This window comes from Marmota marmota, unplaced genomic scaffold, assembly GCF_001458135.2.
Source record: "Marmota marmota marmota unplaced genomic scaffold, marMar, whole genome shotgun sequence".
NCBI lineage: Eukaryota > Metazoa > Chordata > Mammalia > Rodentia > Sciuridae > Marmota > Marmota marmota.
Window position 1 is genome coordinate 30150628 of NW_026000185.1, and position 53243 is coordinate 30203870.

Here is a 53243-nt window from a genome sequence, read left to right on the forward strand (position 1 = left end):
CTAATTTTGGGGGCCAACAGAGGTGAGGCAAAGAACCTCACCCCCCCACTGGTGCATAGGCGTATCCACAAGTATGGCTATATGCTGGACTGGTAGTCAGTGACGGGTATGATCCAATTGCAGTGGTACCAACCTAAGACAGGAGGCTGACGCCTAGAGGTCAGATCATCCGATGGTGGGTAAGGACCATGTGTTGAATTGGACAACCTAACAGGCACGGTCCCTAAGCCACATTGCTTGTTGTTTAATTAATCAGAAGGGGGGAGATGCTGAGAGCCATAGCCAAGTAGGAATGACGCATGGCAATTTCCTTGTCAGCCTACCCAACGTTGCTTAGAGGGAGGACTCTCCATTGTGGAAATGGGCTTGCCTTGGACCCAGGTCATTTGCAGTGACATTGCATGAATGTTTGAGAGTTTTGGTTGAAAGGTGACCCTGTTCAGGGATTAGGGTGGATCCGGGTTTAGGGTGGATCCTGCTGGGAATAGGGCGGTTCCAGGTTTAGGTTGGATCCTGCTGGGAATAGGGTGTATCCTGCTGGCCTCCTGGAGTTCCTGTGGAGTTCTCGCGGGGTTCTGAGAGTATTTGGTACACAGAACCCGGGGGAGGGTGAATTTTCCCAGAACGTGTGTGTAGAGTGCCGGTGAGAGTTTGGGAATAAAGAATTGCTGTTTGAATCTACAAGGTGGTGTGGTGGCCCGGTTATTTTGTGCCCAGCTAGACTGTGGCAGGAGAAGCCATCGTGACTTCACCAAGAGTCAGACACCTTACCTGGAAATGTCCCAATCCAGGTGAGAGGAGTCAGCCTGCATTTTTTGCTTTCCAGCCACAAGAAGGCACCTTGGGAGCTGCCACACCGTGTCTAGAGGGTTCCCCCACCCCCACCCAGGCCAGGCTAATGAGATGGGTATGAACAGAGGATCTGTAGGTGGGTCAGGCGGACTAAGTAGAGGAAGTGAAACATGGGGCCTAACTGGAAATTTAGCATACGACCGTGGATACAGGGCAAGAAGTAAATCTGAGCTGTAAGAGAGCAAAGAAGGGTATGGAGAAAGGAATATCACTGATTGGATTGCAGGCTGGTCCTGGGCCTGGCTACTCTGCGAATCCAGGCAGTGATTGACAGCACTGAAAGTACCCTCTGACCTTTGTATTTGCAGTTATGCATCTGTCAATTCAACCTATTGTGGATCGGAAATACTTGGAACAAAAAGTGTCTTTACTGAACACATACAGATCTTTCCCCCTTATCCTTATCCCCCAAACAATGTAGTATAACAATTACTTTGATAGCATTTGTAACTCTTCCTCAGGTGAGACACAGGGAGTTGCTTTTTCTTATAGCAAACTGAGGATTCAGAATGTTCCAGTCTATCTGAAGCCACTTGGACCTTGGGTCCCCATTGACTGGGTGATGGCTGTAGAAGGTGAGTGCTGCGACCAGCGAGGCCAATTAAGCAGGTTCCAAGAAGGGCTATGGGGGATTAGAAAAATAAATACTCACTGACGCAGATTTTGAAGATAAAATAGTTGGGATCAGGTGGAGTGCTAATGGAGAAGCAGATCTAAAGAGTTACTCCAGCAATCTTTATTTATATATGTTTCATTATCAGGTTAAAGACTATGCATGCTTTATTTTTCATACTCAGAAAGTTAGAGGGCTAGAAACATTTATGTAGCTTTTCCACAGTTGTATTTTACAGTAGCAATATGTAATGTTAGGAGCTTTGTGTAGCTCTTGAGAAAGTCCATTGTTTAAAGTTACTGTTAAGCAGCAGCTTTGGAAATAATGGAGCTGGTGAAACTTTGTGGTTGCCTAACAGGAGAGTTCCTCTATTCTCAGGAACCATGTGCCTGAGATCAAGGTTCAGGTTGATAAGACTCTGCCTCAGAGCCTCCTCATGGAGGGCATTGCCACAGCAGCTAGGCATCCTGCATCCTTGCATAGGAACATTCCCAGGCGCTAGGCTTGCCACAGCCATGAGGTCATCTGAGACCCCAATCTCAGACACTGCTCTCCCATCCTCTGTCACCGCTCTCCCCAGCGAGGACAGGGATGATGGTGGAAGTAGATTGGATGGGACTCCTGATGGAGTGGGCACAGTGGGTAAGGAAAAAAGAGCTGAGAAGTTAGTTCTGGTTCCCAGGAGAATTGTGGTCTGAAGATCTAACTTTGGGACTCTTCAGCAGATTGATGGATTTTAAATTCATGAGAGTGGATGAAAATCCTAGGAGAGGGTATATACAGAAGCAGGGAGAAGTTCCATGCATTACCCAGGAAAGGCCAACCTGTTACCAAAACCAACACTCCCTATTTCAGAGGCTTAATAATTTGAATTCTTTACCAAGACCTACAAGGCCCTGCATGATCTGGCTTCTGCTGGCCCTTTCAGAACCATCTCTGATTGTTCTCCTCTTGTTCATGATGCTCCAGCCTGACTGGTCTCTACAGTGTTTCTCAAATGCTCCAAGATTTTTTCTATCCTGGGGCCTTGACATTTGCTGTGCTCTCTGCCCAGGATGCTCACCCCAGATCTTCCCATGACTTCTTCTGTTCATCTCTTAGATGTGAATTCAAATATCATCTCCTTAGAAAGGCCACTTCCTCCCTCCAGTCCCAATCACCTTTTGCCTTGCCACCTAGTTTTATGTTTCCATAGCATTTTATTTATTGGCTTGCATACTGATGGCCAGGACCTCTCCTCTAGAATATAAATTCCATGAAATCAGGGACACATTAAGTCTCATTCACTGTCATATTACTAGAACAGAGATGAGGCACATGATAAGTACTCACTAAATACTTATTGAATCCATGAAAAGAGGAAGAAAGGAGGGGTCCAACTGTGAGATGCTGCTAAGAGCTTGAACAAGATTAGATAGAAATGGGTAAATGACTTTGGCATTGAGAGTGTGGAGTGCCTAAATGACCTTGGAAAGAACAATTTCTCTCTATATTTTTAAGACATGGAGTCTCTCTGGGAGAGAAAAGGGAAATACTCAGGAATCATATTGGCCAAATTAGATTTTTATATAGTGTGCATGTATGAATATGTAACAACAAATTCCACCATCATGTACAACTGTCGTGCACCAATTAAAATAATGGGGGGGAAAGGACATGGAGTCTCTTTAGGTTGTACAGGCTGATTCCAAATTCCTGGGCTCAAGGGATCCTCCTGCCTCACACTCCTGAATAGCTGAGATTACAGACATGCAGAAAGAGCAATTTTAGTGGAAATAGTGATTGCTTTACTGGTGTGATTGGAGAATGGATGGGAAGTGATGACATGGAGGCAGTGGGCGTGGTCAGCACTTTTGATGAATTTTCCTGTGAAGCAAAGAAAGAAATGGAGGGAAAACTGGAGGGAAGGTGCTGCTATGGGAAGTTTTGCTTTATTTAAAAGAGGAGAGACTATAACATGGTTATAGTCTAGCAATGTTGGAGAGAGATAGGAGAACCAGGTCAATAAGGTCCTTGAGTAGGAGAAAGAGGATGAGGTCCAGAGCACATGGGGAAGGATAGTTTTTCTGTAGGAGGAAAGACATTTCCCCTGGTGAAATAAGTGCAGGGAAGAGAAGATGGGTACCTATACCATTGGGATCATGGATTCAGTGATGTGAATGGGGGTGTTTAGTTTGATGAGTCATTTTTTTCTCAATGAAGTTCTAGAGTCTCTTCTTTCTTCTGTATTTGGGTTCAAAACTTTGCTCTACTATAAGGGGCTTGTTGACACATATTAGATTTGCCCTGAACTAGTGCTTTTCCTAGAACATATTCTCGTGGGAACAGTTTATTCCCTCTGTGTGTATGTGTAATCTCATTAATAAAAACCAAACCATTTATGAGAAAATTCTACTGGCACAGTGAGCTTTGCGAGCGGTTTTACACTTGGGGGTGGCTTCAGGTGTACCCAGTGGGAATTCTAGTCCTTTTACCCACTCTGCCCAAAGACCCGTGATTCTGAGCTCTTATTTTATGGCTAGTTTTATGTTCAGGATGACATCAGTTACATCAAGGGCAATTGCTGAATTTTCAAAAGAAATTAATTTTAAATCATTTTCCTTTAGAAATGAAAATGGGCCACACATCTCCTTAAAAAGGTTGGTGGAAACATGAGATGTTTGTTGAGTGGTGTGAGGATGGCCTTAGGCCTGAACCTAAGCAATCCATTTTAAAAACTCCAGTTTGAAACCTGCAGTCTCACCAGGCATGCCTAAGGAGCCCTCCAGTATGTCCCTCAGACACAAACAAGTCACCTCTCCCCACTGTGATAAACTCATAGTGAAGCCTCTGGCAGGCTGTCTTCCAAGATAAGAGGGAAAAGTACCTGATAAGAGAGAAAGGTGAAAAGATCAGGGTGGGGACCACCAGATGCTTTAACCCCACAGTAAATTATGTCACTGAGAAATCTGGTGGCAGCTGATAAGGATTGAAAGGGGGGGTCAAAACCCCCCGAATTTGGTATAAGTAATAGAGCAAATGAATTGACATTAGCCAGCTGACACTGATGCTCTCACGCTGGAGAGCCTGATGAGGACCTGGACTGACATCCCAACTCTTCTCATCATTTGCCTGATCCTCTGCATCTTCCTCACCTCTCTCAAACTCTACAGCCACATCTTGACCCTGGTGAGAGCTGCAACTTCTCCCTAGGATCCTCTCCTCAACATCAGCTCCACCCCAGGAGAAGCCTGCCTGGGTTCCTGGTCTGATCACCACGGTCTGAGTGAGTGTGCACCTGCTGGACTCAGAGCCTAAGGCTTGAGACTTTTGATCTGACACTTGAGCTTAACACGCGGAGGGAATGTCTATCATGAGCCTGTCATGCTTAAGTGTGTTGGCAGTGCTTAGAATTAATCTAGAATTGTTTGCTGTGAATTGATTCTATTACAGTGCCTAGCATTATGGATTGTCATTTTCTTGATTAAGATCCTATAGAGTGAAATTGTATTGAGTGATTTGAGTGAATAAAGCATTGACTAGGGCAGAAGCACATGGACATTCTTTATTCCTCCCCCTGGACTGCATAAGTCGCACCCGTTGCCCATCCTGACAAGTGGGAACACAGTGATCCGTGTTTGGTTTCCAGGACTCCTCTCTCCTCTTGGTGTGCTCAGTCCATGCCCATGGACTGCTCCCAGGTCATCTTCCTTGGCAGGCCCTGTGACCCTCCCCTCTCAGCAGTCTCACACCCAACTGGTTAGGAGCATTCTTTTGATACTTCTGAAATCTGACTCCCTCCAGGAAGTTTTCCCTGAGTTTCTGAATGTCTCTGTGTCCCTCTCCCCCTCCACCTGGATGCCTGGCCAAGACTTTGTTTATTGAGGCTTCCTCCTCCTTGTCCACCCCTTCATCTTTTCTTTGGATCAGATCCTTTCAGTCACAGGTTGGATCAGATTCATTCCAGTCTTCCTTAGCCCATCCTGCTTATGTTGATTTTGGTTTCCTCTTTGATTCACAATGTTTATCCTATTACTTTTTATTTGTTCAAGGTCTTATCATATTTTGAAGGATCAATGGCTGTATTTTTCTCTCTTAAATATTTTGATTTTCTTCCCTGCAACTCTCTACTGTTCAAATGGGGCTCTTTATTTCCTCTGGTTTCTTGTAGACTAAGGAAGTAATTTCTCAGGTTTTTTTTTTTTTTTTTTTTGCCATGCTGGGGATTGAACTCAGTGCCTGTGCATGGGAGGCAAGCACTCTACCAGCTGAGCTATATCCCCAGCCCAATTTCTCAGTTTTTGGTATTCAAATTGAACCCAAAGTATTAAAACAAAAACAAAAACAAAACCAGAGATGTAACCTTTAAATTCAGACTTTCAAGAAAGAGAAGCCTCTTGACTCAGAATTTGGAAGTCTGCTTCTGACTACTTAACAGCTGGGAGGACTGAATTTGGAGTAATCCAGAGTGGGAGGCTGAGGGCATGTTATAAAGAGAGTTCTTTCCATGTAGGAAAGAAGAACACAACCATGGTAGGTAAGGCTCAGTAGAAAGGTCAGCTGTGAGGGTTCTGCTCTACCCTTGGGCATTAAACCTGCGGATGGCAGAGGTGACTCAATTGAAAAAACACACTCAGATGGACTTGGAGGGAGTCCAAGAACATCAAGGCTGATTCCTGCTTCCTTGGGAGTGCACCTGGAGAGAGGAGGCCTCTCAAATAAGCTCTGGCTGCGTGTGGTTCAGGGCTAACGTATATGGGAAAGATTGAGTTGCTGAAGTGGAGGACCATGTCTCACAGGGAGCAAGGAAAACAGGTACAGAAGTGTTGGGTTTTACAGATTTCGGGGGCTTGACAGCCAGTGAAGTCATGGCCTCATCTGTGGACATCAGCAGTGGATGCTAGAACAAGGTCCACAGGACTGGGTGGTCTAAGCCATGCTGGAGACATCCCAAGGTCCATATGCCCAAGGGTGAACCATTATTTCAGTTGGGTACCAAGAATTTCAGATGAATCAAATGCTTGGGGAAGGGGCAGAATGAATGATTCAGTCAACTCACATTTTTATAGCCAGTTCACAGTTTGAAAACATCTTTCTCTGCTGGGCCAGGCAAGGGGAGTATTGTGGGTGAGGTTTTAAAGACTGGACCATGGAGAGTTTAGGAGGTGAACAGTCAGAGTGAACTCAGTGGCAAGTCTCCTGTCTCCAAATCCACCATCTGGATTTGCACTTCCTTTTGCACTGTTTTCCCGGGACCTTGTTGGTGACATTGACGATGATTTCTAAAGTTCAACTCTCTTATGTGACTACTGAGGAGTCCCCAATTTACCTTCAGCCCTGGCTTTCTGCCTTCCATTCCATGGCACTGTGAGGGGCTGGGCCAGCCCACTGTGCTCCACGAGGCAGAGGTAAGGGGCTCTGTCCTCAGGGGGGACTCCCACCACCACCCAGGACTGGTAAGTACCATTTCCACTGGGAAGAATCTCTCCCCCTGCTTTAGTTTCCTGCACCTTGCCGGCCCGAGTCCAGCGCAAACCGATTCTTTGTGGATAGAAGTCATAAGCCAGGCATTTGAGTGTTCTGTTTCTTCCCGGGGCCACATGGCTGGTGACTGACACAGAGGGAGGATCTGTGGAGGGACAGGAGATGGACACTGAGGGCTTGAGGCGGACTTTTCCCTTGTCATGTCCCTTCCATTCCCAAACCCCCAGATGTCGCTATCAGCAGGTCTCTAAGTTGTGCGCCCCCCTCCCCAAAGAAATCTTTAAGAAGATCAGGGAAGATTGAGGCTCTCTGTTGGGTCATGGAATGTCTACTCAGTTACCTTCTTCCTACCCCACTGTATATTGACTTATGATAGCAACAAGTTGTGAATTTGTGAATTCCTTATATGTTTCCCTGGTGTGCCTAAATCTCAGTGGGGTTTGTAGCTCTTTTCTTCTCTAGTCTTGACCCAGCTCCTTGGCTCTTCCTGTGTCTCTGTCTATCAAACTCCTCTCTGCTCTGTTGCGCTCTTCTCTCTCCCTACCTCTCCAATCAAAGCCTCAGTTTGTGGCACTTAGTTCTGTTCACACTTGCCTTTCCTTCCAAGCTGGACTTCTCTCCACAAACAAGACAAGAGGCATCAGGAGTAGAAAAAAGTGTTCATGGGATGTGAACTCTGAAATATGGAATTTGAAACCTGATTCTGTCTGTTATGGCTAGTATTAACTTAGCCTCTCTGAGCCCCAATTTCTTTATCTGTGAAATAGGGGGTTATTTGGAGAAGGTTACCATCAAGACAGTGGTTTTTCTGGCTCCTCCAACTTGAAATTTGGATAAATGTTGTTTTTGGATCTCACCTCTTATCCTCTCAGGGAAGGAATGAATTCTAGGAAGTGAAAAGTGGGGGACCAAAGGATTCCCAGGGGTGGATGAAAGCAGCCTGAGATGACCCCCTGAACTCCCAGCCTGAGATCATCTTGGTCTTTCTCAGCTCAGTACTGGGAGTAGGTTCCAGGAAGCTCTGAGTACCTTGTTGGTCCAGGTGAGTCCTGCTGTGGTTCAGGTACCTCTGCAGTATCTCAGGGCACTCCTGCTCCAGGTATGCCTTGGCCCGCTGCACATAGACCTTTTCTGCTTCCCACTTCTTCTTGGTGTTCAGGGCTGCTGGGTCCAAGGGGACCCAGGCTGGGATTTCTTTGTTGAATTCAATGAAGTCCTGTCCATCATAGGCATACCTCCAGAATGCCCCACTGCTTCTATTATTCTGGATATCACAGCCGAACATTCCCTGAAAGGTGTGAGACCCTGAAGCCTCCCCCAAACCCACAGGGAGCCAATCAGCCTGGTGCCAAATCCAGCTGAATGACTCTCATTCCTGCACACTTTGCAAACAAATAGGAAGAAAACTTTTGGATCTCTCCTTTCCTCTCAATTCTAGGTGGAGTTTATCTGCCCACATAAGAAAACATAATTTGATCCCTTTCTCCCTCTTTTCCAGTGGTTGGCATCTTTTTTTTTCTGAGTTTTTAAAGCTTCAACCCCTTTGTGCACAACGACTCTCAGAAACTGACCTTCTTAGGGAACGTTCAGTCTGAATAGCTCTGAGAGTGCAAATCCCAGATCTCTCTTCACCACACTGGCCTGTTCATGAGATTGAGCCTTATCTCTCTATGCTTTTCATATCTCTGAAATGGCAATGATAGCAGTGCTATTTTAGGAGGTTATTGAAAGTGAGATGTATTGATATCTGGGCCTGGCACATAATAAGTGCCCAATAAAAAGATAGCCACCAAGACCTTCTAATATTGTGCTCATATTTTTCTCTTTTCTTCCTCTTTTCTTATAATTACTTACTTCAACATTTCTATTACAGTCTTCCGGTGTCCTTCCTGCTCCTATTTGGGACACACCAGCCCAGGCCATTTTCCTTACCAAGACTTTCCATGCCAAATCCTTCAGATTTATACTTAACTCTTGCCTCCTTTTGAAAACCTTCAGATTTCAGGTGGCTTCTTGGAGATTTTTTTTTTTAACTCAGAAGCCCAGCCTTGATATCCTGTCTTATAAAATTATCTGACATCTGCAGTTTATCAAGTCTGATTGGTTGCCTTGGTGGGTAGACTGTGAGGTTTTTATCCTGACCCTATCACGTAACTCATGAAACTCAACATTATGAAACTCTAACAGTCTGTGGTTTTGAACCCAGCACTTTCTGAGCTGTCAGTATGGACCATGAGTTTGTTGTGCTGGGTATTTTCTCTCTCTTCATTTAACATACTTCAGTTGAGCAAATAGTATTGGCTGCACCTCGTCCTAGGCCCTGGGGCTGCAGGGGAGAGCAAAACACATGCTGCCTCCTTCATGGAATTGATGTAGGTAAGTTTTCCAGAACCTCATGGAGGCAGGTCTCAATCCTCCAGATAATTAAAAAACTTGCTCACTGTCAAGCAGCGACTGATGGAAGAATGTACCACGTGAACTCAGCTCTGACTGACTCCAAGGTTACTCACCATCCACTCAACATCCCTGAACAGGGGTGAGCCTCACTTCCTGTGTGAGCTGAGGCCTGGAGCAAGGATGGGAGGCCATATGGAAGGAGGACACTATGGGAGGGGGCATTAGGTCCAGATGTGTCTGCGTATTTCTATTTGTGCCTCCTGCTCCACCTTTGGGGGAGGGACTATCTTCAACCTGTTGGCCCCTTTCCACTCACACTTATAGGGCTGCCTCTTGAGCTAAGACCCTCCCCGTGGCCTGCATTTCACTGACCTCTGCTGTCCTTGTGGTAGTCCATGATGTCTTTCAGGGTCACCAGGAAGATTTCCTCCCGGGCCTTCTGAAGTTGGCTCTCCTTCTCCCAGTCCCCCATTCCTTCTACTTGGCTCCATGGTCCCAGGGGCTCTGCTTTCCTGCCCTCACTATCGTAGTGGAAGAAGGCCTGGTCATTGAGGAAGGCAGTGGCCTGAAACCTGGGGAGGACTTTACTAGGCCTGGACACCCCAGTGTAGAGAAAGGTCAGAGAATAAGGACCTGAAAAAGATGAGAAGACTCAGAGGGGTGGGGTCCATGCATGGGGACACCCACTGTGCACCAGAAGAGAAGACCTGTCCCTGAGGCCTCTGTCCCTGAGGTCTCTTCCCAGCTCTCTCAGTCCTGCTGTCAGTCTCCCACTACTGGAAGTTTGAGCAAGCGAATGGACTCGGCTCTCATTCTGGGACTGACTTTTCATATGTCTTCGCTACATTGTTCCTCTGTTTGGCATGTAAGATAATATTTCTCAACCTTCTTGTGGGTATCTTGGGACCATGTGGCTGAGTTCTGGCAAAAGAGAAAAATGAGGCAACCTCATTCTTCTGGTCCTATGAGCTGCCTTGCACCTTCTCTCTTCCCTTTAGGCAATGACTATGGAGACCAACCAGCCTGGATCCCTGTGTCACCTTATGGAGGAGAGGAAAGTGGCCTGATACGCACAAACTTGATGGTAACCTGACAAATACATATAGTTAGAAAATATGGGAAGGAGAATTTACTAGAAATTCCAAGAAATGACCCAGGATGGGTCAGTACAGGGCAAGACTACAACCAGTCTCAGAATTCTGAGGGATATACCTGCATTTTGATACCAAGCAGCAACTCGAAGAGGGGGACATTTCCATAATGAGTTCCATAATTGGTTCATGAGATAGTTCATGTGAATTTTAATCATGTTGGGGTCATATGGCAGATTCCTAATTAGTTTATAATAGACATGGTTAACATTTAAATCAGTTGTGGAGGTGAAACCTCAGTGTAGACCCCAGAAATTATTCTTCCTAATTAGTTTATAATAAACATGATTAACATTTAAATAAGTTGTGGAGGTAAAACCTCAGTGGAGACCCCAGAAAAGTAGAGTGACTGCCATGTCTACCCAGGAAAGCCACCAACATCAGCTTGCAGGTGTAGAAAGCACCACTACGGTGTTGAATATTACAGAGAGGGGTAGGGCAGCCTAGGATTTGGGGACTCACCTGTCATAGCAGTGTGCACAAGATGCTAGAGTTGGAACTTTGGGATTTAATGTCTGCCCTTCTGGGTTTGGTCTTCTTTTGGGTCAATGGCTCCTTTCTACTCTCCTATCCCTCCCATTTGGAGTGGGAATATATACCCTGTCTGCCCCATAATTGTATATCATAAATAGTAACTTGTTTTGATTTTATGGATTCAAAGCTTCAAGGAGTATGCCTTGAGTCTCAGTTGAGACTTTGGATTTTGGATTAATGCTGGATGAGTTAAGACTTTGGGACTTCTAGGGATGAATGATTACATATTTTATAATATGAGAAGGACATGAACTCTTGGCAGTTAGGGATGGAAAGTTAAGAAGAGAGAGAAAAACTAGACATAATCTGTATTCCCTTTTCTTTTGCTATGTGATGCTTTGTGTTGCCTCAGACCCCGCCAGCAAGAAGGTCACTCTCAGATTAGGCCCCTTAGAACCATGTACCTCCAGAACCATGAGCCAAAATAAATCCTTTTTCTTTATAAAGTTAACCCACCTCTGCTGTTTCATTACAGTAATGAAAAAGATGACTAAGTACATCAGTAGACCCTGAGTAAAGCAGATTATTCTCCATAATGTGGGTGGGTCTCATCCGACTGGTTGAAGGCCTCAAGAGAAAAGACTGACTCCTCCCTCCCTGCCAAAGAAGAAAGAATCTAGTCTCTGGACTATGTTTGAATTCAAGACTGCAATGTTAACTCTTTCCTGAGTCCCTAATCTGCTGGCCTGTTCTGCAGATTTTAGGATAAGCCAGACCCTACAACTGTGTACCCCATTCTTTAAAATAAAATTCTTTCCCCCATTAAAAAATCTATCTATCTATCTATCTATCTATCTATCTATCTATCTATCTATCTATCTATCTATGTATCTGTCATTTATCTATTACCCATCCATCCCTCCATCCTATTGTGTCTCTCTGACAAATCTGGATTTTGGTATAGAATGTGCTTAACATTCTAAACATGATTGTTATAAAACAAACATAAAAAAAACCTATTTGACAATTTGTGACTGCAAGGAATTTTAAACTTGCACAGGTTAAAAGCCCATAGCTCATCTCTCTTCATCCTGAACCCTTGATGCCATAAACAGCCTCATTCCCTGTTGTAGAATCAACCCTGGATTTCCCTGAGTGTCCCCACCTGTCTTCCATCCCAGCCCCTTGCTTTCTAGATTCATGGTGGGGTGAGGACTGGGTTTCCTTTAGCTAATTGCTTTCCTGCTTGCCCCTGGGGAGCCCCCCTGCTCGCTCTCTCTCTTCTCTTCTCTTCTCTCTCTCTCTCTCTCTGTCTCACTGAGTCAGGCAGGTGTGCCTATCTACTGGAAGGAAGGAAGGAACAAGATTAGAAGCAGCTCTCTCCGTGTGGTTTCTGCCTCATCCTGCTGTTTAATCCCAGGAAAGTCACTTTGCCTTTTCTATGTCTTAGTTTTTTTTTCACTTGGGTTTTAGATTCAGATTCTTTAAGGTCTTAATGAGCAGGAGTCCAGAGGCCCCCTGAATGCTTCTAGAAGTGTGAGCTGAGTTAGTTGACGGTCTTGCACACCCATGACTATGACATGCCAGGGAATCCCAGCCACAGGGGGTCCTTCTCCCTGCCATTCTGTCTTGTTCTTTGCCTTCCCACCATTCTTCTCCAGCACCTATCCCTTGCTTTCCCCACTCACCAGCTTGGGTCTCCTGGGGGACTGCATGACCCAGAAGAAGCGGCAGAGACAGCAGAACAGGTACCATTGTTTCCATCATGTCTGGCTGGAAGGTTCTGGACAGGAAACAGCTCTTTCCTTGGGTCCTGGCACCCTGCCCAGGGGAGGTGAATTCACAGGCCAATGAGGGAGCCAGGATGGGTTCCTCCCCGAAGAATGTGAAAAAAGGATTCATGAACCGGCTTGGCAGTGTGGTCAGGGGGTCTACAGACAGGCTCTGCAAGCAGAGTGGAGAGAGCTGATCTCAGGATTCTGAATTCCTTGGGTGAAAGAATGCCAGTGGGCTAGAGGTGTGGGTGAAGAGTGGTAGACGTCTGGGATGTGTGTCTATGGTGACACAACTGCCCTGGGGTCATTGGGGGGATTGGGGTGTTGTGGGACCATACTTCACCCCTCTCCTCTGGAAAAATTATTTATATGTCAGAGCTTGGGTAAACCCCAGCTAGTGAAACCAAGGGGACACCTAAACTGACCCTCTAGTGTCACTTGCTTTTAGTTGACTTTAAAACCACTAATTCTGGAAGTCACTAGCTGAGCAATATATTATTCATCTCTCACCAGGTTTGCTACAGTTGACACCTCTGACATGTGGGTCATGATGGTAACATAGATTAGGTTATTTTACAGGGACTTGAAAGCTACTGGCTTTTCACTTGGGTTTGCACAAGTGTTCGATGCGTGACCTTTTGATGGCAGAAGGCTAAAAACTCCGCCTTGGAATCATGTGTTGTCATTTTGGTAACACTAGTCCCGTGAAGAGCGATAAACATTTGACTGCGCATGTGCAGACCCTGATTGCTTCACCTCCAAAAACCTTTCTTTGCACCTAAAACATCCTACTTTCTTACTCCATAGATATCCCCAAATCCTACCTGACAGGAGGCAGATTTGATATGTGGGGTTCGCCCTCCGCACTCAGTTGCTTGTGAATAAACTCTGTTTGCAAAACTCTTTCGCATTGATGGCATGCTGTGTGGGGACTGAGTGGTGGCGGGGGTGATGCAAACTTGGCCTGATTTGGCATCACAAGGGGACAACCATTATTCTCTCGCACACTGCTCCCAACCAGAGCGTCATCTTGAGGACATATCCACCTCTTTCCCTTTCCATGCCTGGGACATCCCGACCCTCCATCATGGAAGCATAAACAGCCAGAAATAGGCGTGCACACGGCTTAGGCTCAGCAAGCACTTGCTCCTGTCCTGCCCGTTGAGTCAGGAGTCAGGGAACCGAAGCGGGCGCAGTGGACATCCCTTCCTAGTGGGTCTCGACAGTGACCCAGCTCCTGTGAGCTCCCTAGCAGTGGTGGCTGAGGTGGCGCCAATGTCCAGCGCTTGACGGTACCGGCGGTCAAAACTGTGGCATCTGGCGCCCCCTGCTGGCAGCTGCCGTGCATTCGTGAAGTGATTTTGACTGTGTTGCTTCTGCTTAATTCTGAGCCTGGGTTCTCCAGCCCTTCTGTGGACTCTGAGCGCTAACCAACCAACAAATATTCTGCTTAAAGTCAGAACTCAGTTCTGTTTCTAGCAACGGTTGATCCTGACAGATGCAGAAATTTGTACCAGGATTATTTTCAGGCCACAGTCTCTCAGGCAGCTGAAGGACTGGGAATCTGAGATTGGTTATAGGGGCCATACTGGGGCTGAAGGAAGTGAAAAACCGAAAGACTTGGGTAAGTTTTGCTGGCCTAGTATGAAGTGGTGGCTAAAACTGTGGACTGAGTTCTCTCTTGTGGTGGACAGGAGCAACGGTCATTGAAGGCAACATTTGAACTCCCTGTGGGGTGATACTACAGGACAGTATGAAGGACATGAGGAATCCAAGGAGTGAAGGATGGGATGTTTGAGCCCTAAAGTGCCAGGAAACAGAGTAAAAGAATAAACTCAAAACCTGAAATTATTAGCCGCATGCGTTAGCACACACCTTTAATCCAGCAACTTGGGAGGCTGAGGCAGGAGGATTACAAGTTTGAGGGCAGCCTCAGTAACTTAGCGAGACTGTAAGCAATTTAGCAAGACCCTATTTCAAAATAAAAATTAAAAAGATCTGGGATTGTGGCTTAGTGGTAGATTGCCCTAGCTTCAAAATATATATGAAATTATCTATTCAAACTACAATCTGAAAATCAGGCCTTTTCTATGACAGTGCAGAGATAATATGTCTTTTGCAGTTGCAAGTATGAAACAGATAAGAAACTCTACAAATTCCTACTTATTAAAATATAATAACAAAAAATAGGTTTTGTAACCTAAGTACCCAAATCTAATAAATCTAATAACAAAATGTGATCTAGACTGTTGAGGGCCACAGCCGAGTCGGGATGACGCATAGCATTTTTGCCAGAAGTAGTGGTTGAGAGGTGATGCCAGCGAGCCATTAAGATGATGACTTTTGAGTTCTCCCGGAGTTCCTGTTGAGTTCCGGTTGAGCTCTCGAGGGGATTCCTGAAGAGTTTGCGTTGGTTGGTGAAGTTCCGGTGGTGGGAATTTGGGTTGGTGTGTGGTGTGTTCCTGGAGGAGCCCCGTGGGTGGCATTGGGGAGAGTTCCCGGGGAGTGTGCTGGTGGAGTTTGGAAATAAAGTTTGTTCCTGCTTGAGTGGCTCGTGATTTGTGCCCACCCAGACTGCGGCACTAGACATGTGATCTGGAGTGGCTCTGGGAAAGACCTCCTGGGTGAGCAGGACATTGGACAGAGGTAGAGTTTTTGTTGGCAGAGAGGGGGCACATGTCATTAGGACAGGGACAGTGTCTGTCAAATTCTTTTCTCTGTCCCTCGTGCTTGGTAGAAAGAAGGTAATCAATATACACACAAATAGATCAATGGGTAAATGGGCAAAGACATAAAGAGTGGCAGCAGACATATTTGAGGGTCACTGAGACCATGCTGGTGGGAAAAAAAAGCTTATGAAGATGATTGAGGGATTGGGTAGATAGGGAAATTGCAATCAGATTCCTAAGATTTCCTCAGTGCAGTGAATGTCCCCCACCACCCAGTGAATGAGGAATATTCCATGATGTCTTTTCCCTCACAGCCTTTGTTCTCCGGCTGCCCCATTTCTATAGGTCAGTAGCTCTCAATCTCCTTGCCAGTTGTTCTCAAGATAATTTTTTTATGTATAAAACAAAATATACTCGATACAGAGGAAGCCAATTAAACGGTAACCAGGTCTTTCCATGAAACTCTGGACTGATGGGCTCTTTGCAGAGGGGTCCCCAAATTACAAAATGACATACTATTCTAAAATGACCAAGGAATTATTGAATAAGGAGATAATTTGTGGCAACGAAACTCTCTTGGCTTGGGGCATCCTCTGATTGCACTTGAAGTTGATTCCACCTGCAAGAGAATCTTTGTTGGTGGCACTTTGTTGGGTGGTAGGGAGTGACCCACATTTGGTTTTCTGGACCCCTCTATCCTCTTGGTGTGCCCAGTCAAGCCCATGGTCTACTTTCATATTACTTGCCTCGTCAGACCCTTGTGACCCTTCCCTTTCAGCAATCTCACACACAACTGGTAAGGAGCATTCTTTTTTTTGGGGGGTGGGTACCAGGGGTTGAACCCAGGGGCACTCGGCCATGAGCCACATCCCCAACCCTATTTTGTATTTAATTTTTTTCTGTAGTTGTAGATGGACAGGATGCCTTTATTTTATTTGTTTATTTTTATGAGGTGCTGAGGATCGAACCCCATGCCTCATACATGCTAGGCAAGTGCTGTACCACTGAGCCACAGTCCCAGCCCTATTTTGTATTTTATTAGAGACAGGGTCTCACTGAGTTGCTTAGCACCTCACCATTGCTGAGACTGGCTTTGAACTCGAGATCCTCCTGTATCAGCCTCCAGAGCCGCTGGAATTACAGGTGTGCGGCACTATGCCTGCAGGAGCAATCTTTTGACCTCTTCTTGGAAAGCTGTCCCACCCCCATTTTATTTTATTATTATTTTGTCCCTTTTTAATTGGTACATCATAGTTGTATATAATGGTGGGATTTGTTACTTATTTGTACGTTCACAATACAAAACCATAATTTGGCCAATATCACTCCTCCGCATTTCCCTAACCTTTCTCCTCCCTCCCCTGTCCCTTTCCTTTCCTCTACTCTACTGATCTCCCTTTGATTTTCATGAGATCTTCACCCCCTCCCCCAACTCCTACCACCTTTCTTTTCTTTCTCCTCTGTAGCTTCCACTAGGAGAGAAAACATACAACCCTTTACCTCCCTAGTTTGGCTGATTTCACTTAACATAATGTTCTCAAGTTCCATCCATTTTCCTGCAAATGATACAATTTTATTCTTCTTTATGGCTGAATAAAACTCCATTGTGTGGCTGGGGGTTGTGGTTCAGAGATAAAGCGCTTGCCTAGCATGTGTGAGGCACTGGGTTCCATTCTTAGCACCACATAAAAATAAAATAAAGTGTCCCCCCTCCTCCTCCCATCTACAACTAAAAATAAATTAATAAAAAAGAACTTCATTGTGTATGTATGCCACATTTTCTTTGTCCATTCATCCATTGATGGACATTTAGGCTGATTCCATAGTTTGGCTATTGTGAATTGTGTTACTGTAAACATGGGTGTGCATGTATCATAAGGAGTGGTATAGCTGGGTCAAATGGTGTTTCCATGCCTAGTCTTTTGAGGAACTTCCACACCAATTTCCACCTCAATGCCTCCACAGCATAAAAGTGCTGCTTCTCCTTGTCCTCTCTAGCATTTATTATTATTTGCGTCCTTGAGGACTTGGCAAGCTGTCTAAACTGTCACACCTCCTTTGTAATCCGATTCCCTCCAGGAAGTTTTCTCTGGGTTTCTGAGTGGTTCTGTGTCCCCCCTACCCCCACTCCCAGACACTTGCTCTTCTGAGATTTCCTCCTCCTTTGCTACTTTGTCCCTCTCTCCTGTTATAGGTGGGGCTGGATTTCACATTCCCATCTCCTTAGCCCTGGCCCGTTTGGTTCCCTCAATGATCTGAAATTTTCATTCTGTTATGTGCCATCCTTTATTTGTTCAAAGTATCAGGAGTTGCTTTGAAATGTCACTGGCTGGGTTATTTCCTTCTGAGGTCTTTGTTTTTCTTTCCTAAGTAAATTGAATAGCCCTGCCAAAGGCAGCATTTACACACACTGCCCATCTGATACTGTGTAAGAAAAGAGTACTAATATGAACAAGAAGTAAGGAAAGATCATGGGGCTTATCTGGGCCAACTTCTCACTGAAACAACGTGGAATAAGGACAGAATTAGAACCTAGGCCCCTTCTCTTGGTCTCAGGAGTCAGCTGACAATGTCTTTCTCAATCCCCAGGCTTGTGCTGAAGTTGGAGCTTTTGTGAATGCTCTCAGTGGGTTCAGTAGGATTCTGAAAGACACCATTCTAAGCCTCTAAGCCTCCCTCTCTCCACAGGGTCATCTATCCTCGTAGGTTCCCTCCTTCAAGGTTCCTTGGTCCATGTCTTCCTCCATGCTGATGAGTAGAACACACAAAAAAATAAAAAAACAAACAAAAAAACAGTGAGCCCTTAGTCCAGTGGCAGGAGATCCCTGAGCAGCTCCTCAGGACGCTCCTGCTCCAGTCAGGCCTCAGCTTACTTCCCTTAGATGCTCTCTCCCTCCTGCTTCTGCTTGGGGTCCAAGGCTTCTGGGTCCAAGAGGACTCAGGCTGGGATTTTTTTGTTGTTGAATTTTCTGTTTTTTCCTACTTTCTATTTCTCTTGCTTTTTTTTATTATAGTTTCTGTTACATTTCCTAAACTATATATTTTTAACCCTTTTACTATAGAGTTTTAAAAACTCTGCTGTCATATGTTTAATTTCTAAGAGCATCTCTAAATTTTAGTTGGTCTTTTTTTTTTTTTTCTCTTTTGGCAGTACTGGGGATTGAATCTAGGACCTCATGCATGCCAGGCAAGAACTCCACCACTGAGTCACATCCCCAGCCCTTAGTCTTTTAAAATTGTGTTCTCCCTGACTGAGCTCTGTTTCTGGCTACTTAATTATTTTTTCCCCTCCACTCTTCGGTCTATACTTTCTTGTCCAAGGCCTATTTCTGATGTCTGTTAATCCTCAGGTGTCTGCTCATGTTTACAAGTGAGGAGAGGAGGCAGAAAAGAGTTGCTTTGGGGATTTAAGTGTATGCAAGAGCTTGACTTAATAATCACTTTTAGCTGCTTGCTCATTTAGGTGAGGATCTTCAGTGTCTTTATCTTTAGGTCTTCTCCATTGGGGTTGATAAAATTCCCCAGAGAAAAACAGGACATATCAGGACATAGAACAACCCATTGCTGGCTTGACTCTGGCTCCAGCCCTTGTTTTCCTTTTTGGTGCTGGGGATTGAACCCAGGGCCTTATGTATGCAAAGCAAGCACTCTACCAACTGAGCTACACCCTCAGCCCTGGCTCCAGCCCTTGATGAACCACCTGGGGCTTTCCAGAGCCAGCAAGGAGGGAAGACCATCCTGTTCCTTAACCTTCCTATTGCTTGTGGCTTCATTCATCTCAAAAGCCCAGCTAGGGACTTTGGTATGCTTCTTTCCCTCCTGTCACAGAGCTGGGGTTGGCAGAGCTGGGGTTGGTGTGGATGGTGGTCACTGCCACTGTCCCTCCCACCCTCATGCTTTAGATCCAAAGCAGCACTTGAAGTTCTGATGCCTGCCCCCAATACACAAAATAGCCTATAACCCTTAACTTGACCTGTGTTCCATGTCTATCAGACTTATCAAAGATCAGTGTGGACCACTTGGATGCAATCCTGCTCCGATCAACAAGAACAGTCAATTCACAAACTACACCTCACCCCTCTGGACAACAGATCACTCAGCACAAAAATAGATGTGGGAGGGACCAAGGAGGATGCTGATGGCAGGGAGAGGCATCTGCCATGGACCTTGGGATCTGTGTTCTTGTTGGGTCTGTCAAGAATGCAGGGCCCTATTAGACCAGAGACCCTGCACCTAAGATCATTGTACTGTCATGTGTAACTAATTAAAACAAATTAAAAAAAAGAAAATCTAAAAAAAAAACCAGAAAAAAGAAAAAAAAAGAAAAAATAGGCCCAAATCCGCATCATGTCCGCTTAGGACTTGACTTTCTTTTTCTTTCTTTCTTTTTTTTTTTTAAAATATTTTTTAGTTGCCAATTGACCTTCATTTTATTTATTTATATGTGGTGCTGAGAATCGAACCCAGTGCCTTACACATGCTAGGCAAGCACTCTACCACTGAGCCACAACCCCAGCCCAGGACCTGACTTTCTTAACAAACCTCCTAAAGCAAGAGAAGTAAAATCAAGAATCAACAAATGGGATGGAATCAAACTAAAAAGCTTCTTCATAGTAAAGGAAACAATCAAGAACGTGAAGAGAGAGCCTACAGAATGGGAGAAAATCTTTGCCACCTGCACCTCAGAGCATTAATCTCTAGGATATATAAAAACTCGAAAAAGTTAACACCAACAAAACAAATAACCCAGTTATTAAATGGGCAAAGGAACTAAACAGGAACTTCACAGAAGAAGAAATATGATTGGTCAACAAGTATATGAATACATGTTCAACATCTCTAGTAACTAGAGAAATGCAAAATAAAACTACACTGAGATTTCATCTTTCTCCAGTCTGAATGGCAATTATCAAGAATACAAGGAACGATAAATGTTGGCAAGGATGTGGGGAAAAAGGTCTACTCATACATTGCTGTTGGGACTGTGAATTGGTGAAACCACTGTGGAAAGCAGTATGGATATTCTTTTGAAAACTTGGAATGGAACCACCATTTGACCCAGTTATCTCACTCCCCGGTTTATACTCAAAGAACTTAAAATCAACATACTACAGTGACACGGCCACATCAATGTTTATAGCAGCTCGATTTACAATAGCTAAACTATGGAACCAGCTTACATGCCCTTCAACAGATGAACAGATAATGAAAATGTGTATATATACACAATGGAATACTACTCAGCAATAAAGAGAAATGAAATTGTGGCATTTGCAGGCAAATGGATGGAACTGAAGACTATCATGCTAAGTAAAATAAGCCAATCCCCCCAAACCAAAGGCTGAATGTTCTCTCTGATATGAGGATGCTAACTCACAATAAGGGGGTGGTAGGGAAGCATAGAGAATTTTGGATTAAACAAAGGGGAATGAAGGTAAGGGAGGGGGAATGGGAATAAGAAAGAGAGTAGAATGGATCAGACATACCTCTCTTATGTGCAAATACTATTACACAACCAATGTAATTCTACATCATGTACAACCAGAAGAATGAGAAGTTATAGTTCATATATGTATAATATATCAAAATACATTCTACTGACCTGTATAACTAATAAGAACAAATTAAAAAAAGAATGCAAAGCCCTGTCTAATCTTCCTCTAGGCCATTTCTCAGGGTGTGTTTGCAGTGAGGTACTGACCCACTTTGGAAAAAGAGCAGGTTTGCTTTTAGTTCACTACAATGGCATGCGTTCCTCAGGGTCAGTGTTCCTTGCCCACAACCAAGTCCACCTGGGCTGCTCAGAGTCACCATCTGTTACTTAGGGGCATAGAGGACTCTCACCAGCAGATGCTTATGCTGCTGGCTGCTCCCTGATCTGCTGTCTCCCACGCAGCCTCTCCGCCAGCATCCAGAAAATGGCAATGGACTAATCCATTGGTTTGCAAATAGGGTTAAATTCTAGACCTGGGCAAGCACCTGTCCCGGGGGAGGATCTCACCTCTTCTCCTGGCTGCATTGGGGTTACAGCTCTGTATGCTGATTCAACCAACCCACCGGAGATGTGGGATGGGGTTAGGAGCCAGGGTTAGAATTGGGTTGGAGCAACAACTGCCGCTAACTTGAGCGTGCTTGCACTGTTTCCAGAAACCCGGTTCACCACTTGGCGGGGCTAAAGGTCAGAACGATCCGGCCTGAAACTTTGCTGGGGACTCCAGAGCCAAATTTAATCCCTTGATGATTGGGCCAGAGCCAAGGAGCAACGATATAAAAATGGTCGCTAGGTGGCGGCCGATCACCGCGGGACCGGGACGGACGGGTCTCCAGTGGCTCGGGTCTTGGATTTCCAGTCCCGCTCGACGCTCGACGCTCGACGCGGTGCCTCGGCTCTTGCCCTTTGGATCCTGGAGGTGGGAGATTGGTGGCATCCACACTGGGTGACCGCAGAAGCCTCCGGGGGTGATGGTGTGCAGAACTTACGCATTCTGATTTCATGCCTTGCCTTAGATAAACCTTGGGCAAGTTGCAGAACCTTTCCGAGCCCGGCATCTTCAGCTGTGCCCAACGGTGCTCAAGCTCAGTTTTTGCTTTTGGATCTGGATCATACCTGTTCACAGCCTGTGTGTCTACAGAGCATCATCGCGGTGTCCCCTGCTCCCCCAGCGGGGTCTCAGAGGTCCGAGGTCCCCAGTGCGCAGAGTCTGAGAGCCCAGCTGGACTCTGAGCCACAGGAAGAAGGAGCGGCTTCCTAATCCTGCACCTCGCTTACCCCTTGGGTCCCTGAAGCGGCTTTTGTTAGAAAATGGGTCTTTCAGAATCTCTGTGGGATTGATCTTCAAGCCTACAGTTTAACTTCCAGGGAACTGGGCTTCATCTAAGGGTTCATCGCCTAGTATAGTGATTGCAAAGGACTTCTCCTCTATCCTGCTTTTATCATCCATGTCCTGATTCTTTTCTTTTGGTACTGGGAATTGAACTCGGGGCACTCAACCACTGAGCCACATCCCTAGCTAGCCCTTTTTTTTGGGTATTTTATTTAGAGACAGAGTTTCACTGAGTTGCTCAGCACCTTGCCCTTGCTGAGGCTGGCTTTGAACGTGAAATCCTCCTGCCTCAGCCTCCTGAGCCACTGGGATTACAGGCATGTACCACCTCGCCCAGCCGTGTCCTGATTCTTGATGTTTCTATCTCCTCCATCCATTTTCAACAATTTATCATCCCTTTCCCCTTCCTGAACTCCCACTTTCTGGGATCAGTGCAACCCTTATTAGGACTTCAATCTCCTTCTGGTTATTTGAAATCCTCTTAACTAGGATTTTACCTGATAGAGTGAGAATTATTAGCAAATTCACATTTCACAGGGAAGCAGTGCTTGGCCTTGACTCTCACCTCTACCACTATCTGCTAAGTTTGTGACTTTAAGAAAATGACTTAATTTCTCTGTTTCAATTTCCTCATCATTAAAAATGGACATTATAATAATAGTGTTATCCTGGAGGTTTTTTTTGGGGGGGGAGGGGAATGAGAATTCAGTGGTCCATAATACTTACTCAATAAATGCCATCTACTAGAAATACCTAGTGTGCATCTCTTCTGTTCCTCATGACTTCTGCCCACAAGTTTTCTGTTCCAATGTCTCCTAGGATCCTCTCTGTTTTAGTCATCTCTATTTAGAAAATAGTCCAGGCTTTTTTTTTTCCTAATTTTTCTTTCTGAAGTCAGAGTCTCTAAATTCTGTGCATGTCTACTGTTGCCTTTGGTGCTGCTTCTCCTCCTCCTCCTCCTCCTCCTCCTCCTCCTCCTNAAGGTTCTGCAACTTGCCCAAGGTTTATCTAAGGCAAGGCATGAAATCAGAATGCGTAAGTTCTGCACACCATCACCCCCGGAGGCTTCTGCGGTCACCCAGTGTGGGTGCCTCGGCTCTTGCCCTTTGGATCCTGGAGGTTTTTTTTGGGTATTTTATTTAGAGACAGAGTCTCACTGAGTTGCTTAGCGCCTGGCAGTTGCTGAGGCTGGCTTTGAACTTGCGATTCTCCTGTCTCAACCTCCCAAGCCACTGGGATTATAGGCATGGGCCACAGCGCCTGGCACCTTTGATTCTTTTTGTTTCAGAAAAAATCCAGTCCCAGGGTTTAAGAACCAGCTGTCAAATGCAAAAGATGTGAGACTGAAGAAGGAGGTAGACAGTGGATTGCATAAAGTGCAATTTATTGGGGACTTCTGAGCAGAGCTTGTCTTGGGCAGTGTGAGACAGGTAGACCCCTGTACCCAAAGGCAGGAGAAGGGGTTTATATGCTAAGCCAGTCAAAGATGGGCAATCAGAATGTACCTGGCCTTTCTCAAAAGCTCTTAACATGGGCTGGGGTTGGGGCTCAGTGGTACAGCACTTGCCTAGCACATGTGAGGCACTGGGTTTGATCCTCAGCACCACAGACAAAAATAAATAAAATAACGTTGTTATGTCCATGTACAACTAAAAGCATTTTTTTAAAAAAAAGTTATTAACATGTCCAAGGTCAGTTTAGAACAAGAGGCCAGAACAAGGGGCCAGAACACAATGTTTGACTGACTATCTCAGTAGCTTTGTTTGTTCTATAAGGTTGGGGTGTGTGCCAGGGTCACCTGGTGGGCAAGATGGTGGTTACAATAAAAAAGACTATTGTCATGTCAAGTGGGATCTCTACATCTCTTTGAGGCTCTGATATTTTCTTCCTGCTAACACTCCTTTTCACCCCCACTTGGGAACTGCCCCATGAGCTTGTAAAATCCACAAATCTTAGTCCACTGAACTTCTCTGCTTTTGGAAGAGTTTTTTTGATGTCTTTCAAGTTCACTGTGAAGAATTCCTTCATGGTTTTCTGGACTTATCTGTCTTCCTATCCCCCATCCTCACCAGCTGGGTTTGGGGTTCCAGGGGCTCAGCATTCTGCCTTTATCACCATACAGGAAGAAGGCCTGGCTCTTTGGGGTGGGCAGTGGTCTGAAACCTAGGGAGGCTTTCACAGAGCCAGGACTGTCTGTTGTAGTCACAGATTAAGGACCTGTGAAAATGGAGAGAACTTTGAGGTGTGGGGTCAGCTGGGGAGTCCCACTACTGGGCAGAAGGGAATGGTCTGGTCATTGAGGTCAATAGCTTCCCATTCCCTTCCAGCGCCCAACTTTTTCCTCCTGTTGACCTCCCAGCACTGAAGGAGGCAGACAGAGGATTGCCTTTAGGCCAGAAAATGTGTGAAGGTGAACTTACTAGAAAATTTGAGTAATGAGCCAGAAGGGATCAGCATGGAATAAAACCAAAATACTCCCTCTGCACCCTGGTTCTTTGAGTTGAACTTGTTGCTAAATTGAATCTTTGCTACGGTGGTGACAAATGCTGACTATTTGTAAATATTGCACATTTAAAACCTGCACATTCTTAAGCAATCATTTGAATATAGTTTTGTTTCCCTCCAGATTTCCTTGTGATGGTTGGCCCTGGACTAGATTGGATCTCTTCTCTTTATGTCCTGCCGTGTCCCAGGTATTTAGTTCTGTGGGGAGCTGTTTTCTTGCTGTTTCTGATGATTTTCTTCTGCTGACCTCTCCTAGAGCCTTCTTCCAACTGGAAAGAGGGAGGGAAGGAGAGAAGAAAGATCCCTCCTCCCTTTGTTCTTGGGGTGCAGAGATACTGAACTGCTGTCCTTCTTTCCACTTCCTTCCTTTGGGTGTGCTTGCTCTCTGGGTACCCGGCGGCTCCAGATCCTGGCACACATCATCAACATATGGCCGTGGGAGGAGGCTGGTCTCATCTGGTGGGAAGAGAAGGGACAAGGAGGGCATTGTTGGTGGAATAAAGAAGTGGAATGAGAACTCCTTCTAACCCTGGGGGTTTCTTTCTTGGCACCAATCCTCAGAAAGTTATTGTGAAAGAGAAGTTTGTCTTGGTGCTTTAGGGTCTTGACAGCAGCTTAGAAATCATTAGGCAGAACTCCCTGCCCCCAATCCCAGGACCAACCTTGGCCTCCTCTCCTGATACCCACACTGACCCAGACTATGGACATTTATAAATGGAGCCATTGAGGAATCAGGAGAATTTCATGCAACTTTGAAAAATGTCCCTGTGCACTGGGCCCTGTCCATCTCCCCACTTTCTGCCCCCATTGCAGACATTTAGATAAGGGACTTTGGTCACTCTGGCTGGACCATCTGTACAGCACTGAACGGTGGGGGTCATAGCTCTCGGTTTCCAAGAATACGATCCCAAGCCTTGGGCAGAAATGTGCTGACCACACCTGACTCAGTGACTCCTCCCTGAGAAGCTGTTTAGCAGAGGGAAAGAAATGGCTCCAGACTCCAGAACCATCGTTGGTTCTGACCCTGCCTCTTCCACTTACCATCTTACTGGCCTTTGCAGGTGAGCTCAACCTCTCCATACCTTTGTTTCCTCATTCACCTATATCATAATGATGCCACTAATACCTACTTTCTAGGATCATAATGAGGGTCGAATTGTAACAGGAACTTAGAATGGCTTTGCTCAAAGCAGCGACTCTTAGGCCTGAAGGTACCCTGTGGGTATCCAAAGTGTAGGATAAAGCTTGGCATCTCTGACTTCATTTTGTATCTGTCTCCTTGATCACCTTAAACTTTGGGTCAGGTTCCCACTCAGTTCTGCACATCAGTATGCTAATCATTTAAGGAGTGTTTATATGGAAATTAATAATACAATGCTGGGCATAGTGTCACACATCTGTAATTCCAGTGGCTTTGGAGGCTGAGGCAGGAGGATTATGAGTTCAAAGCCAACCTCAGCAATTTAGCAAAGTGCTAAGCAACTCAGTGAGATCCTGTCTTTAAATAAAATACAAAATAGGATGGGGATGTGGCTCAGTGGTTGAGAGCCCCTGAATTCAATATTCAGTACCCCCTCCCCTCAAAATTCCCAAATAATACAGATTTTTATTTTTATTCTTTTGGTACCAGGGATTGTACCCAGGGGGTATTTAACCATTGAGTTACATCTCTAATGGTTTTTGTATTTTATTTAGAGACAGGGTCTCACTGAGTTGTTTAGGGCCTCGCTAAGTTGCTGAGACTGTCTTTGAACTTGTGATCCTCCTGTCTCAGCCTCCTCAGCTGCTGGGATCACAGGTATGTGCCACCATGCCTGGCTATAATACAGGTTTATTAGACTTGGATTTACCCACGCTACCTCATGTCTTTTGATATGTGAGGTCAAATTTTCAGGGAAGTTTGTAGCATCCTGTTTCAGGTCCCTGGAGTGGTGCCGGGAAGTCTTGGGTCCTCGTCCTTCACCTCCAGGAGCAATCATCTCACAGGAACTGAATTACCCCTTCCAGGATCATAGGTAAACATCCTGTGTAACAAGTGGAAATCGCCCCCTCAGATGTTAAGGAGTTCTCTGAAGCCACCTTACAGAAAGAGAACTTGGAGAATGATCAACCAGACCACAGTTTGACCAAGACTACCTAGTTATGCAGACCTCTTGCCTTGCCTTAATTCTTCCTCTATTTAAACCTAAAGCTCCTGTTGGCATCCCAAAGACAGGGCTGTGATTCTAGGTCTCCCTTGGTCTTCCCAATATAGTCATATAGATTAAAGTTTTCTTTCCTGTTTTTCACTATGATTTTTTTCTAATTTTTTTTTTTTTTTTGTGGTGAGTGTCTGGACCTGGCCTCAGGCCTCTGGCCTAGGATTCTGGTTACAAAATGAGTTAGAATTGGACAAATGCTTAGAAAAGTATCTGGCACATTTTATTGAGTCTTCTTTTTTGCTCTTTCCTGGAGGAGTCTTGTTATAATAGACTGTTTCAGTAGGCAGTGTTCACTCTCTGAGTGGGACCAAATGTTTGGATTCAGATCTCTGACAGACCATTGGAGAGGTATTTGGAAACAGGGACTAGGAATTCAGGGTCCCCTGCTGCTGGCTGAGCCATGTGGGAAGACTCATAGTGTGTTGAGCTTGCCTTCATGCCCTGATTTTAATGAGAGAGAGGAGTTTTAAATGCTCTCTGCCCTCCTCCAGTCTCTGCCCACTCTTTGCCCTTGCATAACTTTATAGAAGAATGAGGACAATGATCTAGTGCTATATGTGCTCTAGGAGTCCAGAAGACGCCCAGTCCTGAGTCAGCTGTAGGGGAGGAGGAAAGACCCCAGGGTTAAGTCAGGAGATTTGCTGTGCAACTTTGGGAAGGACACTTCACTCCTCTGGGTCTTATATTTTTTCCTTCTTTGCCTTTTATAGTGCAAAAGAACACACATAGAGGAAGCTATATAAAATTTAAATCTATCACTTAGCAAGTAAGTGTAATGCAAACACTTGTGTAAACAGGGCTCAGATTGAGGAACAGAACATGTTAAAGGAAAAAAAAATCAATGACACTTGTTAAAGCACTGTAAAGAAGATTTCATTCAAGATGAGGCACTATTGCAATAGGTCCATATGATAGAAATTTTGCTGTGGGGAAGAGAGATTGAGAACTTCAAATGCAGTATAAGCCAATGATTATTCATAGCTAAGAGGCAAGGTGGGGGTCAATGGATGGAAAATGACTAAGAGGAGACAGCAAATATTTCCTAAACCCACCTAAAGGAGTCTCGCTGAAGGCCTTGGAGATCTGTCATCTATGCAGATTACTTGCTCAAATCCCAACTTTTCAACTCTTGAATAAGTCACTCTATATTCTTCATTTCTCTTCTCTGTAAAAGGAGATAACCTTACATCATAGGGGTGCTATGAGGGGTGATTGAACACCCACACAGCACTTAGAATATCCATTATTTTATTTTGCAGTACTAGGGATATAACTCAGGAACATTCCACTCCTGAGCGCCATTTCCAGCCCTTTTTATTTATTTGAGACAGAGTCTCACTCAGTTGACCAGGCTGCCCTTGAACTTGTTAACCTCCTGCCTCCACCTTCCAAGTGGCTTGATGAATATCCATTATTTTAAAGCTCCAAATTACATTAGTGAAACTGGGTATTACATAGAAACACTTGGGATTTCAAGATGCAATGCTTAGGAAGTTCAACATCATATATTGCAAAGTGACTTGCTGGTCTGAGATGCAATGTTTCAAAAACAAAAGCAAAAGACAACAACAAATATTAATGTTATGCCATTCTTAGGCCCTACACCCATGTCAAAGTTGCATGAAATGGTAAGATTGTCTGAAATTGGAGGGAGAGGGAATTGGTTTTGGAGAGTGGATATTCTTTGGAAAGGTGTTTTATGAGTTTTCCAAAGATGAAGGGAGAAAATGCTATCCTTCAAATCTCAAGTCTAATTTGTCTACTGATTCCTGCCAGATAAATAAAAAATGTGAGTGTTATGGTTTACATATGGGATGTCCAAGAAAGCTCATGTGTGAGACAATGCAAGAATTTTCAGAGATGAAATGATTAGGTTATAAGAGGTGTAACCTAATTGGTGGATTAATCCACTGATATGGATTAACTGAGCAGTGACTTCAGGCAGGTAGGCTGTAGCTAGAGGAAGTGGTCACGAGGGGCATGCTTTGGGGGTTTATATTTTGACCCTGGTGAGTAGAGCTCTGTCTGCTTCCTGGTTTTCCTGTCCTGACTGCTTTCCTCTGCCATGCTCCTGTGTTATGATGTTCTGCTTCACCTTCAACCCAAAGCTATGGAGTCAGCTGACCATGGACTGAACCTCTGAAACCACGAACCAAAATAAACTTTTCCTCCTCAAAGTTGCTCTCTTCAGGTGTTTTTTTGTCACAGTGACAAAAAGCTGACTAAGACACTAAAAGATAGGAGAACAAGCAGGTGAATGGAAGGTGATGTGGCCCCATTGGAATTGGCCTTCTGCCCAGGTAAAAGAGTGTGTTACCAGTAATTTTGCTAATAATTTTATCCCAGACAAACTGAAAATCAGGCATAAAATTAATAGAAAAATAATTTGAATATGTGAACTCAGAAAATTTTATTCCCATGGCCCTTCTTAAAAAAAAAGTTAGAGCATAAACTTCAGCTAATCATAACACAAGGGACTGGTTGTCAAATAATATAGTAGAAACCAGAGAAAATGGGAAGATAATGGTTGCAGTAGAGAATATAGTATACATTTTGTCAAAAATTTGTTATAACTATAACAACTGCATGGGAGAAGGAGAGGGGAGATCGATGGGTGAGGTAACGCTTGTAAATCAAGGAGTGAAATGTAAGCAAACACTACAGTTGAATCGGGAGTAAAGAAGATGAGATCATTACTTAGAGAGACTGTTTACAGAAAGAGAAGGTATTCTGTGAAGTTCAGGTTAGAAGATAACTACTAGATGAAATACAGATCTCCTAAAAATGCCTGGCATGGTGCTGCGTGCCTGTAATTGCAGTGACTTGGGATCGCAAGTTCAAGGACAGCCTCAGCAATTTAGTGAGGCCTTAAGCAACTTAGGGACACCCTGTTTCAAAATAATAATAATAATAAAAAGGGCTGGTGATATGGCTCAGTGGTTAAATGCCTCTGGGTTCAATTTTCTGTAAGAAAACAAAAGCAAGAAAAAATACAGACCTTTTAAATTTTCAGAAAAGACATACCTGAAACAATGAACACATAGACCACATGGTAAAGGAGTTTCAAAAACTATAGAAATGGGACAAATACAATAAAATAATGAAAAGCCTTGTCAAATAGAAGAAAAATGTATTCATATTAGATATACAAAGCAAAACTCAGCCTTGTGTTCAACATAAAAAGTGTCTCAAAAACGTTGAAAATTAGGGCCAGGGATGTAGCTCAGCATTAGAGCAGTTGCCTGGCTGGTATGAGACCCTAGGTTTAATTTGCAGCACTGGAAGCACGTGCATGTGCACACCCTCACGTGATACACAAAAGTTTTATCAAGCAAAAGAAAAATCACAATTAAGTGGGTATTAGGCTCATAATATCAAACTAAATTGTACTTAATAAGGTAAAGAAGAACACTCTATAAAGTGTTCAATTTATATTGAATAGATTTATTGTAATTGTAAGGAGTCTGACAGTGGAAATGTTCAGGGAAACATTCCCCTGGTGAGCAAACTCCCTGGGGGGTAACAGGCACCCTGTTTCCCACCCTTAGAATGCCCTGCAATCTCTCTTAGGATCTAGTAACATAGGAAGTATATGTACAATGCCTAGCTGGTATGACAATGCCCTGAGAAGCCTCTATGTAAGAGCCTCATCAAGCCTTGACCTTGATTGCTGGCATATGGCTCCTGGGAATAAAGGGACTTGCTTGCTTGATAACTACAATGTTTCACCAAGCTCCAGTGCTCCTGGAGCTGCCCACCTAATAGTAACTTCAGACCATGGACTTTCTTGAGAACTGCACAAAGCTCCTAACATTGCATATTGTAATTCTGAAATGTAACTGCAAAATAAGCAACCTTACTGATACTCTAGACAATAATGTGGTTATGATACTAATGACCTAATGTAAACATAACTGTTAGGACAAGGAGCCACTCTGCCACCTTCCCTGTCTTTGCACCTTGTATCTGTCTCATTATTATTATTATTTTTTACAACAAGAACACTTTATAAAGTATGCAACTTACAATGAATAGATTTATTGTAATGATGCAAAAAAGTAACAATATATTATATGTATATAATATATATATGCAGGAGATAGAGAGAGAGAGATAGGAGTATATTAATAAAAGAAGACTAGTAATTTAGTCTTGTTTTGTCCAACTGGAATTTTTAGTCTTCTGTTTTTCCTACTGTTTTTGTTCAGAGGTCAATTATTGAAGGAAAAACTATAAAATATTTGTTTCCTGTTGGTTTCATATATTTCCTGTTGATTTTATGTATACTTGTGTACATCTGTGTATTATATGTTGTATCTACATATATTAGGTACATGGTATCAAAATCTGTTTATAGATAAATGAGTACTCATAAATTTAATAAAAATATCAAATAATTTTTAGTTTACATGACTTAAACATTTTTAAAAAGGTTCAATTTAAATTGGTTAAACATGGGGGCTGAGGCTGTAGCTCAGTGGCAGAGCACTTGCCTAGCATTTGTGAGGCACTGAATTTGATCCTTAGCACCACACAAAAATAAACAAATAAAGGTATTTTGTCCATCTACAACTACAAAAATTAAAAAAAGTTAGTTAAACAGATAAGAGTTTGAGATTGCTTTGTTTCTGTGTCTTCACTAAAAACAAAGTTACTAAAAGTTAAAATTCTAACATAATTCTATGTGCAAAAAGTGCAAAAAAAGTTTCAGTTGTGTAAATAACATAAAGTATTTCATCTTATTAAGATGGAATAATTAGACCAACATCATTCTAAACGAAGAAAAATTGAAAGTGTTCCCTCTAAAAACTAGAACAAGACAGGGATGCCCTTTTTCACCACTTCTATTTAACCTAGTTCTTGAAACACTGGCCAGAGCAATTAGACAGATGAAAGAATTAAAGGGATACAGATAGGAAAAGAAGAACTCAAATTATCACTATTTGTTGATGATATGATTCTATACCCAGAAAACCCCAAAAATTCCATCAGAAATCTTCTAGAACTAATAAATGAATTCAGCAAATTAGCAGGATATAAAATCAACACCCACAAATCAAAGGTATTTCTGTACATCATTGACAAATTCTCAGAAAGAGAAACAAGGAAAAACCCACCCCATTTACAATAGCCTAAAAAAATACTTGGGAATAAACTTAATGAAAGAGGTGAAAGACCTCTACAATGAAAAGTACAGAATGCTAAAGAAAGAAATTAAAGAAGATCTTGGAAGATGGAAAGATCTACTTTGTTACTGAATAGGCAGAATTAATATTGTCAAAATGACCATACTACCAAAAGCATTTTACAGATTCAATGCAATCCCAATAAAAATCTCAATGACATTCCTCATAAATATAGAAAAAGCAATCATGAAATTCATCTGGAAAAATAAGAGACCCAGAATAGCTAAAGCAATCCTTATCAAGAAGAATGAAGCAGGTGGCATCACTATACCAGACCTTAAACTATACTACAGAACAATAGTAACAAAACCAGCATGGTATTGGCACCAAAATAGACCAGTAGGCCAATGGTACAGAATATAGGACACAGAGACAAACCCACATAATCACAGTTATCTCATATTAGACAAAGGCACTAAAAACGTATATTGGAGAAAAGATTGTCTCTTCAACAAATGGTGCTGGGAAAACTGGAAATCTACAGGTAACAAAATGAAATTAAACCTCTATCTCCCACCATGCACAAAACTCAACTCAATGTGGATCAAGGACTTAGGAATTAAACCAGAGACTTTGTGCCTAATGGAAGAAAAAGTAGGCCCAAATCTTCATCATTTTGGATTAGGCCCCAACTTTCTTAACAAGACTCCTATAATGCAAGAATTAAACCAAGAATCAATATGTAGGATGGATTCAAACTAAAAAGCTTCTTCTAGGCAAAAGAAATAATCAGTAAGGTGAATAGAGAACCTACAGAATGGGAGCAAATCTTTAGAATGAGCACATCAGAGCACCATTCTCTAGGATATATAAAGCACTCAAAAGCTAAACACCAAAAAAACCAAAACAAAACAACAACAACCCCCCCCCACAAATAACCCAATTAATAAATGGGTACTGAAAAATTGTGCGGCCAATAAGAAAGCAGTATGGAGAGTCCTTGAAAACTTGGAATGGAACCACCATTTGACCCAGCTATCCCCCTCCTTGGTCTATACTCAGGGACATAGCCACACCCAATGTTTATAGCAGCACAATTCACAACAGCTGAATTGTGGAACCAACCCAGATGCCCTTCAGTATAGATAGGGAAACTTTGGTATATATACACAATGGAATATTACTCAGCATTAAAAGATAATGAAATCATGGCATTTGCAGGTAAATGGATGGGTTTAGAGAATATAATGCTAAATGAAGTAAGCCAATCCCCCCAAACCAAAGGTTGAATGTCTTCTTTGATATGAGGATGCTGATTCATAATGGCAATGGGGGCGTGGAGCATGGGAGGAATGGAGGCACTTTAGATAGGGCAAAGGGGAGGGAGGGGTAAGGAGGGAGGATGGGGGTAGAAAAGATGGTGGAATAAATTAGACATCATTACCCTAAGTACATGTTTGAAGACATGAATGGTGTGAAAATACTTTGTGTAAACCAGTGACTTGAAAAATTGTACTCTATTTATATGTAACAGGAAATGAATTGCATTCTGCCATCATATATAACAAATTAGAATAAATAAGTAATTTAATTAAAAATATAATGGAGTAATTAGAAAAATTCAGAAATTTCTTGAAGATTGTTTAAGAATGTAAATTTTAAGAAAGGGTCAGCATTAGGAAAGAGATATAAGAAAGTTCTCAGTATGGAAATATAAAAAAGTTAGAAGGGAAAGGAAATGTTTCTGGATAAGGAAGTCTTTTGTATGGTAAAGTGAACAAATTGTAGCATGTTTAAGTAAGTTACACAAGGTTTGTGAAGGGTAAATCTCAAGAGGTTTGTGTGTGATTAAATTGGCTATAATTAGCACAATCAGTTGAAGTTATTTAAGGTTTTTTTTTTCCTGAGGTCAAATGTATTGATATAAACCAGAATTTAATTCTAAATATGTTCAAGTAACAAGGGTTCCTGAAAACATTTATCTGCTTTTATCTAGCAGGATAATTTCTTGTATCTGTTAGGCTTCACTATTTAGGGGAACTAATCTTAAAGGGATTAAGGTTTGTACGACTCTGGTTAAACAAACAACTGTCATTTTAGATTATTACACTACTCTACGGATTCTAAAAATTTCTTATAAGTTAAACTTGATTAATACAAGGACATTCATGTAATTGGAATGCTGTTACTAGCTTTTGTATATTATATGTATTCATGTCCTCCAAGGATACAAATCTTTAAAATATAAGGTTTAGGAGAACACTTTACCAAGCTGATGTTTTCCAAACTAAAGTTTTTCATAGCAGTAGTCTCTTTCAGACTTATATAAAAATACCAAATTTAGTTGGAAATTTATGTGATTTAATATTTTGCAATTGGATAAAAATAACCTGCTATCAGTAACTTATATACAATATTTTGTGTTGCTCTTTACACTGGGGTGGGAACTTGAATGCATTTTTGGCAGGTAACAAGGTGAGCATGATTTATTTAAAGGTTGACAATATGGGATATGAAAACATTTTGCCACTTTTCCACAAAAGAGGTTCAAAGCTGTCTTAGCTTGTTTAATTCATTTTCAGATGTAATTTTGAATTATGTTAACTGATATTTATATAGACTCAGGAAATGGTATATGAAAACTTTATACAAATAATATTTAAGAAAGAGGTAACGGTCAGTTTCAGAAATAAAACATCTTACCTAAGATTTGTCAAGAGGCCACCTCACTTGAGTTAAGACTCTGCCTCTCACCCTATTCCATGTTAGGATAACCACTCAAGTTCATTTGAAGTTATGTTTAAAAGACAGATTTTATTTTTGATATAAGGATTTATGTGATCTTAAAATAAACAAGGAATATAATATTTAAGTAAATGTTGGGGATTAAAAAATGTTTCTTGGTTCATAGATATTATAAAAACTAAATATGTTTTTTTTGTGATTTAAAATAAAATCTTTAATTGCACATTTGTGACTTGAGTTCATCTATGAGGTAGGAAACCTCCTTCTTACTTCCAATCCCAGTTACAATCTGTCATCATGGTCCAGCTGTCTGTAAGGGGATGGGGTGGGTGCAGGGTTAGGACCCAGGAGCCATCTCAGAGCTGGTCAATGAGTCTGCACCAACATGTTCAGGGGAGAGAGCTCAGACCATGGTTGTTTTTGCACTGTTTCAGGGCCTCATTGAAGCCCTCACACAGGGACAGGTCGCTCTGAGTGGTTGAGCAGTCCAGAAATTGCTTGATCTCATAGGAGCAGGGCACCATCTGTAGTGGAGCAGCACTGGTAGGGGCCTGCTGGGCAGCAGGCTGGGAAGGCTCTGAGCTTCCTCCACTGAAGGCTCCAGTCAGGACACTGCCCATGACATGTCCCACGGCAGAGCCCATGGCTACCCCAGGGGCCGTGGATGCCATCTGTGCCATGAGACCCGGCTGGCCCGAGGGGGCAGGAATCAGGGCAGCTGCTGAGGGCGGTGGGTGTGCAGGTGGATGGGCAGAAGGTGCCGCTGGGCAACTGGCTGGCCGGGCGGCCAGGCTTCGGCTCCCGCGTGGCATGGTGGTTGTGGTGGGACTTGGATGAGCTGAGTCCCTAAATATGTTTTTAACTCTTGTTAATTTCATTTTGTATTTTTCATGTAAACTTTATGACTCTTGTCTGTCAGGGCTTTACAGAAGTACAACTTCTAATACAATAACCTGAATTAGTTTGAAATAATGAGCCATCACCTATAGGCTAGAAAAAATATAAGGCTGACTTCCAGAATAATAGGGACCCCAATTAAATGGAAGGGGTGAACAACTGTAAATATAGACATTAGGGGCCGGGTTGTGGCTCAGAGATAATGTGCTCACCTAGCATGCGTGGGGTACTGGGTTCAATCCTCAGCACCACATAAATATAAAATAAAAATATTGTGTCAACCTATAACTAAAAAATAAATATTTAAAAAATTATAGACATTAAATTTAGAACACAGTACTCCTACTTTAAGACTGGTGCAACTGGCCTGCTAGATGATTAAACCCCCAATTTGGAGACTAACAATAAGAAAATGAAAGAGCCAAGGAAAATAACCAATATTTGGCTCCTGCCCTCTGAGATCAACTTGGGCCCAGGGAATGATAGGGACTTCCCTAAGAGCTTTATAACTCTGGGCCACATGACCTCCAAATCAGGGGAATCAACAGGATCCCAGAGGACAGGAAGCCAATCAGTGCACATTCTGCACAGAGGAGTGCCATTTGAGAAGGGAATATCCCTGATGCTTCTGAGGGAAGCCACATAGGGTCAGCAAGACCATATTCTAGAAGATGGCACTAGACAAGCTAAGAGGCTTCTCACAAGTTCCCAAAAGTGATCCCCTGAGGATTCTCAGCTTATTCTTAACAGTAGATAGGGACAAGGCCAATATTGACCAACCTTTGTTTTGAACATCTGTCAGGAGAGTTATAACCAAAGCCCAGCTGTGCATGGGCCAGTGTTCATGGCTAAGGTGGTACAACTTGTGGCAAAGGGGTTAAAGATCATCTGGAAGCTACAACCAAGCAAAGCATATCTGGAAACCCACCTACACTGGATCAAATATTGCCAAATGCTTTGTTAATTACTAGGTCTAGCCCTATTAGACAGACAGAATTCTCCTATTATGAGATTCCTCATGGGTGTCCTCCTCCCATAATAAGAGGTATATGAGACCCAAAAATTAAACAACATTATGTCTACCCCTTTAAACCAGGAGATGCTATTTAGGTAAAAGAATGAAATGTCCAACCCCAAAAGCCTCTTTGGAGGGGTCAATTCACTGTCATTTTATCTATCCCTACTCCAGTGAACATGGCCAGTGGCCTCTTAGATTTATCACAGCAGGGTAAAACCAGCCTCATATGATTGGGAGTATATTCCTGATTCAGCTGCACCATGAAAGTTGAACATCCAAAATAAACAAGGGCAGCCCAGAGGCTCCCGAGGAAAACAGCCCTACTTTGGTCACTCTGGGAGCCAACTATGCATGGCAGAAGCTTGAGGAACCAACTGCTAACTGGGATAAACGGACTGCTCTTATTTTCCATATTGGTCTATTTACTGTGATGCTCCTTTTGGCACTTCCGTTCTGTCCCTGCATCCTTAACATACTGACTCAACTTGTCTCCACCCACCTGTAGGCCATGAACTTCCAAATGGTTCTCCAGAGTTACCAGCAGCTTAGCCTAGAGGATATGGACAAAGGTGATGTCCCTTAAAAAGGTTAAGAGGCCATTAAATTGAGGAATGAGATGGCAAAACCAGACCTGGTTGTAAAATAAAATTTTAAGACTCAGTTCTCCTTTCCTTCTGAGAGGCTTTCTTCAGGAAACTTAATTAACCATGGGTCCCTACCTTTTGGGCTGTAAGCAACTGTCTCTGACTTCAACCTTTTGAAATGTGAACACCCCTGTGTGAGGCTTTCAAGGCTAGAGATTTAACAGGTGCCTGTGAAAAGGGCCATTTCATCTTATTTATTTCTATAAAAATACTTCATTTTAGAGACCCCTCCCCTCCACCAAGGCCTTCAGTCATCTAGATTAGGAATTTTTAAAAAAGAAAAACCCACCCTTAATAATAGGATGGGTCCAAGATGAGGCCAAATAACCTATAAATGTTGTGAGAAACTGGATCATAGCCCAGAATTTGGAGTTTGTTTTCCTCTGGGCCTGCTGGCATAAAATAAAGTTTGGAGTTCTTCTTCTCTCTGAGTGCTGCCTGTTCCTCGCGATGGGTCTGTTTCCAACAACAAAGAAGCAGCCTAGAACCAGTCCCTCACTCCACGTTCTGCAGCCTCTAGAATTACTTTCCTAACTGGCCATCCGCTTGCCCAGCTTTGCCCCTTTCCATGGAGGGAATTCTGGCTAGCAATGAAGGCAGGAATGGCCATGTCACAATTCTCCTCGGACATGGTGGAGAAGGGCTGGGTTTTCTAGGTTGCTGGGGGGAACATGGAGCAGATGCCTATCATACTGAGAGGGGAGTCTGTGTTATTTCTCTCAATCAAGAGGAGAGGACATCTGGAAGTCACCATGAATTCTAGGAGGAAGAAATGCAGCAAACCACACACACACACACACACACACACACGCACTCACACACACTCTTCTGTGGGTGAACTTGTGCTTCAATACTTGGGGCAGGAGAGCAAGGGTTTAGTAGATATTCAAACCCTTGGTAATGCTCTCTGTTGCTGTCTGCAAGGCCCCACCACAGAAATATGCCGGAGGCTTCCCTTTCAGAGTCTGAGAATCCCTGTCTCTGTTCTCTTAGAGAGCACACCCCTTGCCTTCAACAACAGACAGTCATTCTCGGGAGCTCATGCCTTAACAGCAGGGCTGTGCCTGCTCCTCCAGCTGCAATTCTTTCACTTTGCATTGAAGATGCCAGGAATGACAAGGGGAGGGGGGAGAAGTGGGTGGTGCCAGGAGGCAGGGCCAAGGGAAGAGCCGGGACCCTGCAGGGCTTCAGCCTGAGGATTCTTCTCTCTGCTTCTTTCCCCAGAGATTGGTGCTTCTGCTCAGAGCTGTAAGGTGAGTGCAGGTGAGTGCATGGGTGAAGAGCTGCCAGGCTGGCATAGGGCCTGCCGGTAGTAGTGGTGGCGGGAGGCTGCTGGTCTCTAGACACATTTCTCCAGCTCTGACCACACAAATAACCCGGGGATATTATTGATCCAGATATGATCTAGAAGTTGGATATGTGCCAGGAAATGATGCATTCTTGCTGATGTGGTGTTGGTGCTTCATGGCCATACTAGAATATGAATAGAATAGATGACTCGAGGCATCTGGAGTGTTTTTCAGGAAAGCTGTGAGATGGGAGCAATGAGCCTGGGTGAGCATTGACAGGTTCTTCCCTTGTTGGTGGACATTCCCTCCCTTACTCCTAAACTCCCTGGGATGTTTATGGGGGAGTTTTTGGAGTATCATACATGATGAGAGATAGTAGATTTCCCCCCCTCACACCCTTCACACCAATCACACCATCTACCCAANACCAAGCAAACACGGGAGGACTGCAGAACTTGGGTTTATTTATGCAGAGGATCTAGATGAGTGCTTTTAAAGTTCTGGGCCCTGAGCTGCAGTTACATGGAGCTTTTATAGGAAATTTGACATCATTTCTTAACCATTACAACTTAGTGGGTTTGAATTCTTGGTCTGTGTGACCGAAGACCAGGCACAGGGAATTTATAATAAGTAGTTCAAAGGTGTAGAAGAAAGACAGTAAAACACATGCCTGTGTTATCACCAAGTGGCCTTTACCATGGGCAGCAGTAACTCAAGATGACTTGACTTCATCTCCCCAAGAGCTATATTTCCAAGAACTAAGCCTCTGAGGTTCTAGTTTAAACAGCAGTTAATTGGCATAGAAACCTACACTTTATACTAGCAATTAAGTAATGTAGCTACATTCCTACAGAATTCAGAAAGTTACAAAGTATAAGAATAAAGGACTCTTTTCACAGGCACCTGTTGAATTTCTGGCCTGTGGAAAGCAGGAGTGTTTATATTTCAAGAGGGAATCCTCAGACTCCTGGAGACAGTTATTTACAATCCAATAGAGAGGGACCCAGGGTTGACTAGGTTCCCTGAAGACAGGTTGACAGAAGGCGGGGGGGATTAACTTTTTACCCAAGCATTGCTTCTTCATCATAATATTCATCTTTCTTTTAAACATTTATTTATTTATTTTTTACATACATGACAATAGTGGAATGCATTACACTCATTATTACCCAATTACAGCACAATTTTTTGTAACTCTGTATATAAAGTATGTTCACGCCAAATTATGCCATTATACATGTACTCTTTTTTTTCTTTTTGCATTACAATTATTTTTTTAAAAGATTCACTCCTTAGATGTTTATTGATTTATTCATTTACATACGTGCTGAGAATCGAACCCAGTGCCTCACATACGTTAGGCAAGTGCTCTACCACTAAGCCACAACTCCAGCTGCATTACAATTCTTAATACACATATACACCACAATTTATCATATCTCTGTTTGTACATAAGGTATGTTGACACCAAAATAATATTCATCTTATAATCAGGTCTGGTATCCCTGATATATTGGGCCTACATTTTGAAATAAGATGAGGCTGAGACCAAAATTTGAGAATTTTCTGAGTTACCATTCAGTCTGATAACTCTCCAAGAGAGCCAGGGCAGATAATCTCAGATCCCTGGAGCTGTCTCCTGAACTCCAGGGACCCTGTAGCTTATGAGGTGGGATGGGGGCATCCTCACAAAAGGGATTGATTGGGGGGAGATTTGTATCCAACCTGGAAGGTGGACTGAGTATCCTGGTCCCCCACATGGAAGGCCAGAAAAGCTCTTTGAGAAGGTCTTTGAAATGTCTACAGACATACTACTTTACAGAGTTGTTCACAGAGGCCAAGAATGGAGAAATGATAGGCCAGTGCTACCCTGTAACAGTGCTTCTTAACCAGGAGTGTGAAATTGCCCCCCAGGACATTTAATGGTGTCTGGGGACCTTTTTGGTTGGAAAGAGTATGCTGCTGGTGTTTAGTGGGTGGACACCAGGCACGCTGCTAAACATCTTCCACTGTGCAGAGAGGCAAATAGAATTATTGGGTTCCAACTAGTGCCAAGGTTGAGTGACCTAGCACCAGCTTTGGAACTAGATGTTCCTTTTGGTCTTCTGTGGAGCTCAAGTTCAACTCAAACAGAACAGTCAAACATTTATGGAGGAATGACTTTTTTCAGGCACTTTACTAAGTGCTTCTCGTGCAGTAAGTCAGCTGCAAGTTGAGTATCCCTTATCTGAAATGCATGGGATCAGAAGTGTTTTGAATTCTGGATTAAAAAAAAACATTTTAGAATATTTGCATAGATATAGTGAGGTATCATGAGCCTGAGAATCAAGTATAAACACAAAATTCATTTGTTTTATACATATTCACACAGCCCTGAAGATAATTTTATATAATATTTTTAGAGCACTTGCCTTTTGTCTGTGATGCACGTGTCGGATAAAGTCAGGTATGAAATTTTCTTCTTGTGACATTATGATGGTGCTCAAAATGTTTTGGATTTTGGAGCATTTTGGAGTTTTAGGTTAGACTTGTAGTGATTTTATTATTATCTTGATTTTCAGAATTAAAAAAAGATTTTGTTCCTATATTTACTTACTTTTTGTTACATTCATTATTCATTTTCTTCTACTCAATTCTAAAAGAGTTTCCCAAGTCTGTTTTCCAGTGTCCCAATTTGATTTTCCTGCAAATATCATATATTGCCTTCAAGTTTTAATTGCGCTATGATTCTTGTCCTATTCTACTTGCAGTATTTTTTGATTAATTTTTCTCAGTTATTTATTTCTCATGAGTATATGCATTTAAAAAATCCATTTATTCTCTCTCTCTCTCTCTCTCTCTCTCTCTCTCAACCAGGGATTGCATCCAGGAACATTTTACCACTGAGCTACATTCCCAGCCCTTTTTATGAGCTACATTTCCAGCCCTTTTTATTTTTTATTTTGAGACAGGGTATTGCTAAGTTGCTTAGGGCCTAAGTTGCTGAGGCTGGCCTCAAACTTACAATCCTCCTGCCTCTGCCTCCCGAGATGCTGGGATTTCAGGTGTGTGCCACTGCACCTGATTCTATTCTCATTTTTTTGAGGAGTTTTGGAAAGAAATATTTTTAATATTACATCTTTAATTATGAGACCAACTTTATATCTTTTTAGAGATTAAAAATGAAGCCTTCTAAAAATCTTACCCATTTTAATAGAAAAATCTCAGTAACCCAATATACTTCTAATATAGCCATCATAAGTTTAATAGTCAATGATGGAGGTAGAAGTATAGGGCCTGAAGGAAGGCAGAGATTCAAACTCTGACTCCCTGTGGCTGAAAACACATTTCTGTCCCATCTGGTAGACATATTTATCTGGTCAATCTAAGACCCTTGGAATGATCCCTTGGGAGCATCTCAGTCCATCCCTTCTGCCTAAGCTTTGGCATATGCTTTGTCCTTATATATGGTTTATAATACTCATGCTCATTTAAAGTTGTTTTGTGATTATTACTGGGTATTATAATCTGGAAACTGATATGAAACAAATTAGATATGTCTCATTTGCTGCCATGTTAACTTAGAAATCCAGGTAATTGATATTAGAGTTAAAGGGAGATAGCTAAGCATATTCAAAGCCAGAGAGGGAACAGGATGTAGGAGGTCTGAATTACAGGGAAGATAATTTGGGGATCAAATCTTTAAAGAATCAGGAAAGTAGAGACCTAGTAAATAGATTTGGGAGAATAACACTGGGCAAGTGTAGGGCCATCTCTGTTTAAGATGTCTTTTATCTTAGTAGTAAGCTGTAGTAACTGTGGAATTTCACTTGAGAGTTTCTATTTCCTCTGTGGAATAAAAGGTTTGTATGATGTCTTAGTCTGTTCAGGCTGCTATATCAAAATGGCTTAATGTAATGTATAAACTTCAGAAATGTACTTCTCCAAGTTCTAGAGGTTGGGAAGTCAAAGGTCAGGGTCTTAGCAGATATTGCATCTGGTGAGGGTCTGATCTTCACAGAGGGTGCCTTCTTTGTGTTCTCCATGATGGAAGGGTGGAAAGAAAAGCTCTCTCAAGCTTCTTTTATAAAGTCACTAATCCCACAAGAGCAAAGCCTTTACGACCTAAAGGTTCCATTTCTGATTGCTGCCACATTTGGTACTGGGATCCAACATACGAATTTTGGGAGGATACCACTATTCAGATCATATCACATTGTCTTCTGGCAGCGAGAAGAACCAGGTTTGTAAGGATTTGGGTTAAATGGAAATTGTTGTAAACAGCTTCTGGGCATTGAGAAAACCTACTGATTAGGGCAGAGATCAATATGGCAAACTTGGGTTTGAAGCATGATGGTATTTTGGTCATGGAACTTAATGCATTTCTGAAACTTGTCCATCAACATGAGGGAGATACATACCCAAAGACCAATGGCAAAGGAGAGTAAAAAAAATTGAATTTCTGTGTTCTCATTTCTGGTGTTGGCCCCAAATCCCCGTGGCCTTTAATTATGGAAGATTCTCCAGGGTTACCTTCAAATCATTCTCTTGTTTCTATTTTGGAAGGTTCAAAGAGCATCAGACTAAACTAAGCCTTGAAATTCAATCTGTTTATTTAATCCATCTCTATCTATCTCCTTAAATAGTCCCCTCTAGTCTTGCTACTATGATGGGAGTAGAGATCATTCCAGTATACCTGTGAGCACCCAGGGGCACAGCACCAGAGAAAAGCAGACGGCAAGAGAATGCACGTACCCTCCCAGTGTCAGCACTGATATGGTTAAGATGATGTTGTTAGTGGCACCAGACCTGGTAGAAAATTTCCCAAAGGTGAGAAATAAAAGTGCACCCTGGTTTCTTACTATTAGTCTTTGGGAAAGGGAGAGAGGGAAAGAGGAAAAGAAGGACATAGATATTCTCAAACTGCCAGTTCTCCATTCCAGGAATACAGAAATGGGAAGCAGGAGAGAGGGAGAGGGAGAGGGAGAGGGAGAGGGAGAAGTTCAGTAAATCAGACAAAGGTGAACAAAGGGAAGGGAGGGGTATAGGAATAGGAAAGACAGTAGACGGCTCTGATTTCTGATCAATTCTTGTATATACATAACCCAAACTCCCTTAATATCAAGATTATTCAACACACAGACACATACTTGGGAAGATTATGGAGAATTCAGGTGTTTATGCCTCGTTGACTATTGACTGTCAAGAGAAGGAGATGGAGAGGGAGAGGGAGAGGAAGAGGGAAAAGGAGAGGGAGAGGGAGAGACAGACACGCACACACACACACACATACACACCTAAACACTTTCCTTTTTTAATATTTATTTTTTAGTTGTAGTTGGATGCTATACCTTTATTTTATTTATTTTTATGTGGTGCTGAGGATGAACTCAGGGCCTCGCACATGCTGGGCGAATGCTCTACCACTGAGCCACAACCCCAGGTCTCCTACACACATTCTTTACTGTATCATTATCTTACATGGATGATTCCATTAGTTAAATAGGGGCAGAATCTTGATATTTGCTATAGTTTGCATGAATATTCCCCTAAAAGTCCATATATAAAAACTTGGCTCTCCGGGTGACTGTATTGGGCGGTGCTTTGAGAGGTGGGGCCTATGAGAATTTTTTAGGTAATTGAAGAGATGCCATGAAAGGGGTTGTGGGACCCCATCCATTCCCACCCTCTCCTTGGATTGCATATGTGAGCATTTTGCTCCAACATGTAGTCTCTGCCATTTCCACCCAAGACATGAAGTGAGGTATTCAATGGATGACTTTCTTTTTTTTTCCTTTAATTTTTATTGTTGGTTGTTCAAAACATTACATAGTTCTTGACAAATCATATTTCACACTTTGATTCAAGTGGGTTATGAACTCCCATTTTTACCCCGATACACAATGGATGACTTTCAACAAACCTGTGCTATTCTGTTTGCACTTTGAAGCTCCAAAACTGTAAGCTAAATGAGCCCTTTCTCTTTATAGAGTTAATTACCTCAGGTGCTGTGTTGTAGGTATGCAAAGCTGACTAATGCTATATTTGATTGACCAGACTTTGGAGAGGATCAGAAAGGCTTTTCAGATCCTCCAGTTAGCAGTGACAAGGTCAAGAGTGACAAGCTCCCTCTAAAGGGCAATGAGCAACACCTGCACTGATCATCCTCCTCTGTTCCATTACAGGATGTGTGGCAGGTTCCTGAGGCAGCTGTTGGCTGAGGAGAGCCAGCACTCCACCCCTGTGGGACGCCTCCTGCTTCCTGTTCTCCTGGGAGTCCGTCTTGTGCTGCTGGCTGCCAGTGGGCCTGGGATCTATGGTGATGATCAGAGAGAATTTGTGTGTCACACTCAGCAACCAGGCTGCAAGGTGGCCTGCTACGATGCCTTCCACCCACTCTCTCCGCTGTGCTTCTGGGCCTTCCAAGTCATCTTGTTGGCTGTGCCCAGTGTCCTCTATCTGGGCTTCACCCTTTATCATGTGATTGAGCACTGGGAAGAATCAGAAAAGGTGATGAAGAAGGAAGAGATCCTGACCCACAAAGGGGACAGCAGCAGAAGGGTCTCAGTGGCTAGAAGCCTCAAGCTGCTCTGGGTCTATGTGGCACAGCTGGGTGCTCGGCTGGTTCTTGAAGCGGTGTCCCTGGGGGGGCAGTACCTTCTGTATGGGTTCAACATTCCCAGCTCCATATCATGTCGCCAAGAGCCTTGCATTGGCAGTGTAACCTGTAATCTGTCCCGCCCCTCTGAGAAGACCATCTTCCTAAAGACCATGTTTGGGTTCACTGGCCTCTGTCTCTTGGTTACTCTTTTGGAGCTGGTGCTTCTGGGTTTGGGGAGATGGTGGATGATCCTGAAACACAAATCTTCCTCCCCAACTTCAGAGAGCACCACAAAATACAAGGAACCAACTGACAACTTCCCAGTGGTGGAAACAAAAGAGCAGTTTCTAGAAGCAGGTGAGAAGGACCCTAAAGACCCTCTCACTTCCTGTCCCTGATGTCTCTGTCTACCTGGGGCAAATCCTTCACCCTTCCAGGAAGTACAACTTCCATATGTTCCAAGTAGATAACCAGTTTTCAGGCAGATGAGTTATGACCACTGCCCCCAAGTCCATTCCCCAGTGTCCATCCCCATCAATCGGACAATTCCAACCATGGACCAGGATGCGAGTACAAGTCCCTTCTACTGCCTGCCCTTCAATTTTCCTACTTAGGAAATGTCTCAGCTTCTGCTCGTTCGATGTCTACTTTACAGAGTTATAAAGGCACCTGGCTTGCCTGAAGGAAACCCTATGATTGGATCTTCTTTGAAGCATTTAGTTAGTGGGGATTCACATCCATGACAAGTTAGAGGCTCTCTAAGGATATCAAAGGACCACATTGGCCCAGGCTATTGAAAACATTACTTTAAAGAATTCCTGACTCTGTCTTCTTCCCACAATTACCTGGTGTCAGCATCACAATTTTCCTGGGTTTGGTTCAAACATCAGCCAGAAAAAGCCTCCTTAAAGGACAGACTTCTCTTGCCATCCTCAATAAATATTGATGACTATTATTGGCATTCCTGTTGCTGCTCTTTCCTGTGTCAGTTACTCCACTTATTTTTTTTCTGTTCCATATTCTGTGCTCCTCCCTAGCTTCAAAGACCTATCATCTGTGAATGCCACCCAGCCCTGCAGCATATGTCATAGTTAGAAACTTTGGCCTTCCAAGTATATACATAACCCAAACTCCCTTAATATCAAGATTATTCAACACACAGACACATACTTGGGAAGATTACCGAGAATTCAGGTGTTTATGCCTCGTTTACCACTGACCATTGATGGCTCTGATTTTGTGTGTGTGTGTGTGTGTGTGTATTCTGTATAGTTTTTTGTTTTTTAAAATTATTTTTAATTTTCTTTAGTGAATATATATATGTATATACTATTATATATATTAGTTGTAGATGGACACAATACCTTTATTTTTTAATTTGTTTTTATCTGGTGCTAAGGATCGAACCCAGTGCCTCACACATGCTAGGTAAGCGCTCTACCACTGAGCCATAACAAGCCTCTATTTTCTTCATTTTTATTTTATTTTTTTAAATTTATTTTATTTTTTAAAGTGTGTTATAAAATTTATTGGTGTAAGCATCCAGACACTTCCAGGTGGGAAAGATGATGATATGCAGATTCCACTAGGAGGTGCAACAGAAAATCGTGTGGGCAGGACAGACCGCCTGGTGCACCACTCCAAACAAAGGTTAGATGAGAGCGCTTCCTCTGGGAAACTCAGAATAATAATTTAAAGCTTCATGAGGCAAGATATGTCCCGATTTAAAACACTAAGAAATAGTGCCATCAATGAAAAAGGAAATCAGCTTCTAAGTGTACCAAAAGGGGTGAAGGACAAACAAGAGGGACATTTGCATCTGTCGAGGTACAAATGGGAGTGTTCCATCGAGGGGCGTTAATTATTATTAATGGCAAACCCTGCAGATACAAAATAAAACCCAAATCACTGGTCACATGATTCAAAATTTATATGTAATAAAGGCAAGGCAATAGACTCAAGTTATGGCCTGTCAAATATTTACTCCATGGACATTATCTACAGAAGCATTTGGCCGATTTGTACACAGTGATTCCTTATGCACGCCAAAGGGATTTCTGTAAAAATGTCGCTATATACAGTCTGTACACAGATCCACCAGTGATTCTCCATCTCCCGGGGGAGTTATCGACTTAAAGCAGGGTACCTGAGGTTTCATGTCTTTAGTTGCCTTATCACAATCCCAAATATACACTTCAGGGGTTTTGTTTTCAAAGACAAACAAATTTTCCTTGAATATGTGCACTATGGTTAAAATTAAAAACAATTAAAAAATAAAATAATTGCTTGAAGGAGCTGGCCCTCCCCACCCCATGCGAGAGACTTCATCAGGCTGTGGCACAGCAAGGGCTGAGTGTGTCCCTGGACTGCGCCGTGGGGGTGGCCCTCTGTGGCGCCTCCAGCAGAGCCGGCAAAGGTTCTCCTCGACTTTCAAAAGGAGGATGCAAAGGAAAGGAGGGAAAACAAAACCCCAGAGGCCAAAGGGTTTCAGTGGGACGAAGTTCCTCCACCACTTAGAGAATATCTCTGCAGCCGCTGCACCAGCTGGGGCACCGTGGTGTCGGAGATCCCGGGGCAGGCCTCTTCTGCCAGGTAGATGGTCCCTCGCAGCTCCTCTATGGACCCCAGGTTCCCTCCACATGCTTGGCTCTTCTCCTTCAGCTCCGCAAGCAGAGGAGAAATAATTGTCGATAAACACTGAGAGAAAGGCCTCTTTGGGATTTCTTTCATCTTGTTTCTCTCCAAATCCAACGGCTGAAGAGCTCCGTTTTCAAGATTCTTGGGATCCTTCTCTCGATTGTGAAGATCCAGTCCCCGGAGTCACTACCTCCAGATGCCTGGCCGTCTGTTTCCACGTCCGAGTCCTCAGAGCTGGAGTCGTCCTGGCTCTGCTTGGCCTTCCACCGCTTGTACCTGTCGATGAGCTCGGTCAGGTAGGACGTCTTCTTTGCCTTGCGCATTATGAATTTGTGCTTCAGCAGCTCCTTAGCAGTGGGTCTAAAGCTCAGCTCCTTGTTCAGACAGGCCTCCACGAACTCCTTGAGGGGTTTGCTGTAGTTCCCTTCCAGTGTCGGGGGCGGGGGGGTTTGTTCTTTGGAATCAGGAATAAAACCTTCATGGGATTCAGCTCGGAATGAGGGGGCTCCCCTTTCGCCAGTTCTATAGCTGTTGTACCTAGTGAACAGATGTCCGTCTTCGAGTGGTAAGCTGTTTAATGACCTCGGGCGCCATCCAGAAGGGGGTGCCCACGAAGGTGTTCCGCTTTATCTGGGTATCTGTCAGCTGGCCCGCCACTCCGAAGTTGGCCAGCTTCACCTCTCCATGCTCAGATGTCTCTGTGGATTTTCTTCTCTGAATGAAGATAATCAAGTCCTTTCAGAATTTCTCTTAATATGGTGGCAATCTGAATTTCATCTAAAGGGCCAGGTTCTAATAGATCCAGTGCAGAGCCTCCGTAAGTCACAATAAAGGAATGGGGAGGGGAAGAAGAGAAATTCAGTAAATCAGACAAAGGTGAACAAAGGGAAGGGAGGGGTATAGGAATAGGAAAGACAGTAGATGGCTCTGATTTCTGCTCAATTCTTGTTCTTCACTTGTGCATTGCATGGGATCACAATTTCCAGGGCAGCAGCAACTCAAATGCAGGACCATAACCCTCAATATCACTGAGGGAAGGTGATAGAGATTTACTGCTGATTGGGAACTACCAACCAGGGAGGTTTACAAAACAGGGTGATTCAGTAGATCCTTTAAATCTAAGTATCAGGTTTCTTGACTCTTTCCTTATTTCTGTTGGAGAATGCTTCCCTCCACCATCTTTTTGCAGAGTTCTCTTTCTCTGTAGTTCCTTCTCACCCACAAAAGTCTCATTATATATAGTTACTGTGTCTTAAGTTATCCCCAAGTATGTCAGATGATCAACAGATCATCTGGTAACAACTAGAAAAAAAACTTTTCTTCCTGTTACAAAAGTGTTTCATGAGAATCCTTTATCTGCTATAGCCAGAGCTCGGACATGGGGACCAAGGAACAAAACACAAATGCCATCATTATTCTTCCTTATCCTACTCCTTTAAAAACAGATACAATCCACAAACCATGTAATTTATGCATTTAAAGTATACAATTAAATGGGTTTCAGTATATACACAGAGTTGTATATCCATCAACACAATTTTAGAATATTTTTTCAGTTGAAAAATGCTTATCCCCCAACCTCTAAACATAAGTAACCACTCAGCTATGGCTTCTGTGGATTTTTCTACCCTGGGCTTTTCATATAAATGAAGTCAAGCAAAATGTGGTCTTTTGCATCTTGACTTCTTTCACTTAGCACAATGTTTTCTTTCTTTTCTTCTTCTTTCTTTTGGTACTGGGAATTGAACCCAGGGGCACTTTGCCATTAAACCACATCCCCAGCCCTTTTGTTTTTTACTTTGAGTCAGGGTCTCACTGAGTTGATTAGGGCCTCCCTAAGTTGCTGAGGCTGGCCTTAAATTTGTGATCCTCCTGCCTCAGTCTCCCAAGCTGCTGGGATTATAGGTGTGTGCCACTGTGCCTGGCAGCATAATGTTTTCAGGGTTCATTCATGTTGTAGCATGTTTCAGCACTTTATTTCTCTGTATTTCTCATTATTACCATACACCACATTTTGTTTATCTGAACATTTCTGTTGTTTCTATTTTGGGGGGTATTATGAATGCTATTTCTATAAATGTTTACATATCACTTTTTTGGGTAAACATGCTTTTGATTCTCTTGAGTAAATACTTAGGAGTAGAATTGCTGGGGTATATGATGACTCTGTGTGACTTTTAGAGAAACTGTCAAACCTACTTCCAGAAAAACTGCATTATTTTTACATATCTACCAGCAGTGTGTAAAGATTTCATGCTAGCCATATTCTCACCAACACTTGTAATTTTTAAAAATATTTTTATTTTTTAGTTGTAGATGGACACAATATTTTTATGTGGTACTGAGGATTGAACCCAGGGCCTCACACATGCTAGGTGAGTGATCCAGCACTGAGCCACAATCCATGCCCCAACACTTGTCATTTTTTATGTGTCTGTGTTTTAAAGCAAAATTCTAGCCATCCAGGTGGATATAAAATGTCTTCTCATTGTTTTGATTTGCACTTCCCTAATGACTAATGATGTTAAACATTTTCCACTTGCTGTTGACCACTTGCATATCTTCTTTAGAGAAATATTGGCTCAAATCTTTTGCAAATGTTAAATTTGAATTATTTGTGGTTTTGTTGTTATAACCTAAGAGCCCTTTACATATTATGGATATTAGATATTTATTAGAAACATTATTTCCAAGCATTTTCTCCCATTCTATGGGTTGTATTTTACTTTCTTGATAGTGTTCATTAATGCACAATAGTTTTAATTTTGGGGGCTGGGGATATAGCTTAGTTGGTAGCATGCTTGCCTTGCATGCACAAGGCCCTGGGCTCAATCCCCAGCACCACAAAAAAATAAAGTTTTTAATTTTGATGAAATCCACTTATTCATTTTTTCTTTTGTTCTTTGTGATTTTTGCTGCATATTTAAGTAGACATTATCTAATCCAAAGCTGTGAAAATTCACATCTGTGCTACCATCTAAGGATTTTATAGTTTTAACTTTTACATTTATGTCTCTGATTTTGACTTGATTTTTATAGCAGAACAAAGACAAAGATGACCTTGATTTCTCATTGGAAACAATGTAAGGGAGAAAATTCTTTAAAATACTGAAAGAAAGCACTTTTAACCTAGAGTTCTATAACTTTCAGAAAAACTTTTCAAAACAAAAGGTTAAATAAAGAAGTTTTCAGGTATAAGAAAGCTGAAAAATTTTATCTATAGCAGATCAACTCTTCAAGAAGTGTTAATAAAAGTTCCTTAGGCAGAAGAACATGACACCAGATGAAAATCTCTTTCTGCACAAAGAGCACCAGAAATAGTAATGCATGAATATATCTGCTGTTATTTAAATCCTCTCTAAGAAGTAATTTTGATGATAGCTGTATGTATTATATTTCTGATTCACAGGGTGTACAGATATTTGGCCAAAAATTATTCTAGTTGTTTCAGTGAGGATGCTTTTGGATGAGATTAAATTTAAATTGGTAACCTTTAGTAAAGCCAATTGCCCTCTCTAATGTGGGTGGGCCTCATGCAATCAGTTGACAATCTGAATAGAAAACAAATAACCTTTCCCTGGAGCAGGAGGGAATTCTGTAACATTGGACTTCATCAGCCATCTTGGCTCTTCCTGCCTGATGGCGTTTGAACTTGAACATCAGCTTTTTCTGGGTCTTGAGGCTGCCATCCCACATAGCGGATTTGAATTGCCAGCTATCATAATCATGTGAGTTAATTCCTTATAATAAACCTCACACACCCACACATTTATGCATACGTGTATACACACAGACATCCTATTGGCTCTGTTTCTTTGGAGAACCACAACAGGAAAGTAATTGACTATTTTAAAAAACAAAACCATAGGCTCCCGTTCGCCTGCGTCTTGCAGACAAATGGCTGTGACTCAGCGCTAAATGATCCCGCTGAAACAACTTTTCAGCTTTTCCTGATCCTGCAGAGGTTAATACCAACCGAGCCTCCATAGGCAGTGGCCACAGGATTGAGACGGGGCTTGGGAGAGCCAGTCAGGACCCACCCGTTGCATCGGTCACCCGGCAAAGGAAACGAACTGTCGCCATTCACATGGGATATCACCATGGCAGAGAACTGACGTCACCAGAATGCTGCGGAGGAAATAACTTCATTGAAACCAGCAGCAGCAGCTGTGTAACCCCCTAGCCCTCCCTCTCCACACAGCGGGGAATCCTCAAGGGCCCCTCCCAGCTCTCCCGTGAGCGTGATAGTCAGACCGGGGGAATCAGGAGTGGCGCAGACCCGCTTCGGGGGATCCTGGCTACTGCTCCCACCAGCGCTGACAACTGAGGTCTCTTGCACCAGCTACTGGGGGCGTGGCTACCGGAGGGCAAGCAAAATACGCTGAGGGTTCTCAGCCCCAAGCTCCACAACCTTAGGGTCTGAGGGAATGGCAAGCAGGGAGAGTGTGCCCAGTCGTTCAAGAAAATAGGGCTCTCGGGAGCAGCAGACCTGGCATGTAGCCAGTATTGTGGTGAGCGTCACCAATGAGCAGGGCCTGGCTGGAGAAAGGGCCCTAGGCAATCAGGATTGGAGACCTGCCCAGTGGGGGAGGAGGAGCTAGTTCACAGTGATTTGTTCTGGCGTATTGAGAGGAGAAGCTTGGCCCGGTGGGCACAGCTCCACCTACTGGAAGAGAAGTTAATCGAACTGTAAGACTACACTTTTTAATTTTTTTTTAAATTTAAATTTAAATTTTTTAAATTTTAAATTTTTATTTTTTTGATTATTTAAAATTTTTTTTCTTTTCTATTTTTTTCTTTTGTCTTTTCATTTCTTTTCAATTTCCTTATTCCCCTTTCCTTGACTTCTACCTGTTTACTCTCATTCTCTTTAGTGACTTCTTCCCTTCTCTTCTAATAACTTTCCTCCCAAGCATCACATCGCTGTTTATGTGTAATTTACTAAATATGTATAGGTAAGTGTTCTGAGGCATTATATAGTGCTACAAAGTCCCTAGCTACCCCCAAATACTCCAGACCATTCTCCTGTTAATATCCCTTGTCAGTAGAGCAACCCTCCAAGGTTGCCAAGAGATACCATCCTCAATACCATCACATCATTCGACCTAAATATAAGTCCCAAGACCAAACCACAGACCGCTATATGCCATCAGAATCTGTACACAGTTTAGGAAACGAATGAATCTGCATTAAAGTGCAACAAAACTCATCATCTCTAGTCATAGTCTCCCATCACAAAAGAGAGACTCCAGAGATACACAAAACCAAATAAATTTATAGGAGTAAACAGTAACTCAGCAGTCAAACAGAACAAGAAGTAACATGAGCAGCATGAAAAAGCAAGGAAGAAAAGGAGTACAAACAATGCAGGACAGCCTAAATA

At 42.9% G+C, this 53243-nt stretch overlaps 3 protein-coding genes and 1 pseudogene across 4 annotated transcripts; 1 reads left to right on the forward strand and 3 right to left on the reverse strand.

The window, feature by feature from the left end:
• Positions 1 to 4984: 4984 nt before the first annotated feature.
• Positions 4985 to 12784, reverse strand: Azgp1 (alpha-2-glycoprotein 1, zinc-binding). The gene is made up of 4 exons (XM_015491535.2): positions 12639 to 12784; positions 9698 to 9958; positions 7958 to 8233; positions 4985 to 7073 (listed from the first exon to the last, which is right to left on the reverse strand). Exons 1-4 carry the CDS (start codon positions 12715 to 12717, stop codon positions 6751 to 6753), a joined length of 939 nt encoding a protein of 312 aa, XP_015347021.1. The 5' UTR covers positions 12718 to 12784; the 3' UTR covers positions 4985 to 6750.
• A 22343-nt stretch (positions 12785 to 35127) lies between these two features.
• On the reverse strand, positions 35128 to 35638 carry LOC107147182 (coiled-coil-helix-coiled-coil-helix domain-containing protein 10, mitochondrial-like). The gene has a single exon (XM_048789169.1). The coding sequence runs from the start codon at positions 35605 to 35607 to the stop codon at positions 35185 to 35187; it is 423 nt and encodes a 140-aa protein (XP_048645126.1). The 5' UTR covers positions 35608 to 35638; the 3' UTR covers positions 35128 to 35184.
• Positions 35639 to 38516: 2878 nt separating this feature from the next.
• Positions 38517 to 46184, forward strand: Gjc3 (gap junction protein gamma 3). Of its 2 annotated transcripts, none has more exons than XM_048789170.1 (2): positions 38517 to 38607; positions 44808 to 46184. In XM_048789170.1, exon 2 carries the CDS (start codon positions 44809 to 44811, stop codon positions 45619 to 45621), a length of 813 nt encoding a protein of 270 aa, XP_048645127.1. In that variant the 5' UTR covers positions 38517 to 38607; position 44808; the 3' UTR covers positions 45622 to 46184. The 2 variants fall into 2 exon arrangements, with proteins under 2 accessions (XP_048645127.1, XP_015347081.2); XM_015491595.2 differs by having other exon boundaries at positions 38523 to 38617.
• Positions 46185 to 47600: 1416 nt separating this feature from the next.
• On the reverse strand, positions 47601 to 51556 carry LOC107146615 (annotated as a pseudogene).
• Between the last annotated feature and the right edge of the window lie 1687 nt (positions 51557 to 53243).

What these genes read in the sequence shown, in the direction of transcription:
- LOC107147182 (XM_048789169.1), bottom strand. Translation starts at nt 35,607, where the DNA reads ATGCCACGCGGGAGCCGAAGCCTGGCCGCCCGGCCAGCCAGTTGCCCA.
- Gjc3 (XM_048789170.1), top strand. Translation starts at nt 44,809, where the DNA reads ATGTGTGGCAGGTTCCTGAGGCAGCTGTTGGCTGAGGAGAGCCAGCAC.
- Azgp1 (XM_015491535.2), bottom strand. Translation starts at nt 12,717, where the DNA reads ATGATGGAAACAATGGTACCTGTTCTGCTGTCTCTGCCGCTTCTTCTG. An exon ending in CTACCACAAGGACAGCAGAG is followed by an intron (nt 8,234 to 9,697) that starts GTCAGTGAAATG and finishes GGGAGGCTTCAG; the next exon opens with GGTCTCACACCTTTCAGGGA. An exon ending in GACTCACCTGGACCAACAAG is followed by an intron (nt 7,074 to 7,957) that starts GTACTCAGAGCT and finishes GTCCCTCCACAG; the next exon opens with ATCCTCCCTCTGTGTCAGTC.